At 45.2% G+C, this 72,089-nt stretch overlaps 1 protein-coding gene across 2 annotated transcripts; it reads right to left on the bottom strand.

Moving 5' to 3' along the window:
- Positions 1 to 17,240: 17,240 nt before the first annotated feature.
- On the bottom strand, positions 17,241 to 53,563 carry LOC142312363 (uncharacterized). 2 transcript variants are annotated; one of them, XM_075351300.1, is made up of 6 exons: positions 53,389 to 53,563; positions 53,184 to 53,307; positions 53,003 to 53,100; positions 52,715 to 52,805; positions 45,868 to 46,727; positions 17,241 to 19,178 (listed from the first exon to the last, which is right to left on the bottom strand). In XM_075351300.1, the coding sequence occupies exons 1-6, from the start codon at positions 53,410 to 53,412 to the stop codon at positions 17,910 to 17,912; spliced, it is 2,466 nt and encodes an 821-aa protein (XP_075207415.1). In that variant the 5' UTR covers positions 53,413 to 53,563; the 3' UTR covers positions 17,241 to 17,909. The 2 variants fall into 2 exon arrangements, with proteins under 2 accessions (XP_075207415.1, XP_075207414.1); XM_075351299.1 differs by lacking the exon at positions 45,868 to 46,727 and having other exon boundaries at positions 17,241 to 19,501.
- Between the last annotated feature and the right edge of the window lie 18,526 nt (positions 53,564 to 72,089).

The raw sequence follows: 72,089 nt of genomic DNA, 5'->3' as shown, positions 1-72,089 counted from the left end.
TGTCCCCCACTGCCTTATAATGTCCTTCCACTGCCCTATAATGTCCTCCACTGCCTTATAATGTCCCCCACTGCCTTATAACGTCCCCCACTGCCTTATAACGTCCCCCACTGCCCTATAATGTCCCCTACTGCCCTATAATGTCCCCCACTGCCCTATTATGTTCCCCACTGCCCTATTATGTTCCCCACTGCCCTATTATGTTCCCCACTGCTCTATAGTGTCCCTCATTGCCCTATTATGTCCCCCACTGCCTTATAGTGTCCCCCACTGCCCTATAATGTCCCTCACTGTTCTATAATGTCCCCCACTGCTCTATAATGTCCCCCACTGCCCTATAATGTCCCCCACTGCCTTACAGTGTCCTCCACTGCTCTATAATGTCCCCCACTGCCCTATAGTGTCCCCCACTGCCCTTATTATGTCCCCCACTGCCTTATAGTGTCCCCCACTGCTCTATAATGTTTCCCACTGCCCTATAATGTTTCCCACTGCCCTATAGTGTCCCCAGTGCCCTATTGTGTTCCCCACTGCCCTATTATGTTCCCCACTGCCCTAGTATGTTCCCACTGCATTATAATGTCCCCTCTGCACTAAAATGTCCCCCACTGCCCTATTATGTTCCCCACTGCCCTATTATGTCCCCAACTGACCCATAATATGCTCCATAAAGTTCCCCACTGCTTCTTAATGCCCCTTGTAAAATAACACTGCTCCTCCCCCACCCGCAGCCCCTCATATAAAAGTACATCCTCTGGAGCGCTTACCTGTGCCTGCGCATCCTCCTCTTCATTCCTGCAGCTGCGGCCCCGGTGATGATGATGTCGGTGCAGGACTGAGACGCGCTCCTCTGCAGCCCCGGCGATGACGGTACATCGCGGTGCCAGGCTGAGCAGCGCTGCTCTGCCCCCTATCACCGGCCGCACTGTACAAATGTATGGCTGCTTTCACACTACTTTTTTTTAGCATGCGTCATGAACGTTTTTTTGCTGCAAAAGCGTATCCTGTTTTTGCAAAGAAAAATGCATGCAAACGCATGTGTTATTTTGCAGGGCTGCCTGCTGCAGGGCTGCCTGCTCCCGGCACACGTAACCAAGGTAGACATCGGGTAACTAAGCCCACGGTTACCCGATATTTACCTTGGTTACGAGCGTCCTCTCCTCTCAGGCGGGGGAGAGAGGAGAGAGAGGGAGGGGGAGAGAGGGAGGGGGAGAGAGAGACTGATCATGCAAGGCTGATTTCTGGGCATGCTCAGTAGAGCAAGCAGGATCCTGTCTATCAGCATACCAGCGTTCACATGCTTGCATGTTTGCATGCTGTTTAGTCAGGATCCAGCAATTTGCAGTATTTGGACGCAGCTCAAAAACGCTACAAGTAGCGTTTTTGAAAAGAGTTAAAAAACTGCAACTCCCTGGATCCTTACTATAACGCACGCAAACGCAGGTGAACGCATGTTGACGCGAGTCCATTGCAAATGCATTGAAATGAAAACGCATTTGCACTGGATCCATTTTTGCGTTAAAAAAATGTTCATGACGCATGTTAAAAAAAATTAGTGTGAAAGCAGCCTAGGGCTAAGTTCACACACTGCGTCTTTTTGACGCTGCGTTTTTTGCAGCAAAAAACGCACAAACACGCACCCGCGGCAAACAAACGCCGCAAAAACGCATGCGTTTTTACCACGTTTTGGTGCGTTTTTTGCTGCGTTTTTGCTCACTGCATTTTTATGCGTTTTTTATCAGTGAACATTGCCATTAAAGATTGTTGGAACAAAAAAAAAAGAAAAAAGGTCGGATGTCATTTCCTTCTTCAATATGTTCTTCATTCTCCACTAGTGTATGCAGGAGAGCAGACAGCTGCAGAACTACAAGGCTCAGCATGCTCCATCCAGAACTGTATGCTGGAGGGAGAGTCAGGGGGAGCAGACCTACAAGGCTCAGCATACTCCATCCACTAGTGGATGCAGGAGAGCAGACAGCAGCTGCAGAACTACAAGGCTTAGCATCCACCTTCCAGGACTGTATGCAGGATTTCTTTGCCCCCCCCCCAAAAAAAATGACGTGGGCTTCGCCATATTTTTGTATGCTAGCCAGGTACAGCAGGCAAGTACGGGCTGCCTCCAACCCCCAGCTGCCTATTTGTACCCGGCTGGGAACCAAAAATATAGGTAAGCCCTTTTTTTAAATTATTTCATGAATTTCAGGAAATAATTAAAAAAAAAAAAAAAGAAGTAGGCTTCGCCCAATTTTTGTGTCCAGCCAGGTACAACTAGGCAGCTGGGGATTGGAATCCGCAATGCAGGGTGCCCAAGCTTTCTGGGCACCCTGCAGCAGTCCGCAGCCACCCCAGAAAATGGCGCTTTCATAGAAGCGCCATCTTCTGGCGCTGTATCCAACTCTTCCAGCTGCCCTGATGCCGGGTGGCTCGCTGGGTAATAATGGGGTTAGGGCTAGCTGTGTATTATCAGCTGGCCCTAAGCCCGAAATTCATGGTGTCACGCCAATATTAGACATGGCCACCATGAATTTCTAGTAAAGATAAAAAAAAAACACAACACACAGAAAAATATTTTTATTAGAAATAAAACACAACACAATTAGTGACTCCATCTTTATTGAAATAAAGAACCCCCCTCCGCAGTAATCCTGGGTCAAGGGTCCCGCGCCGTCCAATCCGGATCCAATATCATCTGATCGGTTTGCTGGTTTGCTGGAAGGCAAAGCGATCAGATGATGTGTCAGGTTCAAGGCCTGAATCAGATTACACAGCAGCTGATTGTATAAAAGTCGTTTATACAATCAGCTGATGCATCAGTGCAAAAAAAATGAAACAAACTACACACTTCTGTGCAGCGTCGGACTGGCTACCGGAGGAAACTCCAGTAATACCAGGCCTGGACTCTCACCTGAGCTCCGGCGTGCAGCCTGGACTTTACAGCGAGCGCCGAGTGATTGATTCCCCAGCACTTGCGGTTCAGTTCATGACAGCTGCAGACATCCCGGGCTAATCTCCGGTGCTCTCACCTGAACTCCGGAGATCACCCCGGCCTGTCTGCAGCTGTCATGAACTGACTGCAAGCGCCAGGGAATCAGTCACTCGGCGCTCGCTCGCTGTACAGTCTAGACTGATGCATAGGTGCAGAAAAAAATAAATACATAACTACACACGTCCGTGCAGACTCCCGTCCGACCGCTACAGGAGCTGCCGGTAATCAGCTGATGAAGCCTCCTGACGGCATCAGCTGATAGCCGGCCGGGCGGTAAAATCCGGCGTCACCGCGAGACTAACGATCAGCTGATGCGTCAGGTGACCGCATCAGGTGATCACCGCCAGGACCTGCAGCTATCGTACGTGCCTGGGAGCTGGCACACAGCCGGAGCGGGGGTGGCGGGACCGGGAGAGGAGCTGGGAGGGACATGGCACTGGGAGTCTGCAGACAGGTGAGTATTAGATTTTTCTACTGTTCACTTTTGATTTAGCATCCGCTTCCACCTCCTGCACGGGAGAGGACATGGCACCGGGCGGGAAATGGAAGCAGCGGTGGCGGTACCGGGAGGATTCACGCTTCTGTGTTTACTCACAGAAGGAATCCTCTTCCTGTACATGTCACTTTACTACCCACCCCTTGCGTTTATAGCTGCGTTTTTAGTCATAAAAACGCACTAAAACGCAGCTATATATTTGCAATTTGCGGTTTTCATTGCGTTTTTGAACATCTCATTGAACTCAATGGGTAGAAAACGCAGTGAAAAACGCAAAAATAATTGACATGCTGCGTTTTTGTGGGCACCACAAAAACGCAGCTAAAAAAACCGCTGTGTGCAGACAGCAAAAATGAAAACTCATAAACTTTGCTGGGAAGCAAATTCATGCAGTTTTCTGAGCAAAAACGCACCCGAAAAACACGCAAAAACGCCGCGAAAAACACACTGTGTGAACTTACCCTATGCGCACCTGAAAGACACGCATACATCTGAATACCGGCGCGGTCGGTGCAGGCCTGGGGACTCCCGCAGTGCAGCTCTAGGACATTTGGTGAGTCACATGACACATGTGTTGTCACTAAAGGTCCTGCAACTGCGAAAACTTCAGTGATTGTACAGAACTTGTACGATCACTGAAGTTTACGATTGAAAGGCTGGGTGCCGGGGCCCACTCAGGCCTGTGATGCCCTGTGGCCTGGGAGCTGCCTGAGGGCACCATACTGAGGGGGCAGCTGCACTACAGGCCCCCAGCAGCAGGACAGATAGGATGGTGGATCCGGCTGGAGCACTGTCTGGCAGGTGACTGGTAAGGTAAAGAGCCCCCACCTGCTTGCTCCCTTGGGCCTCCGGGGCCCCTGTTCATTCCCCTGGGCCCCTGCTTGCTCCCCTGGGCCCCCCCCCCGGGGCCCCTGTTCACTCCCCTGGGCCCCCGCTCGCTCCCCTGGACCCCCGCCTTCATTACTCACTTGCTGCTGCTCCTGCAGTCTGGCCTGGGGCGATGCCGGGTCCGTCCTCTGTAGCGCGATGCTGGCAGCACCTGCACAGGAAGGAAGCAGTCATCACTCTGAGACTGCCTCCTCCTGCAGTGTCGCTGGCTGCGCAGATACGTCAGAGCCGTGCGGCACTGACAGTGACAGCAGGCAGAGCAGGGAGATCGCTCTCCCTGCTTGCCGCTGCAGAGGGAATGGGATTGTCACTAATCATATCGGCAATGTGCCGATATGATTAGTGAAATTACCGGCCGGAGGGGCCTCTCTCACATATCCATAGGGGCCCAGGGGGCGTAGGGAGGCGTGGCTATCAATAGCAGGGGCCCACCGGGGGTTCTCCCGACCTCCTGGTGGGCCAGTCCGCCCAAGCGTAAAAGCTTGGGTTGCGTATTCCTACAGCAATCATGTCAGTGAGGCCTCCTTGAACTATCTAGTCCACGTCATATATGGACAACAGCCCAATATTCCTTTCCCTGTGGCCACCATCTCTGGCATTCCTGCAGTCGATGCTGTTACCAGAAGTTTCTCCAAAATCTGGGAAGATACCAAAGCCACTCTGGAGAGATTATCAGAACGGATGAAAAAGCAAGCACAAAAGAGACACCTGGATCTGCTCTTGTTCCAGCCTGGAGACAAGGTGTGGTTCTCTTCCAGATATCTCTGTCTCATGATGCCATCAAAAAAGCTGAGTCCCACGCTTTATTGGCCCCTTTGAGGTCCTCCAGCAGGATCCTACAAGCTTAAGCTTCTGGCCTCTTTATGTATCCCCACCAGTTCCTTCCATGTGTTTCTCATCAAGGTTACCCCCACCAGTCAGGATGGCTTGAAGGTAAAAAGCATCCTGGCCATGAAGAAAGGGAGAGGTAAAACCCTTTTTCTAGTGGATTGGAAGGATTTTGTTCCTAAGGAGAGGTCAAGGGAGCCAAAGGAAAACATTAATGCCTCTATTCTCCTGAAGAGATTCCTTTTGGGCATGGAAAAAACGGAGCGTAAGGGGGGTACTGTAGCACATGGCGCTCCAGTCCCCACGCTGTCCCAGATGTTCCTCCTGGCAGGGAAGCCGGCGCACTCACCTTGCAAGCCACCCAGAGGTGATTTCTGTCTCCGCCTCCTGCTCCCGGGACCTGCGCACGCCATACAGGTCTCCTGGGAGTACGCATAGGGCACGCGCTTCTTTTTCCTCTTAAAGGGCCAGTGCACTCTAGCCCACTAATGCCTCTCAGCCTATGAGTATTTAAGGCATCCTCCCCTTTTGGGAGGTGTCTGAACAACGTGTCCTGTCAGTATAACGGCCTTGTATACTGTAGCGCCGGTATCCCTGCATTGCTCTGCCTCTCCCCAGCAGGGACCCCTAGTCACTCACTGCTGTGGCTGGACTGCACCGCCCTGCCTTGCTTCCTCACAATCCTCCACATGTCAGTCTCCTGCCTCCTGCTCCCGTGGCCTGTGCATACTGCAAAGTTCCCCCGGGAATATGCTTAGGGTTTGCGAGCCTGACCTGCTGTTAAAGGACAGATGCGCCATTTCCTGGAAGTGCCTCTCAGCCTATGGCTAAAAGATAGGGATTCCCAGGGATTGGAGAAGCAGTAAGCTCATTTGCATATTTCCAGTGCATTCTGGGAAGAGGAGAAGAGTCGCCGTAAGCTGATCGATTGCTGGGACTTGCCGGGTCTCGCTGTTTGAGGGCATCTCGCCTGTCATACGCTACATCAGCAATATGGAAGAGAAGAAAATCCACATGGTCACCTGCAACACATGCTACATGTTTACGGATCTGCCGCACAAAAAATCCAACTTCACCTGTCAAAAGTGCAAACTTGTTGCCCTCTTAGAGGAAAAGGTGCAGGGACTGGAAGAAAGAATAGCAACTTTGAAGCTAATTAAAGAACATGAGGACTTCTTGGACGAGGTAGAAGCAACCATTCAGGATATGGAAAGTGAGAAAAGCTTCAGAACACATACAGAGGCTGAAAAGTGGACACATGTGACCAAAAGAAGCCAGCGTATCAAGTGGTCGTCACCACCCACACAGCTTAGCAACCAATATGAAGCCCTCATGCTGGAGAACGAAAATGGCACAGCTCAGGATGATACCATATCTACAGGAGAAGACACAGTATCATCAAAAGAAGTTACTTTGTTAACAAAAGCAGAAACAAAAGACACTCAAAAGCACTCAGGAGCAACAATCAGTGCGTCCAGAAAGAAAAGAAGAGTGGTAGTTATGGGCTACTCACTACTAAAAGGCACGGAGGCAACTATCTGCAGGCCGGACATAACCGCACGAGAAGTATGCTGCCTTCCGGGAGCAAAAATCAAGGATGTGGCCAACAGGATACCAACTATCCTCGGATCCAAGGACGAATACCCGTTCCTATTGATGCATGTAGGAACAAACGACACGGCAAGAAATGATCTACCAACTATTTGTAAAGACTTTGAAATTCCAGGGAAGAAAATAAAGGAACAGAAAGAACAGGTTGTTTTCTCATCAATCCTCCCAGTCGATGGCCATGGTGTCAGAAGATGGAATAGGATACTAGATTTGAACAACTGGCTACGACGATGGTGCAGGCAGCAAGGATTTGGATTCTTGGACCATGGAGTGAATTACCTCTACGATGGACTTCTCACAAGAGACGGGATACACCTCACAAAACCTGGGAAACACACGTTCGCCAGAAGGCTTGCCACACTCATCAGGAGGGCTTTAAACTAGAAGAAGAGGGGATGGGAGAAAAAACAGCAGTCAAGAACATACAGCAGAAGGACAAACTAATCAAGGATACTAGATGCCGTAAAGAGGACCCAAGACAGGGTACTAAGAAAGAAGCTAAGAAAAGGGGAGCAAAACTTCTTTCCTGCATGCTGACCAATGCAAGAAGCCTGACCAATAAGATGGAAGAACTGGAGCTGGTAATGTATGAGGAGAAATACGACATAGTAGGAATAACTGAGACATGGTTAGATGACAGTTATGACTGGGCGGCTAACCTGCAAGGATATGAATTGTTTAGGAGGGATCGTAAAAAAAGGAAAGGGGGTGGAGTCTGTCTATATATAAAGTCCAGTTTAAAGCCCAGACTAAGAGAAGATATTGAAGAGGGAAATGAAGAGGTGGAGTCTCTATGGGTGGAGATACAAGGAGGGAAAACTAATAAAATCCTCATAGGGGTTTGTTATAAGCCACCAAATATAACAGAAACTACTGAAAATGTATTATTGAAACAAATAGACAAAGCAGCAAATCACAATGAGGTGATTATTATGGGGGACTTCAACTACCCCGATATAGACTGGGAAACTGAAACCTGCGTATCTCAGAAAGGAAACCGGCTTCTGTCAGTAACTAAGGATAATTATCTGTCCCAACTTGTGCCGGGCCCAACTAGAGGGGCAGCCCTTCTGGACTTAATTTTAAGCAACAGGCCAGATAGAATAACAGACGTACGAGTGGATGGCCACCTAGGGAATAGTGACCACAATAGAATACAATTCCACTTGTCCTTCAGTAAGGTGCCTTGGAGGGGGGTTACAAAAACGCTGAATTTCAGGAAAGCAAAGTTTGATCAGCTTAGAGAAGACCTTCACCAAATTGATTGGGACAATGTCCTCAAAAATGGGAGCACAGAAAATAAGTGGGAAATTTTTAAATCGGTATTAAACACCCACTGCGAGCGAACCATACCATACGGAAATAAAAGGGCTAGGAACAGGAGAAAACCAATGTGGCTAAATAAGGATGTAAAAGGGGCAATGAATAATAAGAAAAAGGCATTTAAAAAGCTAAAACAAGAAGGCAGCGAAGAAGCATTAAAAATATATAGAGAAAAAAAAATGTGTAAAAAACAAATACATTTAGCAAAAGTAGAAACTGAGAGACTCATTGCTAAGGAAAGCAAAACAAATTACAAACTATTCTTTAATTATATAAACAGAAAAAAGATTAAAATTGATGGTGTTGGCCCTTTAAAGAACAATGAGGGTAAAATCATAGAAAGCGATGTGGGAAAAGCAAATGTTTTAAATGCTTTTTTCTCAACTGTGTTAACACAGGAAAAGCATATGCCACGGGAAATGCAGAGTGATCATGTAAACACTTCATTATATATGACCTGCCTAACCCAGGAAGAAGTGCGGAACCAGCTTAGCAACATTAAAATTGACAAATCACCAGGCCCCGATGGCATTCACTCTCGGGTATTAAGGGAGTTAAGTAATGTGATAGACAGGCCTCTATTCCTTATATTTAAAGACTCTATAGAAACTGGGTCTGTTCCACTGGATTGGCGGCTAGCAAATGTGGTACCAATATTCAAAAAAGGGTGTAAAAGGGAACCTGGAAACTATAGGCCGGTAAGCTTAACATCTGTTGTGGGTAAAATGTTTGAAGGGTTTTTAAGGGATACTATTATGGAATGTCTCAATGTTAATAATTGTTTAACTCCATATCAACATGGATTTATGAAGGAACGCTCCTGTCAAACTAACCTGATCAGCTTCTATGAGGATGTAAGCTCTCACATGGACCGAGGAGAATCATTGGATGTCATTTATCTCGACTTCGGTAAAGCATTTGACACTGTCCCACATAAAAGACTGCTAAGTAAAATGAGAAAGCTTGGGCTCGGGGAAAATGTGTGTAGATGGGTAGGTAGCTGGCTTAGTGGTAGAAAACAAAGAGTGGTTATTAATGGCGCATACTCAGATTGGGCCAGGATTACTAGTGGGGTGCCACAGGGGTCTGTATTGGGCCCCCTACTATTTAATATATTTATTAATGATCTGGTGGATGGTTTACAGAGTAAAATATCAGTATTTGCAGATGATACAAAACTATGTAAGGTAGTTAACACAAAGGAGGACAGTTTGCAACTACAGATGGATTTGAGTAAATTGGAGAATTGGGCTGAAAAATGGCAAATGAGGTTTAACACAGATAAGTGTAAGGTTATGCACATGGGAAGGAGAAACAGATGCTATGATTACTTACTAAATGGGAAACTGCTGGGGAAATCAGACATGGAGAAAGACTTAGGCATCTTAGTCAATAAGAAGCTAAATTGGAGTGCCCAGTGTCAGGCAGCAGCCACCAAAGCAAATAGGGTGATGGGATGCATTAGAAGAGGTCTGGGGGCACGAGATGAAAACATCATTCTTCCTCTGTACAAATCACTCGTCAGACCACACTTGGAGTATTGTGTACAATTTTGGGCGCCGGTGCTCAAGAAATACATTACTGAACTTGAAAGGGTTCAGAGGCGGGCTACTAAAATAATAAATGGAGTGGGTGCATTACAATACACGGAAAGGTTATCAAAATTAGGTCTATTTACTCTAGAAAAGAGAAGACTTAGGGGAGACCTAATAAACATGTACAAATATATCAGAGGGCCATATAGAGATCTCTCCCATGATCAGTTTGTACCAAGGACTATGACAAGAACAAGGGGGCATTCTCTTCAATTGGAGGAAAGAAAATTCCTACATCAGCATAGAAGAGGGTTCTTCACGGTAAGAGCAGTGAGGCTCTGGAACTCTCTTCCTGAGGAAGTGGTGATGGCCAACTCACTGAATGAATTTAAGAGACAAATGGATGCTTTTCTTGATAGCAAAAGTATAGAAGGTTATAAATAGCATAATCTTACAGGTAGATAGAAGAGCGACTAAGATTATTAGAGGAATGGGTGGGCTGCAACACCAAGACAGGTTATTAAACTTGGGGTTATTTAGTTTGGAAAAACAAAGGCTTAGGGGGGATCTAATCACAATGTATAAACATATGACATATGAGGGGACAGTACAGAGACCTTTCCAAAGATCTCTTTACACCTAGGCCTGCGACTGGAACACGGGAGCGTCCGCTACGTCTTGAGGAAAGAAGGTTTAATCATAATCACAGACGAGGATTCTTTACTGTACGAGCAGTGAGACTATGGAACTCTCTGCCGCATGATGTTGTAATGAGTGATTCACTACTAACATTTAAGCAGAGCCTGGATGCCTTTCTTGAAAAATATAATATTACCAGTTATGTATATTAGATTTTATGACAGGGTGTTGATCCAGGGAACTAGTCTGATTGCCGTATGTGGAGTCAGGAAGGAATTTTTTTCCCCATTGGAGCTTATTTGACACATTGGGGGTTTTTTGCCTTCCTCTGGATCAACATGTTAGGCTACGGGTTGAACTAGATGGACTAAAGGGGGCTTTACACGCTACGATATCGTTAATGTTTGATCGTCGGGGTCACATTGTTAGTGACGCATATCCGGCGTCATTAACAATATCGCAGCGTGTGATACTTACCAGCGACCTTAGGCGACCTCAAAAATGGTGAAAATCGTTCACCATGGAGAGGTCGTCCCAAACTCAAAAATCGGTAAGGGTTGTTTAGCGTTGTGATTCATCACTCATGCGGCAGCACACATCGCTATGTGTGACATCGCATGAGCGAGGAACGTCTCCTTACCTGAAGCCGGCCCCAATGCGGAAGGAAGAGGTGGGCGGGATGTTTACATCACGCTCAGCTCCGCCCCTCCGCTTTGATTGGCCGGCCGCTGTGTGACGTTGCGGTGACGTCGCTGTGATGCCGAACGTCCCTCCCCCTTGAAGGAGGGATTGTTCGGCAGTCACAGCGCCGACGCCGACCAGGTAAGTATGTGTGACGCTGCCGTAGCGATATTGTTCGCTACGGCAGCGATCACAAACAATCGCATGCGCGACGGGGGCGGGTACTTACACGCTCGCTATCGCTACAAATTGCTAGCGATATCGCTACCGTGTTAAGCCCCCTTTAGAGTCTCCCTTCAACCTTAAAAACTATGAAAACTATGAAACTAAGATACCAGGTACTTAAAGCATCCTCTCACTAAGGGAGTTGCCTGATCAACATTGTCAGTTAGTGTTTGTCCATCTGGCTAGCTAGTTGCTAGGTCCAGTTGTCTATTGTCCGTTACCTGTGCCAGTGTCCACCTACCCATACCTTCCTTCCTGTCCTGGCCATTCCCTTTGTACCTTCCTGCTCCTGGCCTACTGTCTCAATTGCACCTCTCAGCACTTGAGACTTTGCTTGCCTGTCCTGTCTCCATCAGTCATCTCGATTATACCGGTCAGCACTAGAGACTCTGCCTGTTCATACCTGAGCCCATTCTTGTTTGGGGGTCAAATTCCACAGTTCTGGCCACTGCCCTGGGAGTGGCAACTGGTGTCTGCTTCGGTAGGCACTTAGTCAAGCTACTACCACGTCTGGGTATACCCGGGTACACCCTATGCTCCAGTGGGTCGACTCCTGCTTGCTACCTCATCACCAACGGTGAACGTGACATGTACATTTACCAGTATTCCTGTCTCTGTACCTGTCCAGTGTTTCTGAACCTGAGTTCCTGACTCCATTCTAGTCCTATGTTCCAGTACCCATTATTGTGTCCATTCATGTCAGTCTGTATCAGCCATCCTGTCAGTACCTGCCATCCAGTCTGTACCAGCCTTCCTGTCAGTATATGCTATCCAGTCAGTAGCAGCCGTCCTGTCTACAACTAAGTCTGTACCTGCATTCCTAAACCCTATATGGTCAGCTGCCACAGTACCAGGGTCTGCCCTGGAGTGGCACCTGGTGGCTACCTTCCAGCCCAAACCGTTCTAGTAAAGACGAGGTAGCCGTTTAGTTACGCCCCTCCAAGGTAAGCCTGACCCAGTGGTGCAGTAGGTCCACACCTATGAGCATGACAACAGGATTTTGCACTTAGCTCAAATAGCTCTACTAAGGTTTCATCTGACGAAAACACCAACTTCCACAAGCTCACTGTGTGCCCTACATGGCTTTTTGCAACCTGAAAATGGGACTTCTTATGGCCTCCTTTCAAAAATGGCTGAGTGAGTGTTACACTGACATAGCAGAGCTCAGTAAATGTTCAGAGCACAACAGTGGAATGAGTACACTGCTCTGAACACTGCGGTGACAGCGCTGGCGAGTGCAGATCGAGCAGGCCGACATTGTACTACTAACAACATACTACCGCAATATTCTCACACCTGGAAATAGTCTCTGCTGTTTGCATTGCTCTCTGTGGTCAGAGCAGCGCTGCAGTGGTGACTGTCTGACAGAACAGTGAGATTAAGGCCATACATTTAACCTATGATATGTGATACATTCTGCTGAGCTGTGTATCTAATCCTACCATGTGTGATATAAATTGCTGAACTGTGGATTTACTGCAATTTGAGCGCTGCAGGTGCAATGTTATAACTACTCTGCTCAGATTTCTGTGAGCAGCACAGTGGCAACTAACAGAATAGACGCTGCCAGCTGTGCTAATGATATTGTCCATATCCTCTATCACACCTATCCTCAAAAAGTCCTCCCTTGACCCTTCCTCTCTGTCAAACTATCGCCCCATATCACCTCTCCCTTATGCCTCAAAACTACTGGAACAGCATGTACATCTTGAACTGTCCTCACACCTCTCTTCCTGGCATCTCTTTGATCGGTTACAATCTGGCTTCCGACCCCATCATTCCACTGAAACTGCCCTGACCAAAGTCACTAACTACCTACTCACCGCAAAAGCCAAGTGATACTACTCTGTCCTCCTCCTCCTGGACCTGTCCTCTGCCTTTGACACAGTAGACCACTCCATTGTACTACAAATTCTCTCGTCTCTGGGCATCACAGACCTGGCGCCATCTTGGATCTCCTCATACTTAACCAACCAAACTTTCAGCGTCTCCCACTCTCACACCACTTCCTCATCTCGCCCCCTATCTGTCGGGGTCCCCCAAGGTTCAGTTCTTGGACCCCTGCTGTTCTCCATTTACACCTTCGGCCTGGGACAGCTCATAGAGTCCCACGGCTTTCAGTATCATCTCTACGCTGATGATACGCAGATCTACTTCTCTGCACCTGACTTCACCTCCCTACTAACCAGAATCCCACAATGTCTGTCTGCTATTTCATTCTTTTTCTCTGCTCGATTCCTAAAACTGAACATGGACAAAACAGAATTCATTGTCTTTCCTCCTCCTCACTCAACCCCCCCACCTGACATATCCATCAATGTCAATAACTGCTCACTTTCCCCAGTACAACGTGCTCGCTGTTTGGGAGTAATCCTAGACTCTGATTTCTCTTTCAAGCCACACATCCAAGCCCTCTTCACCTCCTGCCGCCTCCAACTGACAAAAATATTTCCTGGATCCGTACATTCCATTCCCAAGAAGCTGCAAAAACCCTAGTACATGCCCTTATTATCTCCCGCCTGGATTATTGCAACCTCCTGCTCTGTGGCCTCCCTTCTAACAGTCTCGCACCCCTACAATGTATTCTAAACTATGCTGCCCGGCTAATCCACCTGTCCCCCCGCTACTCTCCGACCTCTCCTCTCTGCCAATCCCTTCACTGGCTTCCCATTGCCCAACGACTCCAGTTCAAAACACTATCCATGACATACAAAGCCATCCACAACCTGTCTCCTCCCTACATATGTGACCTAGTCTCCCGGTACTTACCTGCACGTAACCTTCGATCCTCACAAGATCTCCTTCTCTACTCCCCTCTCATCTCGTCTTCCCACCATCACATCCAAGATTTCTCCCATGCCTCCCCCATACTCTGGAATCCTCTGCCACAACACATCAGAGTCTCGGCTACCTTGACAAGCTTCAAAAGGAACCTGAAGACCCACCTCTTCCGACAAGCCTACAACCTGATTTAACCCTCAGTCTGATATAGCGCCGCACAACCAGTTCTACCCGAACCTACTGTATCCTCACCTATGCCTTGTAGACTGAGCCCTCGCAGGCAGGGACCTCCATCCTCCTGTACCAGTCTGTGCCTTGTATTGTTTATGATTATTGTACTTGTCCCTATTATGTATACCCCTTTCACATGTAAAGCGCCATAGAATTGATGGTGCTCTAATAATAATAAATAATAATAATAATAATATCCTAAACTTTTTTCTACTTTATCCTTTTCCAAACACCCTGAAGGGGAGCGGAGGAGTGAGGTCAGACACATGGAAGCAAATCCCATTCATATTTACTGCAGTCATAATACGAATTATCTGTATATTAGGTTTTCATGGAAATTTGCAGCAGCTGCTCCCTCTACTATTTAAAAGTTGAAAATATCTAAATAATGTTTCACATTATAATGTCTATTTGTCCTATAATGAGATACAGGGAGTCACTGTGTGCGGTGTCTGGCCTAAGATCCAGTGGAGTACCTGACCTGACATGCCTCCGTCCTGTGTGCTATTCACAGATCTAATACCCTGCAATGCAAAAGAACTTCAGAGTATTAGATCATCTATCAAACGAGGGAACGTTCCTGTCCCATGGAAGGACTAGTGTAATAAGTAAAAAAAATTGTAAAATGGTTTCTAAAAAGTCACAGAATAACAAACTAAAGAATTAAAATAATGAAAAACCTATACCAATACATATTTTTATATAAAAACAAAAAAAGTAGACATATTTGGTATTGTTGCATCCATAACGACCTGATCAATAAAACTGTCAACTAGTTAACCCCTTTCGTGAACACCATAAAAAAGTGGCAAAAAAAAATACTTTTTTCATCATAGTATAAAAAAAAAGTGGACTAAAACGTGATCAAAAAGTAGAATGTGAATATAAAAATGTTATTGCTGAAAACATCATGTTGTCCTGCAAAAATCAAATTCCCAGCTCCATCAGTGGAAAAAAAAGTGGATTCAACTGTTTACGCACATCAGAGGCTCTGCAAATGCTACATGGCATCCACTATCTATTCCAGCCAATTTTGCGCTCTGAAATTGAAATGGTTCTCCTTCTTTTCAGAGCTCTGCTGTACGCTAAATTGTAATTTTACACCATATAATGGGTATTTGCGTACTCAGGATACATTGTATAATAAATTCTATAGTTCATTTTCTCCTGTGACCCTTGTGAAAATGAAAGATTTGGGGCTAAAGCAACATTTTTGTGGGAAAAATTTAAATTTTCATTTTTTCCTTCCACATTGGTTTAATCCCCGTGAAGCACCTACAGTTTTAATAAACTTGTTAAATGTGGTTTTGAGAACTTTGAGGGGTCAGTTTTTAGAATGGTGTCACTTTGGGGTATTTCCTTCTAACTCACCTCAAGTGTGATGTGGTTCCAAAAAAAAAAAAAAAAAAAAATGATTTTGTAAATTTTGAAATTGCTGGTAAACATTCAACAAAAAGTTCCTAACAAAAAACTATGGTTAAAAATGACTCTGATGTAAAGTAGGCATGTGGTAAATGTTATTTATTATCTATTTTGTGTGGTATTACCTTGTTTCTCTGAAAACAAGACCTACCCTGAAAATAAGTCCTAGCAGGATTTTTTGTGCTTTGTAGAATATCCTTATAATGTCGGGCCACACGGGGATTACTGTGATCCCCTTGCATGACACTTGGCTCACGCTGGCAGTACAGCAGAGCCGAGTGTCATTGCGAGTATCCCTGCGACTGAGGTCCAACTGTGCAAGCGGACCTCAGCTGCGGGGGGCGGGCCGGCACAGAGGGGGGGCGGGCAGGTGCTGCGGAGGGGAGGAAGGGATGTCTCTCCCTCTCTCCACCGTAGCTGGCTATTGCCATTCTCGCACTGCACTCGCGGTACACCGGTGTACCGCGAATGCAGTGCGATTTTTCTCTCGCCCCATACACTTGAATGGGTGTGAAAGAGTCTCGCATTACAATCACAGCATGCTGCGATTGTTTTCTCGGTCCGATTAGGGCTCAGAAAATAATCGCTCATGTGTGCTGACAAACAGGCTAATATTGGTCCGAGTGGAATGCGATTTTTTTTATCGCACTCCACTCGCACCAATTTTCATGCCATGTGGCTTCGGCTTAACATAAGCCCTACTCCAAAACTAAGCCCTAGCTGCATATCATACTATAATAGTGTCCTGAAATAGGGCTTGGGCAGCTCTTTCAGGATATGTAACTTTTATTGATGTAGATTGCCCTGTTATGTTGCTGTGAGTCACGGAAGTTTAGTTGCGTGCCAACTAGTTACTGGAAATGAATATTCACACCTTTCTCACCATCCCATCTGTGCCGGTATTAGTGATTGGAACGTGTGTTAAGGGTAAATGAATATTCATTTCCCCCTTTCCTAGCTCATAATCTTGCCCATCCCTCTGTGCTGGTGTCAGTGATTGAAACGTGTGATTATGGCAAAAGAATATTCACCCCGTTCCCCAGTGCCCCTGACTCTCCTGACTTGAACATGACAGCATGTATTTCTATGCAGCTGTCATGTTCAGTTCAGGAGAGCCGCCGACGATGCAATCCTCCGAAAGAAAAACGACAGTCTGACTGAATCACTGACACTGGCACAGAGGGGTGGACGAGGAAACAGGGTGAATTTTTATTTTCCATTAACATACACTCCAATCACTAAAAAAAAATTAAGACATACCCTGAAAATAAGCCTTTTTCTGAAGTAAAAAATAATATAAGACCCAGTCTTATTTTTTTGGGAAACACGGTATCTGGTTTAAGGGCATAAAAAGTCAAAGTTTGAAAATTTGAAAATTTTTCAAATGTTTGATATGAAGAAGGAGGAGATCAGAACATCCTAGTGCAAAAAAACAATTAAAGCCAAAACCTTTATTCGAACAAGATAAAGCCTCATACAAAACTGTAGCATGTTAAAAGAAACGTGATGCATTTCTGGTGAATGTACAAACACCCTTAGTCATAGGACCTTTTCCTACGACTAATGGCTTTTGTACATACAGCAGAAACCCGTCAGGTTTCTCCTTCACATTCTCCTGGTGACAGCCGTACCTTGATCAAGCATCTGCTCCTACCATCACGGATTGAGACATAATTCACAACGTTGTGAGCTTTTCTTTCACCCCTTCTTTTTCCCAATTGTTTGATAATTTCTTTTAAAAACCACAAGTAATAGCTAACAAAATTATTTACCATTAACATGAAGTACAATGTGTCCCGAAAAAAAAAAAATCATAATCACTGGGATGTTTTGAAGCATTCCAGAGTTATTTCCACAAAAAATGATACTGGGTAGAATTGAAAAGTTTGGCCTGGTCAGGAAGGTGAAAACAGGCTTTGAGGTGAAGAGGTTAAAAAAAATACTATTTTCTAAGGTTTTTGGATCTTACATTTTTTTTACGAGTGAAAAACTTTACTTAAATTCAAAACATAAATACAGCTCCACTCCTTTATGTGTAGCAAGTATTAATTTCTGATAAAAAGAATAAACATTTAAGAAATAAAACATTTTCCATATTCTGGGTGTGAAAATGGCTTTTCATGTATGTGAGCTCTTTAATGTTGTTTTGAAATAAAAGCATTTCCCACAATTTCAACATAGATATGGCTTCTTTCCTATGTGACTGTTTTTGATGTTTAACCAAATATGATTTATACACAAAACATTTTCCACACTCTTAACATTAAAATGGCTTCTCGCCTGTGTGAGTTATCTGATGTCTGACAAGAGTTAATTTACGTGCAAAACATTTCCCACATTCTAGACATAAAAATGGCTTCACCCCTGTGTGAATTGTCTGATGTAAATGAAGGCTTGACATCCTATTAAAATCTTTCCCACACTGTGAACAAGAAAATGGCCTCTTCCCTGTGTGAATTATCTGATGTTTAAGAAGAGCTGATTTGTCTGCAAAACATTTCCCACATTCTGGACTTGAAAATGGCTTTTCCCCTGTGTGAGTCCTCTGATGAGTAATAAATTCCGATTTGTAGTTATAACATTTCCCACATTTTAAACATGCAAATGGTTTTTCTCTTGCATGAATTCTCAGATGTATAACAAGTTTTGATTTTTTTGCAAAACATTTTCCACATTCTGAACATGAAAATGGCTTCTCCCCTGTGTGTGTTCTCTGATGTGTAACAAGAGTTAGTTTATCTGCAAAACGTTTCCCACATTCTGGACATGAGAATGGTTTCTCCCCCGTGTGAGTTCTCTGATGTGTAACAAGAGTTGATTTATCTGCAAAACATTTCCCGCATTCTGAACATGAAAATGGCTTCTCTCCTGTGTGAGTTCTCTGATGTATAATAAGAGTTGGTTTAGCTGCAAAACATTTCCCACATTCTGAACATGAAAATGGTTTCTCCCCTGTATGAGCTCTCTTATGTACAACAAGTCTTGATTGATAATTAAAAGATTTCCCACATTCTGAACATGAAAATGGCTTCTCCCCTGTGTGAGTTCTCTGATGTATAATAAATTCAGATTTGTAGTTAAAACATTTCCCACATTCTAAACATGAAAATGGCTTCTCCCCTGTGTGAGTTCTCTGATGTATAATAAATTCAGATTTGTAGTTAAAACATTTCCCACATTCTGAGCATAAAAATGGCTTCTCCCCTGTGTGAGTTCTTTGATGTGTAACAAGAGATGATTTATTTGCAAAAGATTTCCCACATTGTGAACATGAAAATGGATTCTCCCCTGTGTGAGTTCTGTGATGTGTAATAAGAGTTGGTTTATCTGCAAAACATTTCTCACATTCTGAACATGAAAATGGCTTCTCACCTGTGTGAGTTCTCTGATGTCTAGTAAATTCTGATTTGTAGTTAAAGCATTTCCCACATTCTGAACATGAAAATGGCTTCTTCCCCGTGTGAGTTCTTTGATGTGTAAGAAGAGCCGATTTATCTGCAAAACATTTCCCACATTCTGAACATGAAAAAGGCTTGTCACCTGTGTGAGTTCTTTCATGTCTTAGAAGTCTAGATTTATAATTAAATTTTTTCCCACACTCTGAACATGAAAATGTCTTCTTTCCTATGGTAGCTTTAACATCCATTCTGTGACTCTTATTTACCCTAACAGTCTGTGATGAAGCATAATATAGGACCTGTTTAATAGTATCAGATGATAGATCTTTGCTGTGTAGCACTGAAGATACAACTGGGATAACGGAATGTTCTTCATATGGGTCTTGCGGCACATCAACATCATATGATTGAAAGTCTGAAGATGTCAGAAGTCCTTCTGATGTCCTAATATAGTTACCTGTCAAGAATAACACTTATTATTTTTCAATAATATAAACTTGGAAATAGTTTTTTAACTTTATCAAATGTCCATTAAAATTGCAATTAGTTGCAAAATTTGATTATTCACTAAGGTACTGGTGACAAAATTGTTCACATTCTAACCGTAAACCACGGAGCAAGGACCACTAGATAATGATATCAGACCAAAAGGATCGGCTCTAGCAGTTTCCCAATTCAGTGTTGAATTCAGCATCTTCATGTCTCAGAGTGTCGGTCACCACTATTTTGTAGTAAGACCCTCAGTGAAGAATCATAATTGAGCCTGTCAGTCAGTACTATTAGGGGTGCCACATGGATATTACTGTAGAATGGAGGAACAGTGCGATTATGTATGAAGAAGCTCTACGTTTGTAGAAAAGATAAAACTTGAATTGCAAATTAATTTGTAAAATGGTTTTATTGAGGACAAAAATAGAAGGGTGACGGGAGAATGTGATAAATAATGGAAAAAAACATTTTTTGACTTGAATCCATTGCCATTTCAAGGCTGCCAATGCATTTCTCTGGTCATAATCTACTTGACTGCTGTAATGATGAGCCCGATATTACACATGAGCATTGCATCACGTATACTGTGAGGCCATTGTTGGGCTGCAGCGCTCACATGTTGTATATGGCACATTATGGCTGCAATCAAGTACATACAGGGGTCATAGTAAGACATTAATGATCCCTGTAAAAGGCCACAGGCCTATTTCTAAAAAGTGAGAAGTCCACTAAATACGTCCATAATAAGTTCTAATAATGATAATAATAATAACAATAATAAGTTCTGCTAAGTGAAAGTTGATAGAAGGTAAAATAATAGGTGACATCCCGACCTCCTGATCAATGCTGAGGGACATAATGTACTGGGAACAATTGTGTTATTTAGGCATTTCCTAAATTTATCTGTAAATTGTCTTTTTCTATTACACTTTAGACAACCTTCCCTTGGAGTAGATTTGCTGTGAACCTCTGGCAGTGGACGACCCGCATGATACCAAAAGTGGTAAATCCCGCTGCGGATATCATTGTGAAAAATGTGCAGGGAAGCTGCACATTTCACCCTTTGTAAGTGAGACTCACACCTATATCAGCATCATAAATTCACATACTGGGTGTAACTCCAGTGCCAGTATTGCTGCACGGTCCAGCCTCCTCCACCCGGCAGCAACGCCTGTGCACTCACCATCCCGGCCACCCTGTGGTGTCTCAGGTCCCTACCATGGCGCCTGTTTCCGGGGTCTGCAGACACTGTACAGGTCTCCCAGGAGTGTGTTCGCTCCCCTCTTCTTAAAGGGGCAGCATGTTTAATCTGGAATTGCTTCTCAGTCTATGAGAGGCACTGGGTACTTAAGGCATCTTCTTCTTTAAGTATGTGCCTGAGCAACGTGTTTTGTCAGTTTGCCTGTACGTTACCTAGTTGGCAGGTCCTTTGAATTTGTTCCAATTGTAACGCCCTTACCGACGTCCCTACGCTGTCCTACTCTCTCTCAGCTGGAACACCAGCACTCTCACCTTCCCAGCCACACTGCTGTCTCCAATCCCTGCTGCTGGCTCCTGGGGCCTGCGCACGCCACACAGGCCTCATAGGAGTGTCCTTAGGGTACACTTGGACACATCCCCTTTTTCTGAAGGTCTAGTACATCCTAACACAGAAGAACTTCTCAGCCTATTGCTAAGAGATATCAGGTATTTAAGGTACCCTCCCCTTAATGAGAGCCTGGGTAACGTTGTCTTATGCTGATAGTTCTTAGGTCTCTTTGTGCTGCCACTGCTGATACTTTGCTGTGTGCTGTATTGCTGATTCTTATTTGTGTTATAGTGCATGACTATACTTGTCAGAATAATCCATTTTATAAGTTTAAGAATCATATATTTAATAATATATTGTATCGTATTAATGTAAGGGGAATTTGACTCATGTAATCATGTGTTTTTACTGACATTGTATTTTCAGTTGGCTAACCGCAAGTCTAGTTTCTCTGGTAAAAGCAAGATATTGTTTGGTCAAGTGACATGTGTGACCCCAAGGGTATTTCCAAGTAATGTAAATGTAAATGGCATAAGTTATTAGCTGGCTACTTTTCTGCTTACTCTTCATTATAAATTCTCTGGTCTGTATGTTTATGGCAGACAGTTTCCTCTTGTCTCCTTCAAAGCTTGAAAAAAGCCATCTCAGATGACTTTGCATCACTAAGGCGGGCTTTGCACGATGCGACATCGGTAACAATGTGTTACCGATGCTGCAGCGATATTGCACGTGCGACGGGGGCGGGACTATCTAGTGAAAGCTGCCGTAGTGATTATTATCGCTACGGCAGTTTCACACGCACATACCTGCCGTGCGACGTCCCTCTGGCCGGCGACCCGCCTCCTTCCTAAGGGGGCGGGTCGTGCGGCGTCACAGCGACGTCACACGGCAGGCGGCCAATTGAAGTGGAGGGGCGGAGATGAGCAGGATGTAAACATCCCGCCCACCTCCGTCCTTCTCATTGCAGCCGGCGGCAGGTAAGGTGAAGTTCCTCGCTCCTGCGGCTTCATGCACAGCGATGTGTGCTGCCGCAGGAGCGAGGAACAACATCGTACCTGTCGCTGCACCAGCATTATGGAAATGTCGGAGGCTGCAGCGATGATACGATAACGACGCGTTTGCGCTCGTTCATCGTATCATCTAGGATTTACACACTACGACATCGCAAGTGACGCCGGATGTGCGTCACTTTCGATTTGACCCCACCGACATCGCACCTGCGATGTCGTAGTGTGCAAAGCCGCCCTAAGAATTAGCTTTTATAACAATACTGGACACGCTGCTGCTGCAATTATCCACACCAGCTACTCCTGGTATACCAGCCACAGCTGCTGCATCCAACCAACCTACCCGAACCAATGATACTGGATGCCACTGCTGCTCCTACTATCAGAAACTGTTTGTGTCCAAATATGTGATGGCAGCTGCTGAGGTACTATGATCCTCTGGGGCTGCCCTTGTGGGCTACCTACCAGGGTTTAGCCTATCTCCACCACCTGTGGCTTTAGTGAAGACTCAGTAGCCGTTCAGATATGCTCCTCCATACCAGTGAGACATGCCTTGGCCCAGTGGTTTCACTAACCCTATGTTCGCCTCACGAGTGTTACAGTTTGCCTAGGGTCATGGATCCCGCTGGTTCCAGTGCTGCACAACTCACCAGCCTGCAGCAAGAGGTGGTCGGGCAGTGAAAGCAACAGGACCAGACGCTGACATCTTCGGTCACTGGATACCAGCTTTCAAGCTATTTCCCTGTCAAACGCGGTACTGGCTGCGGTTCACACTCCATCAGCAAACCCAGCTCCTCAGTCCTAGACTGTCGCCTTCTCCACGGTGATCCCCTACTATGCAGAGGCTTTATAAACCAGTGCTTCCTGCACTTTGAACTTTTGCCGCATCTGTTCATCTCGGACCAAACTGGCCTTTAAGATGTTGCCCCTAAGTAGCAAAGCCCTGTCTTGGATCAACCCACTGTGGAAGAAGAATGATCCAATCATCCAGAACTTGCCGGTCTTCTTGGAGATGTTCCATAAGGTGTTCGATGAGCCGGAACGAGTTTCTTCGGCCCCATCCTCACTGCTCAGACTCCGCCAAGGGAGTCTCACCATAGACCAAAATAGTGTCCATTTCATCACCCTGTCCTCTAAATTGGGCAAAAATAATGAAACACAAGTGGCTATATCCTAAAGCAGACCTGGGCAAGGGGCGGTCACGGGCCACATCCGGCCCGTCTACTGTCTGTGACCGGCCCGCCCATTAGATCAGAGTTGGAGACGTGGTGTTGCTTTTCCTGCCGGGCAGGAACTTTTCAAATGACACACGCGCGCCGTACTGACGACATCAGCGCGCGTGTGTGTCACAGAGAAAGCTGCCGGGCAGGGAACAGAGGACAGATTCCCGCGTTCCGCTGCTACACTGTGTAGAGCTTCAGGATCGGTCCTCTGTTCCCTGCTCGGCAGCTTTCTCTGTGACACACGTGCGCCCTGATGTCGGCAGTACAGCGCATGTGTGTCATTTGAAGAGTTCCCGTCCGGCAAGAGAAGCGGCACCAGCCAGTGCCTGGACAGAGAGAAGCAGCAGCGCAGCCAGGGCCCGTACCAGGGAAGAAGCAGCTCAGCGGGGGACCCGTACGGAGGTGCCTGAGGAGGGAGAGGGGAGTGGTCACTAATAACCTGAGGGGAGGGGGGGACAATTGCGGGGGTAACTGGTGTAATATTTGGGTGTAGTGATGTAGTAAATGGGAATGTAATGATGTAGTTTTACAGGTGCAGTATATAGTGATGTAATGTATTACAGGTGCAGTATATAGTGATGTAATGTATTACAGGTGCAGTATATAGTGCTGTAATGTATTACAGGGGCAGTATATAGTGATGTAATGTATTACAGGTGCAGTATATAGTGATGTCATGTATTACAGGTGCAGTATATAGTGATGTAATGCATTACAGGTGCAGTATATAGTGATGTCATGTATTACAGGTGCAGTATATAGTGATGTAATGCATTACAGGTGCAGTATATAGTGATGTAATGCATTACAGGTGCAGTTTATAGTGATGTAATGTATTACAGGTGCAGTATATAGAGATGTAATGTATTACAGGTGCAGTATATAGTGATGTAATGTATTACAGGTGCAGTATATAGTGATGTAATGCATTACAGGTGAAGTATATAGTGGTGTAATGTATTACAGGTGCAGTATATAGAGATGTAATGTATTACAGGTGCAGTATATAGTGATGTAATGCATTACAGGTGAAGTATATAGTGGTGTAATGTATTACAGGGGCAGTATATAGTGATGTAATGTATTACAGGTGAAGTATATTGTGATGTCGTGTATTACAGGTGCAGTATATAGTGATTTAGTTTATTACAGGTGCAGTATATAGTGATGTCGTGTATTACAGGTGCAGTATATAGTGATGTAGTTTATTACAGGTGCAGTATATAGTGATGTCGTGTATTACAGGTGAAGTATATAGTGATGTCGTGTATTACAGGTGCAGTATATAGTGATGTAATGTATTACAGGTGCAGTATATAGTGATGTCGTGTATTACAGGTGCAGTATATAGTGATGTAATGTATTACAGGTGCAGTATATAGTGATGTCATGTATTACAGGTGCAGTATATAGTGATGTCATGTATTACAGGTGCAGTATATAGTGATGTCATGTATTACAGGTGCAGTATATAGTGATGTCGTGTATTACAGGTGCAGTATATAGTGATGTCGTGTATTACAGGTGAAGTATATAGTGATGTCGTGTATTACAGGTGCAGTATATAGTGATGTAATGTATTACAGGTGCAGTATATAGTGATGTAATGTATTACAGGTGCAGTATATAGTGATGTAATGTACTACAGGTGCAGTATATAGTGATGTCATGTATTACAGGTGCAGTATATAGTGATGTCATGTATTACTGGGGCAGTATATAGTGCTGTAATGCATTACAGGGGCAGTATATAGTGCTGTAATGCATTACTGGGGCAGTATATAGTGCTGTAATGCATTACAGGGGCAGTATATAGTGATGTAATGTATTACAGGTGCAGTATATAGTGATGTCGTGTATTACAGGTGAAGTATATAGTGATGTCGTGTATTACAGGTGCAGTATATAGTGATGTAATGTATTACAGGTGCAGTATATAGTGATGTAATGTATTACAGGTGCAGTATATAGTGATGTAGTTTATTACAGGTGCAGTATATAGTGATGTAATGTATTACAGGTGCAGTATATAGTGATGTCATGTATTACAGGTGCAGTATATAGTGATGTAATTTATTACAGGTGCAGTATATAGTGATGTCATGTATTACAGGTGCAGTATATAGTGATGTCATGTATTACAGGTGCAGTATATAGTGATGTCATGTATTACAGGTGCAGTATATAGTGATGTCATGTATTACAGGTGCAGTATATAGTGATGTCATGTATTACAGGTGCAGTATATAGTGACGTCATGTATTACAGGTGCAGTATATAGTGATGTCGTGTATTACAGGTGCAGTATATAGTGATGTCGTGTATTACAGGTGCAGTATATAGTGATGTCGTGTATTACAGGTGAAGTATATAGTGATGTCGTGTATTACAGGTGCAGTATATAGTGCTGTAATGTATTACAGGTGCAGTATATAGTGATGTAATGTACTACAGGTGCAGTATATAGTGATGTCATGTATTACTGGGGCAGTATATAGTGCTGTAATGCATTACAGGGGCAGTATATAGTGCTGTAATGCATTACAGGGGCAGTATATAGTGATGTAATGTATTACAGGTGCAGTATATAGTGATGTCGTGTATTACAGGTGAAGTATATAGTGATGTAATGTATTACAGGGGCAGTATATAGTGCTGTAATGTATTACAGGGGCAGTATATAGTGATGTAATGTATTACAGGTGCAGTATATAGTGATGTAATGTATTACAGGTGCAGTATATAGTGATGTAATGTATTACAGGTGCAGTATATAGTGATGTCGTGTATTACAGGTGCAGTATATAGTGCTGTAATGCATTACAGGTGCAGTATATAGTGATGTCGTGTATTACAGGTGAAGTATATAGGGATGTCGTGTATTACAGGTGCAGTATATAGTGATGTAATGTATTACAGGTGCAGTATATAGTGATGTAATGTATTACAGGTGCAGTATATAGTGCTGTAATTTATTACAGGTGCAGTATATAGTGATGTAATGTATTACAGGTGCAGTATATAGAGATGTAGTTTATTACAGGTGCAGTATATAGTGATGTCGTGTATTACAGGTGCAGTATATAGTGATGTCATGTATTACAGGTGCAGTATATAGTGATGTCATGTATTACAGGTGCAGTATATAGTGATGTCATGTATTACTGGGGCAGTATATAGTGATGTCATGTATTACAGGTGCAGTATATAGTGCTGTAATGCATTACAGGGGCAGTATATAGTGCTGTAATGCATTACTGGGGCAGTATATAGTGCTGTAATGCATTACAGGGGCAGTATATAGTGATGTAATGTATTACAGGTGCAGTATATAGTGCTGTAATGTATTACTTGGGCAGTATATAGTGCTGTAATGCATTACAGGGGCAGTATATAGTGCTGTAATGCATTACAGGGGCAGTATATAGTGCTGTAATGTATTACAGGTGCAGTATACAGTGATGAAATGCATTACAGGTGCTGTATATAGTGATGTAATGTATTACAGGTGCAGTATATAGTGATGTAATGCATTACAGGTGCAGTATACAGTGATGTAATGTATTACAGGTGCAGTATATAGTGATGTAATGTATTACAGGGGCAGTATATAGTGATGTAATGTATTACAGGTGCAGTATATAGTGATGTAATGTATTACAGGTGCAGTATATAGTGATGTAATGTATTACAGGTGCAGTATATAGTGATGTAATGTATTACAGGTGCAGTATATAGTGATGTCATGTATTACAGGTGCAGTATATAGTGATGTCATGTATTACTGGGGCAGTATATAGTGATGTCATGTATTACAGGTGCAGTATATAGTGCTGTAATGCATTACAGGGGCAGTATATAGTGCTGTAATGCATTACTGGGGCAGTATATAGTGCTGTAATGCATTACAGGGGCAGTATATAGTGATGTAATGTATTACAGGTGCAGTATATAGTGCTGTAATGTATTACAGGTGCAGTATATAGTGATGTAATGTATTACAGGTGCAGTATATAGTGCTGTAATGTATTACTGGGGCAGTATATAGTGCTGTAATGCATTACAGGGGCAGTATATAGTGCTGTAATGCATTACAGGGGCAGTATATAGTGCTGTAATGTATTACAGGTGCAGTATACAGTGATGTAATGCATTACAGGTGCTGTATATAGTGATGTAATGTATTACAGGTGCAGTATATAGTGATGTAATGCATTACAGGTGCAGTATACAGTGATGTAATGTATTACAGGTGCAGTATATAGTGATGTAATGTATTACAGGTGCAGTATACAGTGATGTAATGCATTACAGGAGCAGTATATAGTGATGTAATGCATTACAGGTGCAGTATATAGTGATGTAATGTATTACAGGTGTAGTATATAGTGATGTAGTATATATATATATATATTATATACATATATATATACACACAGTATTGGGTTAATTATATTAGTCCGGCCCCACCCCTGGTCTAAAGGGATAAAGGATAAGCTGGCTGGCCGAGATATGCATTTTTCTCTGGATAACATAGTATCGCTGGCTATCTGCATCGACCTTTCATTCCAAGAGCGATCCAGAGAGGTAACCTGGGACAAGAGGTGTTTGTGCCTGGCTCCTTCATTCCAGAGGTCCATCATGCCGCTACCCATAGTTTTCGTGACTTCTTTTGAGACCATGGAGGTGAATCATGTGCAACCGGCGAAGCAATGCCATGAGGTCCGTCGCTCCGGAGAGGGGCGCTTGTACTACGGAAGTCCTACACACCTGATCCCCTTCTTTTCTAAGAACCTGGGAAACTGCCCAGCCTAGGGTCGGTAGGAGAGACTGCCCCAGGTAAGAGTTAAGGCTGCTTTACACGTAGTGACATCGCTAGCGATCGCACCCGCCCAGGTCGTGCGTGCGTCACGGGCAAATCGCTGCCCGTGGCGGACAATATCGTTAGTGCGCGTCACACGCACATACCTTACTAACAACGTCGCTGTGGCCGGCGAACAACCTCTTTTCTAAGGAGGAGGTTCGTGCAGCGTCACACAGCGGGCCACCAATAGAAGCGGAGGGGCGGAGTGCAGCCGCATTAACGACACTCCCACCTCGTTGCCGGAGGACGCAGGAACGCTGTTGTTCGTCGTTCCTGGGGTGTCACACGTAGCGATGTGTGCTTCCTTAGGAACGACGAACAACCAGCGTCCAAGAAGATCAACGATATTTGGGAAAGGAACGACGTGTCAACAATCAACGATTTTTGTGGTACTTGGGATCGTTAGCGGTCGCTCGTAAGTGTCACACGCAACGACGTCGCTAACGATGCCGGATGTGCATCACGAATTCTGTGATCTCAGCAATATCTCGTTAGCGATGTTGTTGCGTGTAACGGGGCCTTAAGACCTCTCCAGCCATTCATTTGACTGTGCCTGTAACCAGTGGCAACACCCGATTCACTGAAATGGCCCTATTGTGCTCTGGCTCCACCAGAAGTTTCATACAGCTGGCCATAGTGGATCAGTATCAGATTCCCATCCATCAGCTGCATTGCTATTGCCGTGTCATCCGTGGATGGAAAGCCCTTGTCCAAGGCTATCCAGTTGATCACCAAGCAATTTGATCTTCAGGTGGGAATGCTGCATTCGAAGAGAATAGTTTTCCAGGTGTTAACGAGAATGTTGCATCCACTGTTACTGGGCCTACCACGGGGTCACTCCTGCCATGAAAGTTGTTTTGTTTCCATGCGGCCTGCTTGGCTGTCTGTGAATTCCTCTGGTCTTCTGGGGCTGCCATCTGCCTAGTGGGTCTACACGGACGTCTTCGACGTAAAGAAGGCTGAGACCCAGCCACTTCATTGGCCGTATGCCTTCTTATCGACCTTCTTTCTGGGTCCACTCCTTCCCACGGTCGTATTTACCCTCTCTCCCAGGCGGAAACCCAAGACATGATGGGTGTGAAGGCTATCCAACAGTTTCTGGGTTTCGCTAATTATTATCGTCAATTTATACCGCAGTTTTCATTCCAAACGGCCATGATTTCTGCCTTGATCTGCTTGGGTGCTAATCCGAAGGAGTGGACTCTAAAGGCTGAGATCACCTATATCTCCCTGAATCATGCCTTTTAATCACCTCCCACACTGTATAGACCTAAGAATAATAAACAGTTCTTTTTGGAAGCAGATGTTTTTTCCTCTGGGGCCAGCGCAGCTCTCATGCAGAAATTACGTACCTGGAGAATGGTAACCTGCGGTTTCATTTCCAAGGCCTTCTCTTCTCCTGAATGCAACTATTCGATTGGAGACCAAGAGTTGTTGGTGATTAAGATGGCTTTGGAGAAGTGGCCATATTTACAAGAAGGGGTAGTCCATCCAGTTGTTATATTCCTTGACCATCAGAATTGGGTCTAACTGCGGTCCGAACATAGGTTGAACAGATGCCAAGCTGGGTGGTTGTTCTTTGCCAGTTTTGACTTTGTCCTCCATTTTCAGTCAGCAGATAAGAACGTCAAAGTGAATGCGCGCTACAGCTCCTTTCTGTCAACCGACGAAGAGGAGGAGCCACAACATATCATTGAGCCCTCCAGGATACTTACTGTGGCTCTGGTAAATTTATCTTGTGTTCCTACTGGAAAGACCTTCATCGCAGAGTTTGACAGGAAGCTAGGTCTACAGTGGGGTCACTCGTCTAAGTTAGCTGGTCATGTTGGGCATAAGAAAATGGCCTCTCTCATCTCACAGCACTATTGGTCGCCATCCTTGTGCAAAAACATCTTGAACTTAGTCTGTGCCTGTCTGTCTAGTGCTTGGAATAAGACTCCAAAGCAGCTTCCTTCTGGTCGGTTACTACCACTTCCTGTGCCGTCCGCTCCCTGCACCACATTGCGATGGACTTCATCACAGACCTTCCGGTGTCCTCCAGTTGCTCCGTCATCTGGGTGGTGGTGGATAATTTTTCTATAATGCCCCACTTTATTTACTTCTCCGGTCTTTCATCTGCTCCAGAAATCGTTGAGAAGTTCCTTCAGCATATTTTCTGCCTGCGCGATATACCGCTTCACAGCATATCAGACAGAGGCATCCAGTCTACGGCTACCTGCAAGTTGCTGAATGTGTCCTGGGACTTCTCTTCTACCTACCATTCTCAATTTAACAATCAAGCAGACCGGGTCAATAAAGTCCTGACCAACTTCCTACGGTACTTTGTCAATTCTCACCACAGGGACTTGGTCAAGCTTTTGCCTTGAGTGGAGTTCTCGTACAAACATGTGAGCAAAGCATCAGCTAACTGCCCGTTCTTCATTGTAAATGGGCATGAGCCCAACATCCCTTTTCTTGTGGGCATCTCTTCGGGCATCCCTATGGTCACCAACCTCGCTAAACGTTTGTCCAAAATCTGGGAAACACCTGAGCAACACTGGTGAAATCATCAAAATGGATGAAGAGGCACGCAGATAAGAGATGTCTGCACCCACCTATGGCTCTCATCAAGATATATCCATATCAAAGCCCTTTACTACAAGTTGGGTCCCTGCTACATTGGATCTTTTGAGGTTCTTAAACAAATGAATGTCGTTTCCTACAAGTTGCATCCCTGCTCATTTGGACCTTTAGAGGTTTTTAAGCAAATGAATGCCGTCTCATACAAGTTATCAGAGTTATAGGGTATTGGTGTGCACTCAGCTAGAGTATGGTTTCATTAGAGGTGCTAGTGTGGGGTCAATAGTCCCAGAACGTATTCCCAGAACACTGACTGCCAGATCCTGGGAAGGTGGCGTACAGAAGGAAAATATCGACCCCACCAATGTCTAAAACCTCTTCCTCCACATGAGAGAAGTCTGCAGGAGCCTTTATCAGATGGTGTTTATATACATGTTCTCTTACAACCACCCAAACGTCTATGTGATCCACATGAATATATAAAGATAAAAGCTGGAAATCTCTTCCATTGGAATACATGTACACACATTCCTTCCAGCCAAAGGAAATCTAACCTGCTTCTAGACTTCAGCCTCTGGAAAATCTTGTATCATAAACTATTCTTGGTGGTACTCCTTCCATCCTGCTCCATTATTTTCTTCTCTTCTGAAACAGCCCTCCTGTGGAGCGACTATACATGATAAAGGCCGTTGGGCCGAAACGTCCACCATCTTTTGTCGCCATCAAATAAATAATCACTTTTTTGCAAAGAAAAAAAACTTCTTGTCTTCATTTTTTCAACAAGAGAGTGCAGTGTCTATTATATAATAAGTCTCATACAAGTTGACGCTTCTGACCTCGTTATGTATACCAAATTCCTTGTCACAAGTGTGTCACAGCCTGATATGATTTCGGGAGGGGATCAATAGGTCACAGCATATTATTGATCGCAGTTCTTTAGTGCCCGCTCGTCATTTACCCTGAGTTGAAGTTTACAGTCCCTGACAGAAGTTCTGTTGCTTATCCATGTTATGTAAATAAAAGCTTATAACCTGACTTGAAATTCATCCATTGGTTTCATAAATTACTTTTTTGAAAGCTGAAACCCTCCCAAATTTGGTTTAGATTATAAAAATAAAGTTGCTGCAAAGCTGAAATATTGATCATTTAATGAACCCAGAAAGGTCAGATTTTGGCAAGACAAAAGTTTTGTCGCCTTGTCATATAATGCACCCAATCCTAGTTTACATCCTCACCTGTGCTCACTAAATGATTGGTTAATTAGTGGGTATGTATAAAAAGAAACCCAGCACCCCAGACCTTCACTTGAACTGCAACTTGACCTCTGACAACATGCCAAAAATCCACCCTGCGACCAAAGCCTTGATTATCAAGAGGCTGAAGACCAGATCCACTACAGAGGTGGCTGACGCCTTTAATGTGTCTCAGCGTCAAGTACAAATAATTAAAGATTTGAAGAGACTAGAGATGTTTTGACAAGCCCAGGTCCGGCAGACCCCGCAAGACAACTGCTTGGAGGAACGTTTGTTGGTTAGAAAATCCAAAGCCAGCCCCTCTTCCACTGCAGCAGAGCTCCAAAAGGCCTGGTCACCTCAAAACCCTGTGTCAACTAGAACAGTTTGTAGGATTCTGTCTCGAAATGGCCTCCATGGTCGAATCAGAGCCCAGAAGCCAGCACTAAACTAAAGGCAATTAAAAAACTGTGTGGCATTTGCCAAGTCCCGCAGCCTGCTAAACAGATGGACGCTGGAAAAGTGGCAGAAGGTAGATTTCTCGGATGAATCTTCAGTTGAATTACACCACAGCCGCCGCAAATACTGCAGGAGACCTACTGGAGCCTGTATGGATCCAGAAAACAGTTAGGTTTGGTGGTGGAAAGATCATGGTCTGGGGTTACATTCAGTATGGGGGTGTGCGAAACATTTGCAAGGTGGAAGGCAATATCAATAACCTAAAATATCAAGAAGTATTAGCTACCTCTTACATTCCCAATCATACAAGGGGACAAATTCTGTAGCAGGATGGTGCTCCATCTCATACATCCATCTCTACAACAAAGTTCCTCCTGCAAAGAAGATCAAGGTGCTCAAGGACTGGCCAGCCCAGTCACCAGACATGATCATCATTGAGCATATTTGGGGTAGGATGAAAGAGGAAGCTTGGAAGACAAAACCAAAGAATCTAGATAACCTCTGGGAGGCATGTAAGACTGCATTCTTTGCTATTCTTGATGACTTCATCAATAAATTGTATGAATCATTGTTGAACCGCATGGATGCAGATCTTCAAGCTCATGGAATTCACACAAAATATTAAATATGGCTCTAATAGCACCACAACTTCATTCACCAATGTTATACAACATATCTTTGTATTAGAAGTTAATTATTTGTTTGAATATCACATTACTTTCTGTGGGCGACAAAACATTTGTCTTATCAAAATCTGACCTTTCTGTGTTCATTAAATGATCAATATTTCAGCTTTGCAGAAACTTTATTTTCATAACCTAAACCAAATTCTGGAGGGTTTCAGCTTTTAAAAGAGTGATTTATAAAACCAATGGATGAATTTAAAGTCAGATTATAATCTTTTATTTACATAACATGGATAAGCGACAGAACGTCTGTCAGGGACTGTATTTAATGCCATTCGATACTGAAGGGGTTAAGGTGCATTTCCATCCTACAAGGATATAAAAGGTAGTTGTAATCTCAGCTGCAGCCACTCCATTCTGTCATAAATATCCGCTCTTCACTCCTCCCTATGCCGGCTATAGCTCATTCCTATGCTGCCCATGTTGAAGGAGCTAGGCTCTGCAGAGAGGGGAGCTGTAACTGTTGCAGCTATGAAGTTCCTGTTGAAGAAACCTTGGAGTGCTGTTTGCTGTGTATTTCCCCACCTGTTTGTCTTATTTACCAATGGTTGTCTTATTGCAGTGGTGAGACAAGCAATGGCCTTCACAACTCTGATTTCTGTGGAGCTACTGCAGGGAAGAGTGGGCAAAGATCGCTAAATGTAGATATGCCGTGAGATGGGCTCCGGCCCAAAAAGACTGGATGCAGTCATATATACAAAGGTTATTTCAACAGTGTTACTTTATGCCATTGCAGATTTATGCAACCACATTATTTTAGCTTTTTATTTTTCCATTCAAATTTCAGTTTGTCTCTCCAAGTATTTCTAGATATTATGGGCAACATTACAGGTGGAAAAAGTTCAGAAATTACCGTATTTTTCGGACCATAAGACGCACTTTTTTCACCCCAAATGTTGGGGGAAAAGTGGGGGGTGCGTCTTATGGTCTAAATATAGGGCCGATAATGAGGGTGCTGTGGTGGAGCGGGTCATCGGGGGCATGAGCAGGCTGCAGCAGCGCCTGCCGTGACCACGTGGACCCACTCATTTAATATGCACGCCCATCCTCCCGCCCTTCTCTCAGCGCTGAAGCAGGCGTTGACAGGTGGGCGGGATGATGGGCGAAGGATAAACAGCCGGCCCGCATGATCACCCCTGGCAACTACAGCCTGGAGTGATCATGTGCGGCTGTATTCACTGCCCCCCGCACATCATCATCATCAGCGCGGGGTGCAGTGAATCAGTATATTCACCTGTCACCGTTCCCCTGCAGCACCACAATCTCCTCCTGGCTGCAGGCGGCCGCTGAGTGGAGCCATCCCCGTTCCCCTGCAGCATTGCGATGTCCTCCTGTGCCAGCGGCGGCCGCTGAGTGGAGACTAGCGGCGCGCACAGCGATGACGTCATCGCTGTGCGCACGTGTCCACACGCAGCCGCCGCTGGCACAGACGGGAGGAGGAGCGATGCTGCAGGGAGTGAGGTAAGGGAGTATGAATGTTTATTTTTTTTATGTGCCACAGGATGTGGGCCGTATACCAGGATGGGGGTGTATAGCACGATGGGGGCATATAGCAGGATGGGGGTGTATTATGAGCAGGATGGGGGTATATTATGAGCAGGATGGGGGTATATGAGCAGGATGGGAGTATATAGCAGGATGGTGGTATATGAGCAGGATGGTGGTATATGAGCAGGATGGTGGTATATGAGCAGGATGGGGGTATATGAGCAGGATGGGGGTAAATAGCAGGATGGGTGTATACAGCAGGATGGGGCCATATGCCAGGATGGGTTATATAGCAGGATGGGGCCATATGCCAGGATGGGGTATATAGCAGGATGAGGGACATATACTGTATATACAAGGCAGGAGGATCATTGCCAGGCTGGGGTACCTTAGTAGAGAATTTGGAGACATTACCCCCATAACAGTGTCAGCAGCAGATCCTCGCTCCATAACAGTGTGTCATGACTCCCATTTTTTGCTTAAAATTTTATTTTCCTGCTCTAAAACCAGGGTGCGTCTTATGGTCCGAGAAATACGGTATTCTTTTTGGTAGGATTTCTTACCTGACAAAAATCTGGCATTTTTTAGAGGTGTGTAGACTTTTTAGATTCACTTTATATACATTTTTATGAAACGTGTTAATTTTGTGAAAGTTTGTACTTTTTCCATGTGTAGGATGCACGGGAAACTTCTTACACCTTATTTTTAGGTTAAGTTATGTTCATTTTTTTTAGTCCCACATTGTAGCAGCTGCTGAATGAGAAGAATCTGTGACTTCTCTGCATTTAGTGGTCACTACTCACCTGGGCGGTTATCTGTGGGAATCTCCTCTTTACTCCGCTCATCACCCCTCACATATATCTCTGTAGTATTAATATGGGTCAGATCTTCCCCCTGAAACAAATATTGTAAAAGTCACAGACAGATGGAGAAGTCACATCTATGATCAGCTCTAATCCTGCCATCTCCACCGCTCTCATTACACAAGTATAACACATATAATACTGGAGGATAAAACAAGACTGAGCACAAGACCTTCACAGCCGTCTACACATCATAGGGAGATTTCATGGCCCCTTCTCTCCATCTACCTGATGATCCTGAGGAACATCGGGCTCTTCTTGGTTACAGTCCTGTGGGAGAAGAGGACGGGGACATCTCTCTGGTGTTGTCCTCTTACTGGATAGACCTGGAGGAGACACATACAGGGACTGAATTCATTCCTTACATACAGATAATTATAGGCCGTGTGTATTTAGTCCTGTCTATTACCTGGTGATGTGAGGGGCCGGGGAACCTCCATCATGACGTCCTTGTACAGATCTTTGTGTCCTTCTAAATACTCCCACTCCTCCATGGAGAAATAGACGGTGACGTCCTGACACCTTATAGGAACCTGACACATACAATGATACCGTCACCCCCGATCCCTTCATAGCGTTACTGTATAATGTCCCAGCATTCCCAGCAGTGTCACCTCTCCAGTCAGCAGCTCAATCATCTTGTAGGTGAGTTCTAGGATCTTCTGGTCATTGATGTCCTCATGTATCGGGGGGTGAGGTGGAGGCCCCGTGATTGGGCTCAGGGGTCTTCCCCATCCCTCAGACACAGGGGCCTGACAGCGCTCACTAGAGGTCTTCTTCACTACTGTGTAATCCTGGTTATGGAGAGACACAGTAAGAAATCTCACTCCAGACATTTCCAGAGTCCTCACCTCTCCAGTTCTGTCCATCTGTTATTCCCATAGATAAGAATGGTGTAATGTGACGTCATCAGAATCTCTCACCTCTCCAGTAAGCCGGAAGAGGATCTCTAGGGTGAGGTGTAATATCCTCTCCGCCATCTTGTCCCTGTCCATATCCATCCTTCACGGGGCAATCAGGAGACTTCTCTTCTATAGAGCGATTGTTCTCCCCCAGCATCTAATGTGTATGGAGCCTGAGCCCAGTAATGGGGAATCTCCACACACCTCCTCCTGCAGAGCCCACACTAGATATATGGCTGCTCTGTGCTTCCAGGACCTGTGATGATGTCACATGGAGGGGAGGAGTCAGGGTCACATGATCAGCTCCTCAGTGTATGCAGGACTCTGCTGTGCTGGGTGTCTTGGTGCTGGATGAGGGGAAGTTTATGTGTGGGGTCAGGAGGGGTTTACAGTGTGGATGTAGCAGAGCCGTGTGTGTACGAGGTGTACGGAGCGGAGCCGTGTGTGTGCAAGGTGTACAGAGCAGAGCCGTGTGTGTGCGAGGTGTACGGAGTGGAGCCGTGTGTGTACGAGGTGTACGGAGCAGAGCCGTGTGTGTACGAGGTGTACGGAGCAGAGCCGTGTGTGTGCGAGGTGTACGGAGTGGAGCCGTGTGTGTACGAGGTGTACGGAGCAGAGCCGTGTGTGTACGAGGTGTACGGAGCAGAGCCGTGTGTGTGCGAGGTGTACGGAGTGGAGCCGTGTGTGTACGAGGTGTACAGAGCAGAGCCATGTGTGTACGAGGTGTATGGAGCGGAGCCGTGTGTGTGCAAGGTGTACAGAGCAGAGCCGTGTGTGTGCGAGGTGTACGGAGTGGAGCCGTGTGTGTACGAGGTGTACGGAGTGGAGCCGTGTGTGTACGAGGTGTACGGAGTGGAGCCGTGTGTGTACGAGGTGTACAGAGCAGAGCCATGTGTGTACGAGGTGTATGGAGCGGAGCCGTGTGTGTGCAAGGTGTACAGAGCAGAGCCGTGTGTGTGCGAGGTGTACGGAGTGGAGCCGTGTGTGTGCAAGGTGTACAGAGCAGAGCCATGTGTGTACGAGGTGTACGGAGCGGACCCGTGTGTACGAGGTGTACAGAGCAGAGCCGTGTGTGTGCGAGGTGTACGGAGTGGAGCCGTGTGTGTACAATGTGTACAGAACGTAGCCGTGTGTGTACGGAGCGGACCTTTGTGTGTATGAGGTGTACGGAGCAGAGCCGTGTGTACGAGGTGTACGGAGCGGAGCCGTGTGTGTGCAAGGTGTACGGAGTGGAGCCGTGTGTGTACAATGTGTACAGAACATAGCCGTGTGTGTAGAAGGTGTACGGAGCAGAGCCGTGTGTATGAGGTGTTCGGAACAGAGCAGTGTGTGTGCGAGGTGTGCAGAGCCATGTATTTCTGACATATATACAAAGCAGAGCCGTGTTTGTACAACATAAAAGGAGTGAATCCATGTTTGTACAATGTGTATGGAGCGGGGCTGTGTGTGTACAACGTCTCTAAGCCGACTACAGGTAGGCCAGATTCTTGTGGTCGGTGTAGATGACAGAGGGATGCAGAGCCCCTCCAGCAGGTAACGCCACTGCTCCAGAGCTATCACCTCAGGGACAGAGAAGGTCTTGGAAAAGAAAGCGCAGGTTACCATGTGACTGGTTGAAGATTTCTGTGTGAGAACCGCACCGGCCCCAGAGGGAGAAGCGTCTACTTCTAAGAACTGTTTGTTGATCTCCAGTCTGTGCAGCGCTGGAGCCGAGTAGAAGGCCTGAATAAGGCAGGAAAGTGCACTCTCAGGCCTATTTCACACATCAGTGAAAAACAGAGACGTTTCATGTTAAAAACGCATATGTCCCTCCGTGTGCCGTGATTCACGGCGCACATGTGTTCTCCATATGTTATCAGTGATCCGTGATAGCATATGGAGATCAGGTATTCCAAACTCACCTGCCCCACTCCTGCTGTCCGTGGTGCTATTCCCCTATCCATTCTACCACCATTTTTTAAATCGCTGGATTCTGGTCCCCGTAGACTTATATGGGGACCGGCTTGCGGCCTTGAATAGGTTTGTAAAAAACAGATAACCGGGACCTCCCAGTCCCGGTTATCTGTGAGTCCACCCAACACTACCTATAGTATGTGTATGAGGAATAGAGATGGGAGTCAGTTCCCAATGATGATGATGAAAAAACTACTAAACGTAGCAGAGAGTGATTTTAAAAACTCGATCACACCAGATATTCCCACCAGAGCTGTGGAGTCGGTGTCCATTTTGGTGGAGTCGGAGTCAGTATAAAATTGACCAACTCCAACTCCTAAAATATATAATAAATTGGGTACAGTGGTTCAATGCAGTATGCAATTAATATTTTTTCATAAGAATTTTGGGAATGGTATGAAATGTCCTATAAATGGCTGTTCTATTCCTGATCAGAGGATCTCGGCTTTCAGTTGAGATGAATTTTTGCTGCTCTTAAGCTACATGAGATACAGTGCCTTGCGAAAGTATTCAGCCCCCTTGATTTTTAAACCTTTTCGCACATTTCAGGCTTCAAATATAAAGATAAAAATTTTATGGTGAAGAATCAACAAGTGGGACACAATTGTGAAGGTAAACAATATTTATTGCTTATATTAAATTTTTATAAAAAAACTGAAAAGTGGGGCGTGCAATATTATTCGTCCCCTTTAAGTTAATACTTTGTAGCGCCACCTTTTTCTGCGATTACAGCTGCAAGTCTCTTGGGGTATGTGTCTATCAGTTTTGTACATCGAGAGACTGAAATTCTCGCCCATTCTTCCTTTGCAAACAGCTGGAGCTGAGTGAGGTTGGATGGAGAATGTTTGTGAACAGCAGTTTTCAGCTCTTTCCACAGATTCTTGATTGAATTCAGGTCTGGACTTTGACTTGGCCGTTCTAACACCTGGATATGTTTATTTGTGAACCATTCCATTGTAGATTTTGCTTTATGTTTGGGATCATTGTCTTGTTGGAAGACAAATCTCTGTCCCAGTCTCAGGTCTTTTGCAGACTCCAACAGGTTTTCTTCAAAAATGGTCCTGTATTTGGCTCCATCCATCTTCCCATCAATTTTAACCATCTTCCCTGTCCCTACTGAAGCAAAGCAGGCCCAAACCATGATGCTGCTGCCACCACCATGTTTGACAGTGGGGATGGTGTGTTCAGAGTGATGAGCTGTGTTGCTTTTATGCCAAACATATCATTTGGCATTGTGCCCAAATAGTTCGATTTTGGTTTCATCTGATCAGAGCACCTTCTTCCACATGTTTGGTGTGTCTCCCAGGTGGCTTGTGGCAAACATTAAACAACACTTTTTTATGGATATCTTTGAAAAATGGCTTTCTCCTTGCCACTCTTACATAAAGGCCAGATTTGTGCAGAGTACGACTGATTGTTGTCCTATAAACAGACTCTCCCACCCCAGCTGTAGATCTCTGCAGTTCATCCAGAGTGATCATGGGCCTTTTGGCTGCATCTCTGATCAGTCTTCTCCTTGTTTGACATGAAATTTTTAAGGGACGGCCGGGTCATGGTAGATTTGCAGTGGTATGATACACCTTCCAGTTCAATATGATCACTTGCACAGTGCTTCTTGGGATGTTTAAAGTATTGGAAGTCTTTTTGCAACCAAACCTGGCTTTAAACTTCTCCACAACAGCATCACGGACCTGCCTGTTGTGTTCCTTGGTCTTCATGATGCTATCTGCGCTTTAAACAGAACATAACTATCACAGAGCAGGTGCATTTATACGGAGACTTGATTACACACAGGTGGCTTATATTTATCATCATAAATCATTTAGGACAACATTGGATCATTCAGAGATCCTCAATGAACTTCTGGAGTGAATTTGCTGCACTGAAAGTAAAAGGGGCCGAATAATATTGCACGCCCCAATTTTGAGTTATTTATTTTTTACAAAAATTTAAAATAAGCAATACAATTTGTTCAACTTCACAATTGTGTCCCACTTGGTGTTGATTCTTCACCATAAAATGTACATTTTTTTATCTTTATGTTTGAAGCCTGAAATGTGGGAAAAGGTTGAAAAATTCAAGGGGGCGAATACTTAGCAAGGCACTGTAAGTAGTGAAGCTTCTCTTCTACAGATAAAGGATAAAAACAAAGAAACAAAAGAAAAATCTCAGAACTGTAGACTGAATAGGACAGTGGGATTAAGGTAATTACTTTTTAAAGCAAGTCTAAACTTTCAATAAACTGTGCATAAATCAATAGTCCAGTATATGTTCTCTCTGTATGGTTGATGCTTTAGTTTGTATTTTCCCTAAGCTCGTATTTGGAGAGTTTAGCTGCTCTGATGGCTTCTATACACTATACATAGAATATAAGGGAAAAATTGTTTTCTACCATCTCAAATTCAGAAATACAGCAACAGAATTAATGAGGACCATACACACACACACACACACACACACACGTGAAAAAGTACTAGTTGTAGAAGCTAAAATGTCATGTTAATAGCTCTGTTACCAGTTTGTTTTCATTGTTCCCTACCTCCTCCCCTCTTCAAAGACTGTGAGCATCATAATGTGAAGCATTTAGTGAGCTGTACCCTGAGAGAAGCCCAAGATTGAAAGTTCACCATAAAGCTATCTTAGAACATTTTCCAAACCTTTTATTTGTCATCATCTGTCCTATTGATTTATGCATTTGTTTTTTATTTTGATATAATATTATACATACGTACATGACTCCCTATTCTTGCAGGAATTACAGTATAACATACCTTATTTCTTTATAGGCCAAAATTATTTTGAGAGACAATTTATATGATTACAAAATGTCTAAGAAGCTCCCTATGAAGTCAGCTGTATTTGAGGATTTCACAGTGACTCAAGATAAAAAATATTTTGTGTGTCAATGTATGACAAGTGACCCAGAAGAAAACAAATGCTGCGATGTCAAAATCAGTGCATCTTCAGGCAGTGATAAAAATGCTCCTAGAAGAGCTTCCAGTCTAAAAAGACATTTACAACGCTTCCAGCCAGAAGTTTTCAAAGCTGTGACTGAAAAAGATAACAGCAGCACCAAGAAACCAGTGCCCAGAACTTCCTGCCAGGTGAGATCACAGCAGCACCAAGAAACCAGTTCTCAGCACTTCCCACCAGGCAAAGGAGGAGGAAAGAGCATCTCAAACATCAGTTACAAGATATTTTGTAAGTGACAAAGTTACTGTAACAATGACAGCAGATATGTTTAAAAGACAGCTCATACAGCTTGTTGTGAAGGACGGTGTACCATTATCATTATTTGCACCACCAGCTTTTACAGCTCTAAATGGAGAAATGGCCCGCAAACTTGGTGTTTCTCTGAAAAGAGAAAGTATTAGAAAATTAGTAATTGAAGAAACCCTTAACCAAAAAGATCTTATAAAGACTCAAGAAACGCTTTATGTTTCTTAAAATGGATGCCTGCATATATCAGACTAAACTATTTTGCCATCAATGTTCGATTTGTTTGTGACAACAAAAAAAAATTGTTACCAAGACACTGGCAGTAAAAGATGCTAAAGCTCATCACACCAGCCAGTTTCTCCAGGCCTTAGTGGAAAAAGTCCTGCGAGATTATGAACTCAAAAAAACAACAAGTTCTTGCTATTGAAACTGACATGCTTGAAACATAAGTACAAATCAAACTGATGAATGAGACTAATAAAGGTGAAAAGTAGCTAGACGAGAATATCAGATTAAGTATGTGTGGGATGGAGCCACACTCCTGTTCCTGTAACTGAGGAGCAAACAGACATTACTACAGAAGAACAGCAGAATGATCCTTTAGAATTAGATCATCTTGTTGAAGCTGCTTCACATCTCTCTCGTATTTATTACATGCGCTGTGTTGTGCACACGCTGCAGCTGGCAACAAGAAATAGTCTGCAGGAGGGACATGCTGGAAATCTGATTGGCAAAGTGAGGAAATTGGTTATTGCTTCCAGAACCTCACAAATTGATTCCATCTTGATGAAACGTGGTGGAAAACGGTTAATTGTCGATCAAGCCACTTTGTGGAGCAGCACTTATTTGATATTTGAGCGATCGCTTGAGCTAAAACCCTTTCTTGTAGACATGGCCAACCCTCAGGTAACACTAACTGAAAGTCAATGGACACAAGTGGCTTAACTGAAGGAATTGCTTCATCACCCATTTACAGTTACTAAAAAATTGCAAGCTGTGAATTTAACTCCCAGCATTTTCCTAAAGAAGTGGAATAACTTGCTGTGTTGCCTGTCCCAAAGAGGAGGTTTAATTGCAGATGGCATTGCTTCAATGAAATGGAGAGAGACACTGCTATTGGAAAATAAAATTCTTCTGGCAGCTGTTTATGTGGACCCAAGTCATCGTATACTGCTGGATGATCAACAGCTTACTAAAGGAAAATAAGCTCTGACGAGGTAGCAGTTAGGGTGAGTGGGCTACAGGACTGCCAAGACCAAGAGGACTTGGATCCTGACAGTGCTACTGCTGCCGTATCTTGAACCTCATCAGATGATGAGTTTAATTTTGACGAGTACCGTATTTTTCGGACTATAAGACGCACCCTGGTTTTAGAGGAGGAAAATAGGAAAATAAAATTTTAACCAAAAAATATGGTCATGACACACTGTTATGGGGCGAGGATCTGCTGCTGACACTGTTATGGGGGCAATGTCCCCAAATTCTCTACTAAGGTACCCCATTCTGATAAGGATCCTCCTGCCTTGTATATGATCCTGCTCATATACCCCCCATCCTGCTAATAATATACCCCCCATCCATCCTGCTAATAATATACCTTCCATCCATCCTGCTCATGAAATGCCCCCATCCATCCTGCTCATGAAATGCCCCCATCCATCCTGCTCATGAAATGCCCCCATCCATCCTGCTAATGATATGCCCCCATCCATCCTGCTCATGAAATGCCCCCATCCATCCTGCTCATGAAATGCCCCCATCCATCCTGCTCATGAAATGCCCCCATCCATCCTGCTCATGATATGCCCCCATCCATCCTGCTCATGAAATGCCCCCATCCATCCTGCTCATGAAATGCCCCCATCCATCCTGCTCATGAAATGCCCCCATCCATCCTGCTCATGAAATGCCCCCATCCATCCTGCTCATGATATGCCCCCATCCATCCTGCTCATGAAATACCCCCATCCATCCTGCTCATGAAATGCCCCCATCCATCCTGCTCATGATATGCCCCCATCCATCCTGCTCATGAAATGCCCCCATCCATCCTGCTCATGATATGCCCCCATCCATCCTGCTCATGAAATACCCCCATCCATCCTGCTCATGATATGCCCCCATCCATCCTGCTCATGAAATACCCCCATCCATCCTGCTCATGATATGCCCCCATCCATCCTGCTCATGAAATGCCCCCATCCATCCTGCTCATGAAATACCCCCATCCATCCTGCTCATGATATGCCCCCATCCATCCTGCTCATGAAATACCCCCATCCATCCTGCTCATGATATACCCCCATCCTGGTAAATGGCGTGTATCCTGTGGCACAGGAAAAAAAAATAAACGTTTATACTTACCCTTCCTCACTCCCTGAAGCACCGATCTCTGTCTCAGCTGCAGCACCGCTGTGTGGAGCCGTCACCGTTGTCTGCAGCATCGCGTCTTCCTGTCTGTGCCGGCGGTAAGCTGATCGATTCTGGTGGATACTAGCGGCGTGCACAGCGATGACGTTATCGCGGTGCGCGCTGCTAGTGTCCAGATCAGCTGACCGCCGGCACAGACAGGAAGACGCGATGCTACAGGGGGGCGGCTCCACACACGGTGACGGGTGAGTACACTGATTCACTGCACCCCGCGCTGATAATGATGCACGGGGGGCAGTGAATACAGCCGCACATGATCACTCCAGGCTGGGTGATCACGGCCGGCTGCTAATTATGCACACCCCCCTTCCCGCCCATCACCCCGCCCACCTGTCAGCGCCGGTTTCGCTGAGAGATGATGGGCGGGAGGATGGGCGTGCATATGTAATGAGCGGGCCCACGTGGTCACGGCAGGCTGCTGCAGGCTGCTACAGCCTGCTGGTACCGCCGATGACCCGCTCCACCGCGGCACCCTCATTCCCCGCACCCGCAACCTTATAGTCAGACCATAAGACGCACCCCCCACTTTCCCACAACATTTGGGGGGAAAAAAGTGCGTCTTATGGTCCGAAAAATACGGTATTTGGATGACATGGAGCAGGCAAAGCATTGCCGCAGGGAAAAAGATCCCACTCCCATAGCAAACAGATTGACCAAATTTTAGCAACATTTTTCACTTGCTCTTCAAGAAGTAGAAGAGTTCAACAAAAATGACTGTGCATGAGGCAATTCCTTTATACCCTGAGATTGTCAGAGATGCTGCCCATGTGGTCACCGCTTTGCCACCAACCCAAGTTAGTGTAAAGAGGTTGTTCTCCAGCCTTAAAATAATTAGGTCAGATTTGAGGTAACCTACGAAGGAGGATTTGATGGAGGTCATACTATTTCTCAGGACAAATTCATAGACTGCACAAATATTATTCCATACATTTTTGTTGAAAACTGTTTGTTCCCCACTTACTACAAAGTGTATTGTATATTTACAATATATTAAAGTTTTTGTGTTCAAAACTTACAAAGGTATACAATAAATATATTTTATGTTCTACTTAAACAGCTTAATTATTGCATCATAATAAAGATTAAAAGTCTGTTGTTACCATTTTACTAATGTAAATATATGATATATACATAAGTCATGTATAAGGGAGTCGTAGTCGTGGAGTCAGAATCAGGGAAATTGAGGAGTCAGAGGTTTTTCTTATTGACTCCACAGCGCTGGTTCCCACAAAGAAGGAATGGAACGTAGATATAAATAGTAATTTGTAATATGAGCATGTTTATTATTGTAGTATAGAGAAGTATAGAGAAGTTACAGACACTGTTCAGGCATAGAGATTTTGCACTGAAAGTAACTAATGAATGGCAGATCGCTGAGATTGGGAGTTAGAAAGAAGAGGGCAGAAAGATGTTGGGTATTTTTTTTTTAGGGGATAGGTTGTAGTACTCTTGTCCATATAGTAAATATATCACAATGTGAAATGTTCAATGCACATGGAATATTGCTTTTTATTTGATGTTTAGAAAACAAGCGTCTGTTAGTAACTGTATATATTTTAATTCTAATGTAACATCTAACCTGCTTTCCCTTTCTTGTTTACATACCTGCCTTTACTTTGACTATCTCTTTTGTGTTTTCTTGTTCAGTTTGTCAAATATACAATATGGTTTCTCCCCATGTCAATTTTTCACAGTGGTCAACAAATGTATAATTTTCAAGTTAAACATTTCTCACCTTCTAGGTATGCTAATTTTTTCTACCCTTGTGAGATTTGTTATGCTTAATAAGATGCCATTTGAGTGTAAAACATTTCCCACATTCTGAACATGAAAATGGCTTCTCCCCTGTGTAAAATCTTTTGTGATTAGCAAGGGTTGATTGATCTGCAAAACCTTTCCCACATTCTGAACATCAAAAAGCCTTTTCCCCTGTGTGAGTTCTCTGGTGTCTAACAACATTTGATTTGTGTGCAAAATGTTTCCCACATTCTGAACATGAATATGGCTTCTCCCCCGTGTGAATTCTCTGATGTATAACAACATCTGGTTTATGTGCAAAATATTTCCCACATTCTGAACATGAAAATGGCTTCTCCCCTGTGTGAAATCTTTTGTGACCAGCAAGGGTTGATCGATCTGCAAAACATTTCCCACATTCTGAACATGAAAAAGGCTTTTCCCCTGTGTGAATTCTCTGGTGTCTAACAACCGCTGATTTTCTTGCAAAATATTTCCCACATTCCAAACAGGAATATGGCTTTTCCCCCGTGTGAGTTCTCTGATGTGTAACAACATCTGATTTATTTGCGAAACATATCCCACATACTGGACATGAAAAAGGCTTTTCCCCTGTGTGACTTCTCTGGTGTCTAACAACATCTGATTTATGTGCAAAATATTTCCCACAGTCTGAACATGAATACGGCTTCTCCCCCGTGTGAGTTTTCTGGTAATTAACAGCGTCCCAAGAAAATCTTTTCTCCCTTGTGTGAATTTTTTTATGGATTTTTCCATATTCAGAAGTTGAAAATGGCTTCTTTGCTGCAAGAGCACTTTGATTTTGAATGCCTCTTTTGTGACACTTAGTCTTCTCAATAGTCTGTGATGAATGAGAAGGTAGGTCTTGTTTAAAAGAATCAGATGCTAGATCTTTGCTGTGAAGGCATGATGGTATATCTGGAATAGTGGTATTCACTTCAGTTATATCTTGTGTGATATCATGGTCTTCTGATTTAAATATTGAACATGTCAGTTTTGCCTCTAATCTCCTGGTATAGTTATCTGCCAAGAATAAAAATTATTTTTAATCATATAAACAAATTTAAGGATAGAATTTATAAAATAGCTTCTAATGCCATTACCAGAGTCCCTGGGAACGCCAGCACACTTACTCTCCTGGCCACCCAGCCGTGGCATCTCTGTCCCTAGTCCCTAGCTGCCATCTCCCATGGCCTGCGCACGCCACGCAGGTCTCCTGGAAGTGTGCTTAGGACACACACGCACCTATTCTTAAAGGGCCAGCATGACCTAACCCAGAAGTGGCTCTCAGCCCCTGGATGAGAGGCACTAGATATTTAAGGCATTCTCCCCGTATATGCCATGTGGTCTATTCTTAGATCTAATGGTTAGGTCCAGTTCCATTTGCTGAGTCTTATGCAGTGTGTGTCAACATATGGCTGTACCTTAGTATCTACCGTGACCACTGGAGCTACTGTATCTGCTGCACCTGTCATATCCACTGTATTTTCCTACTTCAGCCATCCGGTCTGCACCCAAGGGCCAGCTGTCGCAAAACCTGGACTCCCTAGAGTAGCACCTGGCGGCTACCTTGCAGCACAAACTTATTATCTCCATCAGAGGCTGTAGTGAAGACGAGGATGTTGCTTAGTTACACCTGTCCTGGTTGAGCCGGTGCTGTGGCCCAGTGGATCAACTCCCGCTTGCACCCACTAGCAAAACAGTTTGCCCAAGCCATGGATCCTGTTGACTCCAGTATTCCTCAGCTTACAGGTATGCAGCAGGACATGCTATGTCAACCGAAACAACTAGTCCAAATCATGAACTACTTGCAGTCAGTGGGCACCTACTTGCAAAGCTTGATACCAACGTCTCCACCCAATCCTGTCTTAGTTGTAGTCACCATCCAAGCAGCATATCCAGCTACAAGCTTCAGTCCTCATCTGTCTGCTCCTCTGCAGTTTGATGGCATCCTCAAGCAATGCAGGGGATTCATAAACCAGTGCACTTTGAAGTTTTGCCTCAATAGTTAGTTTCAGACCAGGCCAAAGTGGCCTTAAAGATGTTGCACATGACTGGTGAAGCCCTTGCTTGATAGTGATCCTATCGTCTTGGACTTGCAAACCTAACCAGGTGGGCATTCTGCAAGGCATTCGATGAGCCAGGTTGTGTTTCCTGGAAAAGCAGGGGCTTAAGGAAGGGGGAGGTACTATCCCCGCACTGCCCTGCCCTTGTTCTTTAGCGGGGACGGTGGCCCACTTACCCTCCCAACAGTGCCTTTCATGTTCCTGGTCCCTGCCACAGTCTCCCAGGGTCTGAACATGCAAATAGATCTCCTCGCTTAAAGCTTGCATGCATTCATCTATTCTTAAATGGCTAGTGTGCCCTAACCCAAAAGTACCTATCAGCCAATGGCAGAAAGGCACTAGATATTTAAGGCATCCTCCCACCATGAGAGGTGCCTGGGCAACGCTGCCTATCCTTCGGGACATGTAGCTAGTTGTCAGGTCTCATTCCGCTTGCTGTGCGTGCTAACACATCTCGTATGCTAGTATGCAGTGTGTCCGGCGGACATGCTGCTTCTATCTATAACATGATCGGTTTATTGGCAACATCTGAGTTAATTAGAGACACACCTGTGGATCTATTTGAATGCACACCTGAAACACACTGCTTCTTTGTGTAGCATCATGAGAAAGTCAAAAGAAATCAGCCAAGATCTCAGGAAGAGAATTTTGGACTTCCACAAGTCTGGTTCATCCTTGGGTGCAACCTCCAGATACCTGAAGGTGCCTCATTCATCTGTACAAACAATTATACGCAAGTACAAATAAGATGGGAATGTCCAACCATCATACCGCTCAGGAAGGGACGGGTTCTGTGTACCAAAGATGAACGTGCTTTGGTCAGAAAAGTGCATATCAACCCAAGAACAAAAGACCTTGTGAACATGCTGAGACCCCAAACAAAACTTAACAAAACAATTATCTTTACTAAACATCAAAAACAGACAACTCAATAATAAAAATACAAAAATACCCATGCAGACAATAAATTATCTAAACATTAACGGGATAGTCCATACAACAATTGTTCTGGTAGAAATAACACCACACCAGTAAGAGCATAATTTTTATATCAAAATTGGTTAGATTATTTTTATTTAATTTTTATTTTTACACTTAGTCTCCTCAAGTTCAATCAGTTAATCTGAAAGAAATATAATTGTTCAAGTATCAAAATATACCACTCAGCAAATTTAAATTATTATACCAAAATAGTCATAAATATTTTTTGTTATTGGTCTCCTAAGGCAAAATTCGACAATTTATCGAAAATATGCAGAATTTTGTAAGAAAAGGATTTCTATTAGTTTGCTAAAGTGCAAGTGCATATTGAATAATTCGCCAATACAAAAAATATATACTTTTGCAAAAGGGATTTGACTGGGACCACAGCAAGTAACCAATCGGATCTACTAGTAACACTATATATTTAATATATAGATAATTATCAATTACCAAAAAATTAGTATGTCATGTGCAAACCCCAAAAGGAGTGTCAAAATAATTAAATGGCATTCTGAAATTGGATAACATCCTAGTGTGGTGTGAAAAATGGCCAATGTTTTTCAAAAACCCACTATTCAATACAATTAACATAGACGCTCCTATAATTAAATGGCCCCATTACTATGCAATGGAATATGAGGGATACCATTATAGCAGCAGTGAGGGAACAAAGTATAGTAAATAATCATTCACAAGTTAAGTTCCCTATCTCCATTCTAACTACTACAGGAGTAGTCAAAAGGAAATCAAATAGTTTAATACGAAACGTACGTCGGGAGTTCCCATGGCAGACGATGTAAGATGACATGTATTTAACTGTTTGAATGAGTTACTGTTACTAGTAGATCTGAGTGGTTACTTGCTGTGGTCCCAGTTAAATCCAATTTGCAACTGTATATATTTTTTGTATTGGTGATTTTTTTAATAAGCACTTGCACTTTAGCAAACTAATAGAAATCCTTTTCTTACACAATTCTGCACATTTTTAAATAATTGTTGAATTTTGCCTTAGGAGTCCAATAACAAAAGTAATTATGACCATTTTGGTATAATAATTTAAATTTACTGAGTGGTATATTTTGATACTTGAACAATTGTATTTTTTCAGATTAACTGATTGAGCTTCAGGAGACAAACTATAAAAATAAAAGAAAAATAATCTGACCAATTGTGATAAACTGTGATCTTGCTGGTGTATTGTTCTTTCTACCAGAACAATTGTTATATGGACTATCCCATTAATGTTATATAATAGTGTTTAGATAATTTATAGTCTGCCTGGGTATTTTTGTATTTTTATCCTTTCTCCGCATAATTTTTTTATTGTATTGTCCATGTTTAATAAAGATAATTATTTGGTTAAATTTTGTTTGGGGTCTCTCTTGTTTGGATCCGCTATTGCATTGTGACCCTGGTATACAATTTAGTGTTTTGGAGAATTGTGAAGATGCTGGTGGAAGCTTGTAAGATTGCGTCATTATCCACAATGAGACTGCCAAAAATAAGCCATTACTCCAAAAGAAACATAAAAAAGCCAGATTGTTTGCAAATGCACACTGGAACAGAGACCTTAATTTGTGCAGACATGTCATGTGGTCTCACAAAACTAAAATTGAACTGTTTGGCCATAATGACCATCGTTACGTTTGGAGGAAAAAAGGGAAAAGCTTTGAAGCCTAAAAACAGCATCCCAACTGTGAAACACGGGGGCGGCAGCATCATGATGGGGGGTTGTTTTGCTGCAGGAGGGACTGGTGACTTCTCAAAATAGATGGCATTATGAGGAAAGAAAATTATGTGACAATACTGCAGAAACATCTCAAGACATCAGCCAGGAACTTAAAGCTTGGGCAGAAATGGGTCTTCCAAATGGACAATGACCCGAAGCTCCTGCCAAACTGGTTACAAAGTGGCTTGTCACGATTCCTCTAGAGCATCTTACAGACTTGGATATGCTCTGCAGTGCTTACAGACCTGGCAGTGACACTATTTCTTTGTCCAGAGCATCTTGCCTTAGCAGTTATGCTCTGCGGCGCCTTCCTTATATACTGAACTGCCAGCGTGGTCCAGATTGGTTCTGGGAGGTGCTTGGTACTCAGCTGTTTCACCTTGCTGGTAATTGCTCAGGCTTCTTTACGGAGCATGCTCCCCCTGAGCCTTGCCAGTTGTATTTTTTTGGCTCTGCTGTGTTGCTATTGCTTGTGTTCAGATCTTGGTTTTCTAACCCCAGACTGTTGTTTGACTTTTCTCTGCCCGCTCCCTATAACTGCTGTGATCTCCTGCCTTTGACCCCAGACCGCTACTTGACAACGTCTCTGCTTTCTCCCTTTATCTACTATGTGCTCTCATGGTATTCTGACCTTTGGTTTGTGACCTGACTACGCCCGTTTGCCCCTTTTGATCATACGTGTCCTTCTGTTACCAGACCCCGACTTTACTGACTACCATTCTGTCCATACAATCCGTAAGGTAATGACTAGTGTTACATAGCTTAAGGCTAACAAAGTCAATGTTTTGGAGTGGCTATCAGAAAACCTGATATCAGTCCTATGGAAAATTTACGGGCAAAGCTAAAAAAGGGCCGATGTGAGCCAGGCGACCTACAAACATGGCTCAGTTACACCAGTTCTGTCAGAAGGAATGAACCCAACTTACACCAACTATTGTGAAAAGTTTGTAGAAGGAGATGCAAAATATCTTTAAAGGGCAATGTTACCAAGTACTAATGTACTTGTAAAATTTTGCAGAAAGTAATAAAAATGCCTTAAAACATTCTCTCTGTCTCATTATTTTGGCATTTGGTAAATATAAATAATTTTGGTTCCTAATTGACCTAAACGGGAAAGGTTTATTGTGATTTCATGTCAGATATAGAGAAAAACCTGCAGATGTGTCTGTATAGAGAGTGGATGGAAGCGTCTGGTATCCACTGTCTATGTTGCGGTATCATTATCTCTTTTAAGAGCATCCACATGCAATGTTTGAACACTCCACATTAATTTACACTTTTGGCGAATGCCAGGTTTTTCTTAAATAAATGCAAAACAACCAAAAATTACAACTAGTAGGAATATGCCACAGAAAAAAAAATCTCAAAAACACCGGGACCAGATTCAGCATGACAAAGGTGTTATCATATAAAGTGACAGATGTCAGATCGGAGAAATGGGGCTTGGATAGGAGCAGAAAACTGGCTGCAGTGGAAAGCCATGAAATAAGAGCGGCTTTGGTACTAACTACTATAGAGAAACTGTGACTATAGACAATAACACATCTACTAAAATGACCGCCCACCACCCCGACAGCCTTCACCGTCAATGATTTAGTAACTAGAGGTGACACATCTAGAGTAATTAGAGTATGTAGCTTGGTGGCTTTTGGCAATACAAACTATTGTAGGGGCCAATATTTTCTGTCAGATGAGTTTCTTGAAGAAATATTAGATATTTATTTTCTGTCTCTTTGTCACGCTGACTATGAGATAGCGGGGAACCGGGTCTCCTAGGAGTTCCCTTTGCTCTATCCCTAACCTCAGTGATACTCCTGATGGTGGAGAGGCCTGAGTCTCCTTCCTGACTAGTCCTGATCTGATTCCCCCTCCCTTAGGGGTCCACCATACAGATTATATTTTTCTCCCCACAATTCTCTAAATTGTCTGCACATTCTACATGCGCTGTTATTTGGCTTTGCAGATTTGAATTCAGGGCAGATAAGGGTCAAACTGATGTAATTTCAGGGTATAGATTGGATCTTACCTGTAAGCTCTGGCTGAAACAGATCTCACTCCAACGGAAAGGCGTCCAATACCCAAAATAATGGGGACAGTTTTCAGTGGAGGAGCATGTGGTGGTCTAGCGGCAGAATGGTGACCATTTGATATGGTAGCACCACAACCCTGATAAAGCAATCGGTGACTGAGAAGAATCTGTGACTTCTCTGCATTTAGTGGTCACTACTCACCTGGGCGGTTATCTGTAGGAATCTCCTCTTTACTCCGCTCATCACCCCTCACATATATCTCTGTAGTATTAATATGGGTCAGATCTTCACCCTGAAACAAATATTGTAAAAGTCACAGACAGATGGAGAAGTCACATCTATGATCAGCTCTAATCCTGCCATCTCCACCGCTCTCATTACACAAGTATAAAACATATAATACTGGAGGATAAAACAAGACTGAGCACAAGACCTTCACAGCCGTCTACACATCATAGGGAGATTTCATGGCACCTTCTCTCCATCTACCTGATGATCCTGAGGAACATCGGGATCTTCTTGTTTACAGTCCTGTGGGATAAGAGGACGGGGACATCTCTCTGGTGTTGTCCTCTTACTGGATAGAACTGTAGGAGACACATACAGGGACTGAATTAAATCCTTACATACAGATAATTATAGGCCGTGTGTATTTAGTCCTGTCTATTACCTGGTGATGTGAGGGGCTGGGGATCCTCCATCATGACGTCCTTGTACAGATCTTTGTGCCCTTCTAAATACTCCCACTCCTCCATGGAGAAATAGACGGTGACGTCCTGACACCTTATAGGAACCTGACACATACAATGATACCGTCACCCCCGATCCCTTCATAGCGTTACTGTATAATGTCCCAGCATTCCCAGCAGTGTCACCTCTCCAGTCAGCAGCTCAATCATCTTGTAGGTGAGTTCTAGGATCTTCTGGTCATTGATGTCCTCATGTATCGGGTGGTGAGGTGGAGGCCCCGTGATTGGGCTCAGGGGTCTTCCCCATCCCTCAGACACAGGGGCCTGACAGCGCTCACTAGAGGTCTTCTTCACTACTGTGTAATCCTGGTTATGGAGAGACACAGTAAGAAATCTCACTACAGACATTTCCAGAGTCCTCACCTCTCCAGTTCTGTCCATCTGTTATTCCCATAGATAAGAATGGTGTAATGTGACGTCATCAGAATCTCTCACCTCTCCAGTAAGCCAGAAGAGGATCTCTAGGGTGAGGTGTAATATCCTCTCCACCATCTTGTCCCTGTCCATATCCATCCTTCACAGGGCAATCAGGAGAATTCTCTTCTATAGAAGATCACTGAGAGAATTTGATATTTTAGGGACCTTAATGGGGAGAAGATGCAAAGATACAAAAAAAAAAGAAAATCACAGATTTAGCAACAAGAAATCTCCTTCTCTATGGGGAAAACCCACATAATATAACAAGATGGAGACATGTTTCAGTACAGAGCCCGTAATATCAGCAGAGCGTATGTGACCGAGAGAGATAGAGTTGCCGCCTTTATATCTGAAGAGCAGAGAGCGAAACCTCCCCCCACCCCAAATAGTCTCAGAGCTGAAGCACTTAATGTATCCTACTGTATATAGTTAAAAAAGAAGATATAATACAGAAACAGCGACAAAAAATGATATAATTCCTGTGGACAGAACTTATTATATGTATCGAAATGCTTCTATTACACAGTAAGAGCTCTGACCATAGATACTGGCTCCTTGTACATCTACATCAGAGGGAGAGGAAGGAGACCTGTACCCTGGAGCGTGCCGGAACAATAACACAGCGCTGAAGGGGTTAATGATATGGAGAATGCACCACAATAATGGAAATAATGGAATAAGGAAAGTATCGTTAAAACCACACAGGATTATGCTATTCAGCACTGCAGTCTTTAAAGCTCTCTTAACAGTAGATGTTTTTATCAGTCTATAAAAGTTCAGAACAGATGCAGAGCAGTATACTAAAGTCCAGAACAGATGCAGAGCAGTATACTAAAGTCCAGAACAGATGCAGAGCAGTATACTAAAGTCCAGAACAGATGCAGGGCAGTATACTAAAGTCCAGAACAGATGCAGAGCAGTATACTAAAGTCCAGAACAAATGCAGAGCAGTATACTAAAGTCCAGAACAGTCCTGAGCTCTGCAACTGCACCTATTCAAATATGGAAGCGGCAAAGCACTTATTTAAGAAAACCAGCTTATGTATCAAAAAAGGCAGATCAAGCAAGAGCCGCAGCAGAGGGCAAGGCAACAGCAGCTGGAAGCAGCAGGCAAGATGGCAACAGGTGAAGGTAGCAGAACTACTGATGAGCAGCAACGGGAGTATCACACAGGACTTGCAGAAGTAAGTGGAGGAAAACTTGAGATACCAGTAGAAGAAAACCAGGCAGAATACTTAAGCAGAGGACTAGAGGCTAGATTGGGGCTTATAAAGGCACGAAGGCAAAAAACACATGGAGAGGAATGAAGCAGAGGATGCAATCTTGGAAGAGGGCAAAATGCCAAAAAGATAATCAGTGCACACACCATACTGGCCTCCTGGTACAGATAGGAGGGCACATGCCCAGACACACCCCTTTTCTTATAGGGGCAGTGCGCCCTGACCGGGAAGTGCCTCTCAGACCAGCTGTGAGGAATAAGATATTTAAGGCACCTTTACCTTAACGGAGGTGCCTGGGCAATGAGTTCGATACGTTTGTAATACTCAGGTCTTCAGTGCTGCTGTTGTTACTGTGCTATATTTTGCTGCTGATTTATGTTTTTGTTTCATTGCACTTCTAATCTGCTGCTGGTTGCATAACAAGTCCGCTGCTGCTGTCACAAGTGTCCACGCTAGCCGGCTACTACATTATCTGCTGATGCAAATGTCCACACCAGCCGTTGCTACCACATCTATCCATCCAGGCTGAATCCACGACACCGGCTGCTGCTGCCATTCCTATCTTCAGAGAATGTGTCTGTGTGACGCTCTGGCCTATCAGGTCGTCACAGGGTATTGTGCAATCTGCCCTTCTGCATGGTATCCAAATCCTCCATGGTTACGGATCCCTGTCCTTCGATGTTGCCAAGAGCAGAGCCAGTCAAAACCCTAGGAACACTCTGCACCACACCCACCAGACACACCATTGGGGGGCTTGAGGGGAATAGGGCCACCCACTTGGGGGGTTGGTAGGGGAGAGTGAGAGGTGTTAGAAGAAGGGAGAGAGAGTGTGAAGTGCAAGGAGCAGGGCTCCCTGTAAATACTAGGTGGCAGACGTTGGTTTGGGCCTGATAGGAGCTGGAACCTCGGTTGCCGGGGATCGTGTAAAGGGGCACGGATCTGCCGAGGAGGGCAGCCGGCAGCCTTGTGCCATCTCCGGGCAGGGGCCAGGGCACGACGGGGTACGTGGACCCTAGGCCGGGAAGTAGCTTCACGCATCCCGGTAATTTACCCGACGAGGGTGAAGTCCTTCAAGATTCATCCTCCACCCGCTCCAAAATCGGGGTACTAGCGCAAGGAGGGGATAGGACTTTCCCAAACATAGTCCAGAAAATCCCACGCGTGAACCCTGAGAGCAAGCTCACTCCGTTAGCCATACGGGTAAACAGGACCCGACTAGTTCCACACTACAGGGTCCAAATAGTGAAGAGAGTGCCACGGAAAAGGTCACAGGCTAACAAGCAACACCAAGGGGCACGGACCCACGCATGCTCACTCCCTGCTGCAGCGGTGCTCAGAATTCTGCTTTACAAGTTGTCGGTGTCAGTATTCTTGGACTGAGTACACAGAAAACCCTTTCCTCCCCAACAGCATCCCCTTCACTACCATCACCGGGCCCTCGGAGCAAACAAAAGCCCTACCCACGGAGGGGTTAAACACCTTGCTGTCATACCACCGCCACTGGTCGCTCCCAACAGCAGCGGTGGTACTCCATCTTACCACGCACCGAACTTCTAACTCCCCTGTACATATCCCCCCTTTTTAATTTGAGTGTCCGCACGACCCCTCCTCGGGTCCGGAGACCCCTCGAGCCACCGCGGTACCGGATCCGAGCGGCTCGGCCGCTGATTCGGGGGCGGTACACCTGCCCGTACCCCTGGGGCCAGCCATCACAGCATCAGTTTTCCCGAACCACATCCGGCCTCACACCTGCAGCGCAGCACCCTCACCATTAGAGACTCTGGGGAATACCAGGTGTGGGTCCGTAGTAAAGCCCCTTTAAGTTTTTCTGTGTGCTGTGGCCCAGTGGGTCCGCTAATCTCTTGTTGCCATTATATCTGAGGAGCAGAGAGCAAACTCTCCTCCCGCCCCAAATAGTCTCAGAGCTGAAGGGGTTAATGTGTCCTATAATATTCATAAAGGAAAAAAGGAGGCAAAATACAGGAACAAAGACAAAAAGTGATAGAATAAGTTTTGTCTACTGGAATTATCGGTCCCCAAATGTTTCTATTACACAGTACAAGCTCCGAGCGCACATACCAACCTTCGTACATCTACATCAGAGGGCGAGGAAGGAGACCTGCACCCCGAAGCGTGACGTCACAAACACACCGGGAGGAAGGGGTTAATAATATGGAGAATGCGCCACAATAATGGGGACTCTGCACTAGGGCCGGCGTCAGCACTTGGCACACCCGGGCAAATGCCGGGGCCCTGGACAGCCGAGGGGGGCCCACTCGCCTTAGTCAGTTCTGCTGCCCCCGGGCCAAATTATGGGAACCGCAGTCCTTCTTGGCAGGAAACTGCGGCTGCCGTTTCATTAAGGCCCAGTGCCCACGCTGTGTAGTTTTGACGTGTATTTTTGTTGAGGATAAAGAATTGAGTATCCAAAAATACTTAATTCAGCCATTTCATAGACTCAGTTATATAGTTCAGTAGATGTGAACTAACACACATATTTGTGAATGCTTTTGTTTGTTTCTTATTAACATGTATATATGTATATTGCATATTCAGTGTATTTTCCTTAGACACAGTATATACCAGCACATGTAATTGTAAAGATGGCTGCAATTTCCTGTTTTGCACCCAAGACAGATGGACAAAGGAAATTCCTGGAGTCTGGACTGACCAATCCAAGGAGGATGTGTAGATCTCTCTACGTCATGAAGCCCTGACCTGCGATACTTGATTGGACTAAAACTTTTGTTTACACCCCCTTACTGCTCGGCCTAGAGTTTCTTTCAAACAATAAAAAGTACACTTGGTTAAGAGCCAGTCATGGAGATAGATGTAACTGACTTGCTGTCTAGTTATTTAATCTCTAAGTGCACTCATGACATTTTAATTAGAAACAGCAGCCGGATCTCGAGAGATCCTTTGAGTCTCATCATCATCATCGTCATTTTAACCTTGACAGTTGGCGCGCCAAGTGTGGGGCCACCGAGAAGGGTGAGTCAGAGCTTCTATTTTCCGGACGTCTGGGGGCTACTCCACAAGTATCCAGGTGTCGCTTGATAGGATTGATCGCCCTCCGTTTCACGGTAAGCATCATATACATTGTGTGTGCTGTTTTACCTGTGGATCGAGAGACACCTGGCGAAAGGGGGTGGTCACTAGTCCGGAGAATGGTAGTGCACCGAAGACCTAACGGTGTGACTGTCACTCGCCGGTGAGCTAGAAGGACCCAGCTCCCATAGGGGCTAGGTGTAGGTTTTAAAGGATCCGGCTGTCTGTATTTCTGGCTGTAAGTAAGGTAGAAATGGGGGGCTTTTTGAGTAGCTGTTTATTTGTATATAGTGTATGGTTAATTAGGCTTGTGATTTCTCTGTTTGGTTCTCGGAGAGTTAATTGTCTGAGCAGACAGCTATAGAAATGGTGGAGAGAAGCCCAGCGTGCCTGCAGTCTCTTACACAAAAAGGAGGGGGGTCAGTCCCCCACTGGCTACTTGGGCAGGGACAGACTGCAACTCTACGTCCCTGCATTTCTCCACTAAGAGGAAAGCAAGAAAAAGGTGGGGGGTCACTCGCTCACGCAGCTATGTTCTTTTGCTAAGAGGGCAGCAGGGAGGAAAGTTTGTGTGTGTTAGAAAGAAGAGGGGTTGATAGAGCCCACACAGACGCAGCTGCTGTCTTTGTTCTGTGGAGGAGAAGGGGGGTCGGTGTGTGTTGGCCATTGCTCACCGGCTGCTTGAGACAGAGCGGAGATCAAATTACACAGCTACGTCTCTGCTGTCTTTTAGCTGAAAAAAAGGGGTGGAGGAGTGAAGAGGCAGACACCGGGGGTCAAAACAGCGCAGCTCTTTGGAGTGAGGAGAAAGGAGGGGTCAGTGGAGGTGGCTGCAGCCTTTGTATAGTAAAGCAAGTTGTAATGATTTGAAAGAAAAACAAGTGTTATTTTGCTTTGGATTAGAGAGAAATTAACGGGTTCATGCATTTTTCAGTCTTTTTAAATTGTTTGTTTTTGAACAGAAGTATGAGAACTAGCGATTCCCCTGTGTTGCGGATGACACAGCCACTGTTTGTTAGATATTAAATATTAAATATTAAATATTGAATATTGAATATTGGATAGATAATAAACGAGGCGGGAAGGGTTCTGTTAACTTAAAGTGGAATTAGCGTATTCCCCTGCGGTTCAGGCGCAAGTCACTGTTTGCATAGCAGACGAGACGGGAAAGGATTTCATTTTAGTTAAGTTAAGGGTGCTGGAGTTAGCGGATTCTCCTGCGTATTAGACGCAAGTCACTGTCGGCGCATTACAAACGCGGACGAGGCGAGAAAGGACTCCGTTGGAACGGCCGGTCCAATTAGAGCACTGTATACTCTGTTCAAAAGATAAATATGTTGTTTTTAGTAGGAGCTGAGAACGCTGTCGCCCTAGTTACAAAAAAAACGGAAAAAATATAAAAGATTGCAAAAAGTTGTGTAAAATCGTTGGACTACCACTAGATGGCAGGCTGCAACCCATGTACTGAAGTTCAGATTAATCTCCAGTGAGAGTATCCTGGAGAACAAAGACCTCATTCACTGTCTGTTGCTGTTTTTAGAATCACTAAATGTTTTTCTCTAGCTGTACCTCATGGTTTTCCTTTAGAAGTCATTATATCTGGTGCTAATCAAATCTCTCCTTTGTATGCTGGAATGCAAATTTACAGGCACTAAAAGTATCCCTGGTTTACTACGTAGTTCCAGCCACTCCCAGTACACCCAGGGAGTCACAACATGGATGCTACACCCAGAAGTCAGGTGCCTGGAACTTCCTGTGGCAGCCGTCTTGCTACACCCACTGATGGCAGTACACCTCATAAGCCACACCCCTCGCAATGGCTCTTTGTTCAAAGCTCTCCACCCATCCCCGGTGGGAGGTGTTCTCTGGTATATATGATTAACACATTTGAATAAGTATAAATAGTATATTTGTTTACTCATTCAGCTATCCCATAAATGCAAGTCAAAGATAAGTAAGTGAAATCTTTATTGAATTGATGAATAGTCAGAGATAAGAATGGAATGTGTCTTTCCCCAATAGTGAGGTAAGTTTAGTTTAACCCTTAGAGTTCAGGATTTCCCATTTTTAGTTTACTGCTTATACCGGAATAGGGAATATTAGATTTCATAGGATGTGCGATATAATTTGTGTTGTTTTGTTTTTAATGGCGATTTATTTGAACAATATATTTTTATTTTGTGACTCTATCACCTTTTCTGTTTTTATGATTATTTCTAAACAATTCATATATTTTTGCAGGTTAGTCGCCTAGTCACAGCTGTCATTTAATCATGTCTCAGTTATTTCTACTATCAAAGGTTTTTCTTTTCTTTATGGAAACAGTGTTGTTTATCGTAAGGTTTTAAAATTCCCCAGCAATGTATATTGTTGTGAGATATACGTTATTTTCAGTGTTTGTTCTTTTTAAGTTTTAGTATGTAGCTAATTTATTACCTGCTGTTTTATTTTTTTCTTTTAGGGAATACCAGTATAAAAACGCTGAATTTTGCCATATTGGTAAATAAACAATTAAACAAGGGGGGAATAAGGTATTAATTATATTCTCCAGTTTCTTCGAGGGTGCAGTAGGCATATTAGATAGGTTTTGAAACTGACCTTTTTCCCACAGGCTATGTTTATTAGATTACTATGAGGTATATCTGTTAATTGAAATAGGAAAGTCTTGTCTTATATGTTTATTTGTTTATTTGTTTGTTTATTTATTTAGTACTCTCAGTCATGTGAAGTATAGATGACCACTAACTGTATTATGATCAGAGATGAAGTTATAAGAATGATCTAATGTATATTTTTTTAGTTTTTGTTTTTATGGATGAAACCAGATGGTGGTCGATTCTGCACTGGATATGCTGCTGTTTACACCACATGAGGTAGTCTAAATTCGACCACTCCCTCCAATCCTATTGATACAGGAGACAGTGATGCATTAATGCCTCTCTTGATGGGTAGAACAGGAGTGGGTAAGAGTCTTTAGAGGTGTATGTAGGTTGTAGATTTTTTCCTGTTGTGAAATGAATTAGGTATGCTGAAGAGAAAGTCTAGATCTGAGCTGATGGATTCGGATGGAGATCCTCGCACAGGTGCAGCTGACCAAGAAGCAGTGAACGAGCCTAGAGTTGAGAGTCTTTCACCAATACCGACCATGCCTTGGTGACACCGGTCACGTCAGTGACTTCTGTCACTCCTTGTGTTCTTAAATCCCTACAGGAACAAGCGATACAACAAGGAATGGAGTGTGACATGAAGGGAGCCAGCTGACTGAGGAAGGTCTGTGGATAAAGGGTGGTAAGCTTTCTCTGCCATGAGAGCTCTTCTTAATGATGGCCCAGGTAACATCTGTGAAAGACAATTGTCAGTGTGTGCTTTGGTGACACCGGGTTCAGTACCCAGGTGGGCAGACTCACCCAGTCTTGTAAGACATGTGCCTAGAACGAAGTGAGAAAAAACTGTAAAGAGTCCGTAGAAACACCCTGCACCTACTCTACCCATTCTTAGAGACTGCAAACTGATTATAGATGTATATCATGAGCACGTTGTATGCAAGTCTGTGCGTGTTGTGTAAATCCCTCTCTCCAGGTTTGGTCAGAGGCATTTCAGTGCAGAAAACGACATTATTGCTGAGAAGCACATGAAGGTGGTATGTAAAGAAAAATGTGTTTACAAAAAGTGTATATTTTATAGAAAAGTTGAAACTAGTAAATCGTGTATAAAATGTATATGTTGTGTTTTCTTTTTGCAATAAGCAGGTCTTTATGTAAGATGTTTTTTGGTTTAGCATAGACATGTATATTTTTATATAATTGACTGAATAGTGTGATAAACAGGTGTATTCTCCAATTCCAGATCTTAAATCAGAGCTATTAGCATATGGTCTCCAGTCAGGAGACTGATTGATCCTAAACGACAGGCGAGAAAGAGCCATGAGTCAACACTAGATGAGCCGATCCAACCACAGAAACATCTATGGATCCACACCTCGCATTGCAGAAGGGTTAATCAACCAGAGCTGCACTGAGCGTTCTGCTCATACTTATCCTTTTCAGAAAACCCTGTACAGTCTTAGACCAGCATTGCCAGAACAGTTAGAAGAGAGGACTTAGAGAACCTTGAGACATTGGAAAGTCCAACTACAAAGGGTGAGGACTCGCCTAGGAGTCCTTGGTCTCAAACCGGTGAAGAAAACCCCTTTCCCCTTTCCGCCCATGTTTCAACGTTCAGTTAGGCAGGTTTTTCAACAGATCTTTCTACCTCTCTTTCTAAGGGAACACAGTACCCTTAGAATTTAGAAATGGCAGAAGTAAGTCTTTAGGGGGGACTGTTGAGGATAAAGAATTGAGTATCCAAAAATACTTAATTCAGCCATTTCATAGACTCAGTTATATAGTTCAGTAGATGTGAACTAACACACATATTTGTGAATGCTTTTGTTTCTTACTAACATGTATATATGTATATTGCATATTCAGTGTATTTTCCTTAGACACAGTATATACCAGCACATGTAATTGTAAAGATGGCTGCAATTTCCTGTTTTGCACCCAAGACAGATGGACAAAGGAAATTCCTGGAGTTTGGACTGACCAATCCAAGGAGGATGTGTAGATCTCTCTACGTCATGAAGCCCTGACCTGCGATACTTGATTGGACTAAAACTTTTGTTTACACCCCCTTACTGCTCGGTCTAGAGTTTCTTTCAAACAATAAAAAGTACACTTGGTTAAGAGCCAGTCATGGAGATAGATGTAACTGACTTGCTGTCTAGTTATTTAATCTCTAAGTGCACTCATGACATTTTAATTAGAAATAGCAGCCGGATCTCGAGAGATCCTTTGAGTCTCATCATCATCGTCATTCTGACCGTGACATTTTCAGAAATCTGCAGCAAAATCTGCATGTCCACTGAGAAGTCAGCAACGTCGATGACAATTCAAAAGTGCTGTGCCCACGTTGCTTATTTTTCCCTTGTGTATTTGGTGCAGATTTGGTGTAGAAAAAATGAAATGAGCACCAAATACATAAGGGAAAAATACTCAACGTGGGCACAGCACTTCTGAATTCTCATCAAATTTGCTGGCTTCACAATGGACATGCAGATTTTAATGCAGATTTCTCAAAATCTGCATCAAAATCCGCAGCGTGGGCACAGTTCCTAAGACGTGCAGTTCACAGCGTTAACTGCGTCCTCCTTGTTTGAACTTCATCTGTGGGCGGAGCTACCGTGCGGCATCCTGCTCCAGTCCCACAGATGAAGAGGAGGAGCAGTGCCAGCCAGCGACCCCCAGCACAACGTTGCCCTCCAGCGCTGTGTGGGCCCCCTCTCCACTGTGATTTGAGCGGTATGTTCTACACACTTCCCCCCCCCACCCGATCTGTATGTGCCCTCCCCGCCCCACAATTTATGGGCCCCAGTGAGCTATATGAGCCCCAGTGAGCTGTATGGGTTCGCCCCCCCCCCTCCGAGATATATGTCCTGCCTCCCCTCGGAGCCGTATGTGTTGGCCCCCAGAGCTATGTGTTGGGGCCCCCATAGCCATGTGTGTGGGGCCTCCAGAGCCATGTGTGTGGGGCCCCCAGAGCTGCATGTGCACATTTCTCAGCTGCCCCATCATAAGCTACAACCTCCTGCATTAAAAGGAGATAACTACAACAGTGTGTGTGTGTGTGTGTAGCAGGGCTGAGTGTGTGTCTGGGTGCAGCAGACCCGAGTGTGTGTCTGGGTGAGGCAGAGCCGAGTGTGAGTCTGGGTGCAGCAGAGCCGAGTGTGTGTCTGGGTGCAGCAGAGCCGAGTGTGTGTCTGGGTGCAGCAGAGCCGAGTGTGTGTCTGGGTGCAGCAGAGCCGAGTGTGTGTCTGGGTGCAGCAGAGCCGAGTGTGTGTCTGGGTGCAGCAGAGCCGAGTGTTTGCCTGGGTGCAGGACAGCCGAGTGTGTGTCTGGGTGCAGGACAGCCGAGTGTGTGTCTGGGTGCAGGACAGCCGAGTGTGTGTCTGGGTGCAGGACAGCCGAGTGTGTGTCTGGGTGCAGGACAGCCGAGTGTGTGTCTGGGTGCAGGACAGCCGAGTGTGTGTCTGGGTGCAGGACAGCCGAGTGTGTGTCTGGGTGCAGGAGAGCAGAGTGTGTGTCTGGGTGCAGGAGAGCAGAGTGTGTGTCTGGGTGCAGGAGAGCAGAGTGTGTGTCTGGGTGCAGGGGAGCCGAGTGTGTGTCTGGGTGCAGCGGAGGCGAGTGTGTGTCTGGGTGCAGCAGAGCCGAGTGTGTGTCAGGGTGCAGCAGAGCCGAGTGTGTGTCTGGGTGCAGCAGAGCCGAGTGTGTGTCTGGGTGCAGCAGAGCCGAGTGTGTGTCTGGGTGCAGCAGAGCCGAGTGTGTGTCTGGGTGCAGGAGAGCCGAGTGTGTGTCTGGGTGCAGGAGAGCCGAGTGTGTGTCTGGGTGCAGGAGAGCCGAGTGTGTGTCTGGGTGCAGGAGAGCCGAGTGTGTGTCTGGGTGCAGGAGAGCCGAGTGTGTGTCTGGGTGCAGCGGAGCCGAGTGTGTGTCTGGGTGCAGCGGAGGCGAGTGTGTGTCTGGGTGCAGCAGAGCCGAGTGTGTGTCAGGGTGCAGGAGAGCCGAGTGTGTGTCTGGGTGCAGGAGAGCCGAGTGTGTGTCTGGGTGCAGCAGAGCCGAGTGTGTGTCTGGGTGCAGCAGAGCCGAGTGTGTGTCTGGGTGCAGCAGAGCCGAGTGTGTGTCTGGGTGCAGGAGAGCCGAGTGTGTGTCTGGGTGCAGGAGAGCCGAGTGTGTGTCTGGGTGCAGGAGAGCCGAGTGTGTGTCTGGGTGCAGGAGAGCCGAGTGTGTGTCTGGGTGCAGGAGAGCCGAGTGTGTGTCTGGGTGCAGGAGAGCCGAGTGTGTGTCTGGGTGCAGCAGAGCCGAGTGTGTGTCTGGGTGCAGCAGAGCCGAGTGTGTGTCTGGGTGCAGCAGAGCCGAGTGTGTGTCTGGGTACAGCAGAGCTGTGTGTGTCTGAGTACAGCAGAGCTGTGTGTGTCTGGCTGCAGCAGCGCTGTGTGTGTCTCGGTGCAGCAGAGCTGTGTGTGTCTCGGTGCAGCAGAGCTCTGTGTGTCTCGGTGCAGCAGAGCTGTGTGTGTCTCGGTGAAGCAGAGCTGTGTGTGTCTCGGTGAAGCAGAGCTGTGTGTGTCTCTGTGCAACAGAGCTGTGTGTGTCTCTGTGCAACAGAGCTGTGTGTGTCTCTGTGCAACAGAGCTGTGTGTGTCTCTGTGCAACAGAGCTGTGTGTGTCTCTGTGCAACAGAGCTGTGTGTGTCTCTGTGCAACAGAGCTGTGTGTGTCTCTGTGCAACAGAGCTGTGTGTGTCTCTGTGCAACAGAGCTGTGTGTGTCTCTGTGCAACAGAGCTGTGTGTGTCTCTGTGCAGTAGAGATGTGAGAATGTATCCAGTAGAGCTGTGTGTATATATACTCTTTGGGCAACAGAGTGTGTATTTACTCTGGGCAGCAGAGCTGTGTGTGCACCAGAGCTTTGTGAATATGTGCTGTTTGGGCAGCGCAGCAGAGATGTGTTCAGCAAAACTGTGTGTATATACAGTGTGTTCACCGCCATTAACTTGAGAATGGTGGCAGCTATAGGCAGAGAAGTGGTGTCTAGGTATAGTAAAGTAGCCATGCACTACGCAATGAAACCACCTATAGCACCACCTGGTGGAAAACAACGGAGTTAGCATTTTTTTCTCGAAAACGGAACGAGATAGAGAAAAAAAGTAAAATTACAAAGTTGTAGGGCATCATCAATTCAATACAAATCGACACCTTGCATACAGAAATGCTATGATTAGAACGTGTAACACTCACAAAGCTGCGGACGTGAAGCGATAACTCATGGAGACCTTCCTACAAGTCATTGGGTATGGTGGCTGTGTGGAGTGGCTGCCACGCTCACCTGACCTCACCCCATTGCACTTCTTTCTGTGAGGTCACATCAAACAGCAGGTGTATGCGACCCCTCCACCAACATTGCAGGACCTACGACGACGTATCACAGATGCTTGTTTAAACGTGTCACCTACCATATTGCACAACGTGCAGCAAGACACAGTATGCTGTCCAGAGTCCAGATGTACATTGCAGCTGATGGTGGCCACTTTGAGCATCAAAGTTAAATGAGCGCCTTATGCGTGACCAACATTCAATATTTTGAGGGGGGGAGGGTCATATCATAGCATTTCTATATGCAAGGTGTCAATTCTTATTGAATTGATGATGCCCTACAATTTTTTAATTCACTTTTTTCTCTAGCTCGTTCCGTATTCGAGATAAAAATGCTAACTCCATTGTTTTCCACTAGGTGGCGCTATAGGTGGTTTCATTGCGTAGCGCATGGCTACTTTACTATACCTAGACACCACTTCTATGCCTATAGCTGCCGCCGTTCTCAAGTTAATGGCGGTGGACAGGATATGGGTAGACATACTTTATTTGCAGCAGAGCTGTGTGTGTGTGTGTGATTGTGTCTGTACATATGCAGCAGAGATGTGTGCAACAGGGTGTGTGTGTGTAGCAGAGCTGTGTGTGTGTATATATGGATCAGAGCTGTGCGTGTGGCCCCCCATAGCTAGCTGTGTGGCCCCCCATAGCAGTATGCAACACACCCCAGTAATGTGTATACCCCCAGAGCTGTTTGCTACTCCAGTAACATCTAAGCCCTCCAGTAATGTCTATACCCCCTGCCCCATCTGTGATGTATATACAGCGGTGTCAGTGTGCACTGTGCGCGGCCATGTCTGTTTGTGACGTCCATCATACAGCACAGCCACATGCCCAGGCGGAGCTGGATGGAGACAAGTGGGTATGTGTCTGTGTGCATGTACGATGTGTATCTATGTATGTCAGTGTATATGACTGTGTATAGATGTCTGTTTATATGTATTTTTGTGTTTGTCTTTGTATATGTACCTATGCCTATATGTGTACGTATCTGTATGTGCGTGTCTGCATGTGGATGAGGCCCAATGAGAATCTTCCACCCGAGGTCCACAAAAACCTGGGGCCCTGCTCTACACCTACCTCCACCTGCAGAGCCGCACACTAGATATATGGCTGCTCTGTGCTTCCAGGACCTGTGATGATGTCACATGGAGGGGAGGAGTCAGGGTCACATGATCAGCTCCTCAGTGTATGCAGGACTCTGCTGTGCTGGGTGTCATGGTGCTGGATGAGGGGAGGTTTATGTGTGGGGTCAGGAGGGGTTTACAGTGTGGATGTAGCAGAGCTGTGTGTGTATGAGGTGTACGGAGCAGAGCCGTGTGTGTACGAGGTGTACGGAGCGGAGCCGTGTGTGTACGAGGTGTACGGAGCGGAGCCGCGTGTGTACGAGGTGTACGGAGCAGAGCCGTGTGTGTACGAGGTGTACATAGCGGAGCCGCGTGTATATACGAGGTGTACGGAGGAGAGCCGTGAGTGTACGAGGTGTACGGAGCAGAGCCGAGAGTGTACGATGTGTGCGGAGCGGAGCCGCGTGTGTACGAGGTGTACGGAGCAGAGCCGCGTGTGTACGAGGTGTACGGAGCGGAGCCGCGTGTGTACGAGGTGTACGGAGCGGAGCCGCGTGTGTACGAGGTGTACGGAGCGGAGCCGCGTGTGTACGAGGTGTACGGAGCGGAGCCGCGTGTGTACGAGGTGTACGGAGCGGAGCCGCCTGTGTACGAGGTGTACGGAGCGGAGCCGCGTGTGTACGAGGTGTACGGAGCGGAGCCGCGTGTGTACGAGGTGTACGGAGCGGAGCCGCGTGTGTACGAGGTGTACGGAGCGGAGCCGCGTGTGTACGAGGTGTACGGAGCGGAGCCGCGTGTGTACGAGGTGTACGGAGCGGAGCCGCGTGTGTACGAGGTGTACGGAGCGGAGCCGCGTGTGTACGAGGTGTACGGAGCGGAGCCGCGTGTGTACGGAGCGGAGCCACGTGTGTACGAGGTGTACGGAGCGGAGCCGCGTGTGTACGAGGTGTACGGAGCATAGCCGCGTGTGTACGAGGTGTACGGAGCGAAGCCGTGTGTGTACGAGGTGTGCGGAGCAGAGCCGTGTGTGTACGAGGTGTACGTAGCGGAGCCGCGTGTATATACGAGGTGTACGGAGCAGAGCCGTGTGTGTACGAGGTGTACGGAGCGGAGCCGAGTGTGTACGATGTGTGCGGAGCGGAGCCGAGTGTGTACGAGGTGTACGGAGCAGAGCCGTGTGTGTACGAGGTGTACGGAGCAGAGCCGTGTGTGTACGAGGTGTACGGAGTGGAGCCGCGTGTGTACGAGGTGTACGGAGCGGAGCCGCGTGTGTACGAGGTGTACGGAGTGGAGCCGCCTGTGTACGAGGTGTGCGGAGCCGCCTGTGTACGAGGTGTACGGAGCGGAGCCGCGTGTGTACGAGGTGTACGGAGCGGAGCCGCGTGTGTACGAGGTGTACGGAGCGGAGCCGCGTGTGTACGGAGCGGAGCCGCGTGTGTACGAGGTGTACGGAGCGGAGCCGCGTGTGTACGAGGTGTACGGAGCATAGCCGCGTGTGTACGAGGTGTACGGAGCGGAGCCGCGTGTGTACGAGGTGTACGGAGTGGAGCTGCCTGTGTACGAGGTGTACGGAGTGGAGCCGCCTGTGTACGAGGTGTACGGAGCTGAGCCGTGTGTGTATGAGGTGTACGGAGCAGAGCCGCGTGTGTACGAGGTGTACGGAGCAGAGCCGCGTGTGTACGAGGTGTACGGAGCAGAGCCGCGTGTGTACGAGGTGTACGGAGCAGAGCCGCGTGTGTACGAGGTGTACGGAGCAGAGCCGCGTGTGTACGAGGTGTACGGAGCGGAGCCGTGTGTGTACGAGGTGTACGGAGCAGAACCGTGTGTGTACGACATCTATGGAGCAGAGCCACGTGTATAAGATGTACGGAGCTCAGACGCGTGTGTACAACATGTATGGAGCTGAGTCGAGTGTGCAACATGTACAGAATGGAGATGGTGTGTACAATGTATGGGGAGCAGAGCCGTGTTTGTACATCATGTAGGGAGCTGCAGGTAGGCCAGATGCTAGTGGTCGGTGTAGATGACAGCGGGATGCAGAGCCCCTCCAGTAGGTAACGCCACTGCTCCAGAGCTATCTTTATAGTCAACAATTCTCACTCGCCAATTGAGTAGTTGCGCTCAGGGACAGAGAATACATTGGAAAAGAAAGTGCAGGTTACCATTCGACTGCTAGAAGATTTCTGCATGAAAACTGCACCGGCCCGAGGGAGAAGCTTCCACTTCTAAAGGCCCAGTCACACACAACGACTTACCAGCGATCCCGAAAACGATGCGACCTGATAGGGATCACAGGTAAGTCGCTGGGAGGTCGCAGGTGAGATGTCACAGTCAGATCTTACCAGCGATGCTGGTAGGTGTCACACATAAGATCGCTAACGGGATCGCTACTGCATCATGGAAACCGTGACTCAGCTGCAATCTCGCTAGCGAGCTCGTTATGTGTGACGGTACCTTTAGAGCAGGGGTGGGCAATTAATTTTCCCATGGGGCCACATGAGAAATTGGGATGGTTTTAGAGGGCCGGACTAATATAATTAACTCAGTTCTACCCAATATATTACATCACTACACCCCATCCATATACTACACCTGTAATATACTACATCACTACACCCCCATATACTACAGCTGTAATATACTACACCCCCATATACTACATCTGTAATATACTACACCCCCATATACTACACCTGTAATATACTACACCCCCATATACTACACCTGTAATATACTACACCCCCATATACTACACCTGTAATATACTACACCCCCATATACTACACCTGTAATATACTACACCCCATATACTACACCTGTAATATACTACACCCCCATATACTACACCTGTAATATACTACACCCCCCATATACTACACCTGTAATATACTACACCCCCATATACTACATCTGTAATATACTACACCCCCATATACTACACCTGTAATAAACTACACCCCCCCATATACTACACATGTAATAAACTACACCACTACACCCCCCTATACTACACCTGTAATAGACTACAACCCCCATATACTACATCTGTAATATACTACACCCCCATATACTACATCTGTAATATACTACACCCCATATACTACACCTGTAATATACTACACCCCCATATACTACACTTGTAATATACTACACCCCCATATACTACACTTGTAATATACTACACCCCCATATACTACACCTGTAATATACTACACCCCCATATACTACACCTGTAATATACTACACCCCCATATACTACACCTGTAATATACTACACCCCCATATACTACACCTGTAATATACTACACCCCCCATATACACCTGTAATATACTACACCCCCATATACACCTGTAATAAACTACACCACTACACCTGTAATATACTACAACCCCCATATACTACACCTGTAATATACTACACCCCCATATACTACACCTGTAATATACTACACCCCCCATATACTACACCTGTAATATACTACACCCCCCATATACTACACCTGTATTATACTACATCACTACACCCCCATAAACTACACCTGTAATATACTACACCCCCATATAATACACCTGTAATATACTACACCACCATATACTACACCTGTAATAAACTACACCACTACACCCCCCTATACTACACCTGTAATATACTACACCCCCATATACTACACCACCATATACTACACCTGTAATATACTACATCACTACACCCCCATAAACTACACCTGTAATATACTACATCACTACACCCCCATATACTACACCTGTAATATACTACATCACTACACCCCCATATACTACACCTGTAATATACTACATCACTACACCCCCATATACTACACCTGTAATATACTACATCACTACACCCCCATATACACCTGTAATATACTACACCCCTATATACACCTGTAATATACTACACCCCTATATACACCTGTAATATACTACATCACTACACCCCCATATACACCTGTAATATACTACAACCCCCATATACCACACCTGTAATATACTACACCACTATATACAACACCCTCATATACTACACCACTATATACTACACCTGTAATAAAGCTACATCACTACACCCCATATACTACACCCCATATACTACACCACTATATACTACACCACTATATACACACCATATACACCTGTAAAACCACTACACCCCCAGTATTTGTCACCAGTCCCCCCCCCTCCCCCATTGTCCCTCCTCAGCTTATTAGTCACTACTTACCTCTCTCTTCTTATCGTCACTGTCCTCAGGCAACTCCGTACAGGTCCCCCGCTGAGCTGCTCCTTCTCATGTACAGGCCCTGGCTGCGCTGATGCTGTTCTGCGAGGGGCCCCCGCCGCTGCTTCTCTCCCGGAAGTCCAATGCTGTGCCACTTCTTCTCCTGCCCGGCGGGAACTTTTGAAATGACACACGCGCGCCGCACTGACAACATCAGAGCGCGCGCGCGTCACAAAGAAAGTGCCGGCAGGGAACTGAGGAGCGATTCCTGCGTTCTGCTGCCTGCACTGACTGTGCGGAGCTGCAGGATTGCTCCCTACCCGGCACGCAGCAGCCCGACTCCACTGCACCGCCTGAAGACGGGCGGGCCAGTCCAGACAGTAGGTGGGCCGGATGTGGCACGCGGGCCGCCCCTTGCCCAGGTCTGCTTTAGAAGAACTGTTTGTTGATCTCCAGTTTGTGCAGCGCTGGAGCCGATTAAAAGGCCCGCTTAAGGGAGAAAAGTGCACATCTTGGAATTTGCACCCTTGCGGGTCAAGAAACTAATAGGGACGATTCAGGAAGAGAAATGTGGAATAAATTGGTGATAGTAATTGGTGAAGCCCAAGACCTTCTGAATTGTCTTTATACTGTCAGGATGAGGCCACATCTGGAATGCCGACAACTTCTACGGATCCATCTTCAAACCGGTATCTGAGATTATGAGGAAGGTAAGGGAAGTCTGTTCAAACATGCACTTCTCAAATTGGCATACAGACAACTCTTCCTCTGAAGGACCTAATGGAGTTCTCTCCTGTGTTTTGGCAGCTTGGTGGAGAACACAAGGATGTCGTCTAGGTACACGACCACACACGTTTAGAGAATGTCCCAGAAAACATCG

The sequence above is a fragment of the Anomaloglossus baeobatrachus genome, chromosome 5 (genome assembly GCF_048569485.1).
Source record: "Anomaloglossus baeobatrachus isolate aAnoBae1 chromosome 5, aAnoBae1.hap1, whole genome shotgun sequence".
Lineage (NCBI taxonomy): Eukaryota > Metazoa > Chordata > Amphibia > Anura > Aromobatidae > Anomaloglossus > Anomaloglossus baeobatrachus.
The sequence above is the reverse complement of the archived record's forward strand: the minus strand, read 5'-3'. Positions and strand labels throughout refer to the sequence as shown.

What these genes read in the sequence shown, in the direction of transcription:
- LOC142312363 (XM_075351300.1), bottom strand. Translation starts at nt 53,412, where the DNA reads ATGATTGAGCTGCTGACTGGAGAG. An exon ending in TTGAGCTGCTGACTGGAGAG is followed by an intron (nt 53,308 to 53,388) that starts GTGACACTGCTG and finishes TGTATGTGTCAG; the next exon opens with GTTCCTATAAGGTGTCAGGA. An exon ending in ATGTTCCTCAGGATCATCAG is followed by an intron (nt 52,806 to 53,002) that starts GTAGATGGAGAG and finishes TATTTGTTTCAG; the next exon opens with GGTGAAGATCTGACCCATAT.